At 35.6% G+C, this 69,653-nt stretch overlaps 7 protein-coding genes and 1 pseudogene across 12 annotated transcripts; 5 read left to right on the forward strand and 3 right to left on the reverse strand.

Moving 5' to 3' along the window:
- Positions 1 to 1,630: 1,630 nt before the first annotated feature.
- Positions 1,631 to 10,758, forward strand: LOC107638256 (protein transport protein SEC23 E). Its single transcript, XM_016341439.3, has 12 exons — positions 1,631 to 2,652; positions 3,245 to 3,418; positions 5,638 to 5,799; positions 6,549 to 6,691; positions 7,432 to 7,507; positions 7,653 to 7,825; positions 7,931 to 8,012; positions 8,185 to 8,262; positions 8,973 to 9,134; positions 9,225 to 9,488; positions 9,644 to 9,748; positions 10,011 to 10,758. Exons 1-12 carry the CDS (start codon positions 1,888 to 1,890, stop codon positions 10,155 to 10,157), a joined length of 2,331 nt encoding a protein of 776 aa, XP_016196925.1. The 5' UTR covers positions 1,631 to 1,887; the 3' UTR covers positions 10,158 to 10,758.
- An 8,657-nt stretch (positions 10,759 to 19,415) lies between these two features.
- On the reverse strand, positions 19,416 to 20,399 carry LOC148566455 (uncharacterized). The gene has a single exon (XM_088483306.1). The coding sequence runs from the start codon at positions 20,397 to 20,399 to the stop codon at positions 19,416 to 19,418; it is 984 nt and encodes a 327-aa protein (XP_088339432.1).
- A 3,304-nt stretch (positions 20,400 to 23,703) lies between these two features.
- On the forward strand, positions 23,704 to 31,183 carry LOC107638255 (protein PUTATIVE RECOMBINATION INITIATION DEFECT 1). Of its 2 annotated transcripts, XM_016341438.3 has the most exons (9): positions 23,704 to 24,249; positions 24,738 to 24,847; positions 24,935 to 25,110; positions 25,852 to 26,160; positions 26,737 to 27,697; positions 27,799 to 28,507; positions 29,161 to 29,441; positions 30,137 to 30,803; positions 30,950 to 31,183. In XM_016341438.3, the coding sequence occupies exons 1-9, from the start codon at positions 23,797 to 23,799 to the stop codon at positions 31,181 to 31,183; spliced, it is 3,900 nt and encodes a 1,299-aa protein (XP_016196924.1). In that variant the 5' UTR covers positions 23,704 to 23,796. The 2 variants fall into 2 exon arrangements, with proteins under 2 accessions (XP_016196924.1, XP_020976072.1); XM_021120413.2 differs by lacking the exon at positions 23,704 to 24,249 and having other exon boundaries at positions 24,781 to 24,847; positions 24,930 to 25,110.
- On the reverse strand, positions 30,854 to 34,490 carry LOC107638254 (pentatricopeptide repeat-containing protein At4g14190, chloroplastic-like). Of its 2 annotated transcripts, XR_015881303.1 has the most exons (3): positions 34,022 to 34,490; positions 31,259 to 32,998; positions 30,854 to 31,160 (listed from the first exon to the last, which is right to left on the reverse strand). XR_015881303.1 is itself a non-coding variant. In XM_016341437.3 (2 exons), exons 1-2 carry the CDS (start codon positions 34,448 to 34,450, stop codon positions 31,856 to 31,858), a joined length of 1,572 nt encoding a protein of 523 aa, XP_016196923.1. In that variant the 5' UTR covers positions 34,451 to 34,490; the 3' UTR covers positions 30,854 to 31,855. The 2 variants fall into 2 exon arrangements, 1 of the variants encoding a protein (XP_016196923.1); XM_016341437.3 differs by having other exon boundaries at positions 30,854 to 32,998.
- A 2,661-nt stretch (positions 34,491 to 37,151) lies between these two features.
- LOC107635795 (pentatricopeptide repeat-containing protein At2g15690, mitochondrial pseudogene) lies at positions 37,152 to 37,982 on the forward strand (annotated as a pseudogene).
- Positions 37,983 to 39,651: 1,669 nt separating this feature from the next.
- LOC107638253 (uncharacterized) lies at positions 39,652 to 43,989 on the reverse strand. 2 transcript variants are annotated; one of them, XM_016341434.3, is made up of 5 exons: positions 43,620 to 43,989; positions 43,177 to 43,377; positions 42,527 to 42,637; positions 40,804 to 42,447; positions 39,652 to 40,611 (listed from the first exon to the last, which is right to left on the reverse strand). In XM_016341434.3, exons 1-5 carry the CDS (start codon positions 43,654 to 43,656, stop codon positions 39,956 to 39,958), a joined length of 2,649 nt encoding a protein of 882 aa, XP_016196920.1. In that variant the 5' UTR covers positions 43,657 to 43,989; the 3' UTR covers positions 39,652 to 39,955. The 2 variants fall into 2 exon arrangements, with proteins under 2 accessions (XP_016196920.1, XP_016196921.1); XM_016341435.3 differs by having other exon boundaries at positions 42,527 to 42,631; positions 43,620 to 43,900.
- A 1,264-nt stretch (positions 43,990 to 45,253) lies between these two features.
- Positions 45,254 to 50,054, forward strand: LOC107638251 (ALG6, ALG8 glycosyltransferase family). 3 transcript variants are annotated; one of them, XM_016341430.3, is made up of 6 exons: positions 45,309 to 45,713; positions 46,700 to 46,781; positions 46,871 to 47,799; positions 48,201 to 48,404; positions 49,036 to 49,273; positions 49,613 to 50,054. In XM_016341430.3, exons 3-6 carry the CDS (start codon positions 47,047 to 47,049, stop codon positions 49,999 to 50,001), a joined length of 1,584 nt encoding a protein of 527 aa, XP_016196916.1. In that variant the 5' UTR covers positions 45,309 to 45,713; positions 46,700 to 46,781; positions 46,871 to 47,046; the 3' UTR covers positions 50,002 to 50,054. The 3 variants fall into 3 exon arrangements, with proteins under 3 accessions (XP_016196919.1, XP_016196918.1, XP_016196916.1); XM_016341433.3 differs by lacking the exon at positions 46,700 to 46,781 and having other exon boundaries at positions 45,254 to 45,713; XM_016341432.3 differs by lacking the exon at positions 46,700 to 46,781 and having other exon boundaries at positions 45,305 to 45,713; positions 46,880 to 47,799.
- A 7,747-nt stretch (positions 50,055 to 57,801) lies between these two features.
- On the forward strand, positions 57,802 to 60,432 carry LOC107638250 (xyloglucan endotransglucosylase/hydrolase 2). The gene is made up of 3 exons (XM_016341429.2): positions 57,802 to 58,135; positions 59,583 to 59,776; positions 59,889 to 60,432. The coding sequence occupies exons 1-3, from the start codon at positions 57,866 to 57,868 to the stop codon at positions 60,280 to 60,282; spliced, it is 858 nt and encodes a 285-aa protein (XP_016196915.2). The 5' UTR covers positions 57,802 to 57,865; the 3' UTR covers positions 60,283 to 60,432.
- The last annotated feature ends 9,221 nt before the right edge of the window (positions 60,433 to 69,653 follow it).

Here is a 69,653-nt window from a genome sequence, read left to right on the forward strand (position 1 = left end):
TAGTTAAAATCACTTTTAGATAAATAATTATTTAATTATTAAAAATAATATAATATTAAATTATGATGTTATTTTTTTAAGTATATTTAAATTTTTTTATACTTCTTTTAGTATGTCTTTTATATAGTATTTTTTATAGTACTCTATTTTAGTATGTTATAATTTTTTATTATTAAAATAAATTAATATTTATTTATTAAATTAAAAATAACATATAAAAATTGATAACTTTTAAGTATTGTTTTTATAATAAAAATTAATATTTATTTATTAAATTAAAAAATATATAAAATAATAAATTTTAATACTCTTTTTAAGTATTCTCAATAATCTTATTTTTATTATTGTTTTAAGTTCTAACTTTTTACTAGTTATATTTTTATTATTATTTATAAATAATTTTTTATTTAATTTATTATTTTTAATAGGAACAATAATACATATTATAAAAAATTAGAATAATAAATCATGCACAAGAATTACAATGATAAATTTTACAGTATCAAACAAAAAATATTATATAATTATTTTAATACTCTCAATATTTTCTTATTTAATATTATTTTGGACGATAAAATTTTATTCCTTATGACTCTATTGTTATGTACGATCAAATTTTTATTTATTTTGTCTTTTTTAATAAATTAATAATTCATATTATAATAAAATTATAATAAAAAATTTAATAAAAAAAAATTAAGATATGAAAGAAAGTATTAAAAATGATAAAAAAAAAACTATAAAGAAAACTATTAAAGTCAATAATGACCAGTAGGGTTGGAAGTGAGCCGAGCTGAGTCGAGCTAGACCAAGCTCAAACTCGACTCACGAAAATTAAGCTTGGCTCACAGCCCGACTTATTAACAATCGAGCCTATTTCGTAAGCTCAAGTTCGACTCAACGAAAGCTCAAATAATAGGAACATAATCTATAATTGTATATCAATAAATTATAACTTATATATATTAAAAAATATTAAAAAATAAATTTAATATATTGTCTATCTATCAATTATAATTTTTTATTTATCTCTTACATCAAAATTATATATAAAAAATGACTATAAAATTTTAAACAATTAAGAACATTAATATATATGTAAAATTATATATTACTATTTTATATGTATATATTTATATTAAATTATTAATAAGCATATTCCATACTTTTAATATTTTATATATAATCGAGCTAACTTACAAACTAATGAGCTGAGCTTATCAAAGCTCAAACTCGGCTCATCAGCTTGCGAGTTCAGTTTTCAGTTTATTGAGTTTATTGAACTATTAATGAGTCGAGCTCGAGTTGGCTCATAAGTTGGCTTGACTCACTTCCAACCCTAATGACCAGCAACAAACGTAAAGCACATTAAGTAATTTCAGAAACTACAATTTCTTGTTTAAACACGCTTTTAGCATGCAAAATCACGTCTGTATCTAAAAAAAAGTTACCAAATATCAAATAACAACAGTTCAAAAAAACTTAAACGCAATCTTATTCTCTAAAACTTATTTTCCAAACACAGCCTAAGTCTTTACAAATTAAGCTTAACCATTAACGCAAGACAAACAAACACGTGCCTCTCACGCCCCAAAAAAAGATATAACCCCTTCATAAAATAAACAGTCTTTTAAATACAGTCTTTTCTCTCTCGGTCTCTCCCTCCGTCACCTTCCAATGCTCTGCTGCGCAGCAAACTCATCGAAAACACATCATCGCGTTGCTGTGTATTGAGTGTTGACCCCTTTCTCTCTCAATTCTCAAAGGGGTCCCCAAACACACAACTTCTAATTCTCCCTTTCTCTCTCACACACACGCACACTTGAATTCCTCATCTTCTTCTACGACGTCATCATCATAATAATAAGCTAATAATAAATCCTTACAATGTCGGAGATAGCGAACACAGATCCCGAGGGGGTCGACGGAGTGCGGATGACGTGGAACATATGGCCAAGCACGAAGGTCGAAGCGAGCAAGTGCGTGATCCCACTCGCCGCCACAATCTCCATCATACGCCCTCACACGGACATCCCCCGCCTCCCATACTCCCCGTTACGCTGCAAAACCTGCACCTCCGCCCTCAACCCCTTCTCGCGCGTCGACTTCACCGCCAAGATCTGGATCTGCCCCTTCTGCTATCAGCGCAACCGCTTCCCCCCTCACTACTCCCAAATTTCCGAAACCAACCTCCCCGGTGAGCTCTACCCTCAGTACACTACCATCGAGTACACCGTCCCAACCGTCTCGTTAGACCCCGCTTCCCTAACGCACTCACAGGCGCCTCCGCCGCCTCCTCCGCCGGTCTTTGTATTCGTCCTTGATACCTGTATGATCGCTGAGGAATTGGAATTCGCAAAGTCCGCCCTCCGGCAGGCGATCGAGCTGCTCCCGGATAATGCTCTCGTCGGATTCGTGTCGTTCGGGACGCAGGTGCAGGTCCATGAATTGGGATTCAGTGATATGTCTAAAGTTTATGTGTTCCGTGGAGCGAAGGAGATTTCCAAGGACCAGATTTTGGACCAGCTGGGACTTGGAAGGGTGCCTCAGAAGGGATTGGCGCAGGGCGGCCCCGGTGGTTTCGTTCCGGCTTCCTCTGGCGTTTCGCGGTTCTTGCTGCCTGCTTCGGACTGCGAATACACTCTCAATTCGGTAGTGTGGTGTTTTTCTTTCTCTTTTTCAATATATTTTTTTCTAGCTGAATTTCTGTTTTGCATTGTGTAGCTTTTTAGTGAGTTGAAGATGAACATAAATTGTAGGCTTTGCTTAAATGATTAGAACACTCAGCACACTACTAATTTTGTGTACACTGCTACACCTTCTCTTTTTAGTATTAAAATTGAAAGTTAAAAAGAGTGAGAATGCCAAAAACAAATTTTTTGAATATAAAAAAATGAAGATATATACTTGAGTTGTACCAAAAAGTGGAGCAAGTATCATTTCTCTTTGCAGCTTATCTTTCATTCTTGTTTATTGAAGAGTATGTTATTAATTTTTTTAATTTTGTCCTTCACAGTTCACACTATTATGCATGCCGATCGTAAAATAAATTAATGGTTGAGTCCTGATTTTGTGTTTCTTAGTAAAGTGGATATTATGAACTTGAATAAATAAATACACTAACTAAAAGACACCAGTAGTTTAAGCTAGATACTTGAACCTGAAGTATTATTCGTGTTCTTACTCCAACATTCCAATTGAGGGTTTGTTCATAAATTTGTTGTGCTATTGTTTTTTCTTCCAGCTACTAGATGAGTTGCAGACTGACCAATGGCCTGTCCCACCAGCCAGTCGTCCAGCACGGTGCACTGGTGTGGCTTTGAGTGTTGCGGCGGGTTTGCTTGGTGCTTGTATTCCTGGGACAGGGGCTAGAATCATTGCGTTGGTTGGAGGTCCTTGCACTGAAGGACCTGGCACGGTAAATCAGTTCTCTGCTCTTAGCTGTATGATTTATTTTTTGTTTGTTGTGAATTATTAATTTTGGCTGAATATTATTCTCAGTTCAAGACTGTTTTAGTGTTTTTATTGTGATGAAAAATGTTAGTAATAGGAAAACTTCATCTAACTTTCTAACGTTAGGAATGTGTTGCTACCACTGGAATTGTTGGACATTTTGTACCATGCTCATTTATTGAGTTAAGCTTCAAAGTGGTCCCTAAAGTTGCACTCGAGTCTCAAAGTGGTCTTTGAAGTTAATAGTTACCCAATTTCATCCTCGAAGTTGCACTCCGGGACTCATACTAGTCCCTGAGGCTTTTTCCGTCCATCGGAACACTGAAACGACGTCGTTTTGTATTTGTAAAAAAAAAGAGAAAACCAGAGCCTCCCGTTCCCCTTCCTCTTTGTCGCCGCTTCTCTCCGGCCTCCGTCACGGCGCTGCGCCGCACGCCCCCTTCTCCAACCTAGTCTCTTACACTCTTGTCTCCTCTCTGTCTCTCCCTCTTCTCTTGTCTCCTCTCTATCTCCCTCTGATCCCAAAATTAATTCCTCCATTACCTCATTTTGTTTTTCTTCATACACAACCAACCATCAATTTCCACAGACATGTTAATTAAAAAATCGCATTACTCATCAATACACACCATTTCAACAAACTCAATTCAAAGTCATCTTCCACCTAAACCACAAAATCCATTTATCAAGTACAAAATTTTATGCAACCAATGACAGGATAAACTCCATTGCAGTTAAAAAACAATTGAAAAAAAAAAAAAAACTCCGAAGCGAAGCGAACTGACCTTGGTGCCAACCTTGGATCAAAATCATACTTTTTCAAGGACCTCAGTGAATTGATCAACGGTGAAGGAAACACCTTTCATGGGAGCAGTGCGGCACCTCTCATAGGTTTGCTCGAAGATCTCAGCTTCACTCAAGGAGTGCAGTGACGAATTAATTTCGGGATTAGGGAATATAAAAGGGATCAGGGAGGTAGAGGGAGACAGAGGAGACAAGAGTGTGAGAGACTAGGTTGGAGAGGGGGGCGAGCGGCGCGGTGCCATGACAGAAGCTGGCGAGAGGCGGCGACAAAAGGGCCTCGGGTTGGGGAAGGGGAAGGGGAGGCTCGTGTTTTCTTCTTTTTTTTTTAATTTTTTTTTATAAATACAAAACGACGTCGTTTCAGTGTTCCGATGGACGGAAAATGCCTTAGGGACTAGTATGAGTTCCGGAGTGCAAGTTTGAGGATGAAATTGGGTAACTATTAACTTTAAGGACCACTTTGGGACTCGAGTGCAACTTCAGGAACCGCTTTGAGGTTTAACTCTCATTTATCTGGTGTTTAAGTTTCATTGATGGGTTGGAGAACCAGATACTGTACTCAAAATCATATTATTTTATTTATTATTATTATTATATAATTTTAAATTTTGTAATTTGTCTGATGCATTGAAGTGGTGCTGTACTGAAACCATATATTTCACTAGCAATCTTAGAAGTGGAAGTGTTTGAATCGAATAGATTTAAACCACTTATATTCCTTTGTTTAGAAGAGGTAGGCATGCTGCTATATTAAGATACTATAATGGTGAGTTCACAAGATTTAAGTTTTTCTGTGTCACTGACATTTTGATTTTTGATGGAGAATAAGAAAGGGGCAACTCTGTCTCTTTTTCTTAATTTAAAATTGCACAAAAGATTGCATGTAAACTTATTAAGTTGAAAGAAATCAAGTAATTACAGGACAGTTATTGAACAATCTATTAGCACGAATCATGAGTTTAGTGGATTTACATATTTTTCTCCTTAATCTCTCACAAAGATGCAAAGATCTTGTAGCAATCACTGGTTAATGTTGTGCTTTGGTGTATTTGGTTAGAGAAAAACTGCTAGAAGTTTCAATGTGCCCCCCCCCCCCCCTTTTTTTTTTTTCCCTTCTCAACTGTAGACTTTATTTGAGACAGGGTTACATTTCTTACTTTGCTTTGTGCTATGCTTCTGGTTTATTTCATGGGGATATTGTCATCTGACATTTGAAGGGATTGGTGTGCATTAGGACTTATCTTTTATTTTGGTTTGGTTGTCTCGTCCTCTTTGTTACTTTCCTTTCTTCTTGCAGAATATCTTTTTCTACCAAAATAAGTAAATCAGCCACAGAACATTTCTAATGCGGCAAATTCTGATTTTGAAATTACTATGCAGATTGTGTCAAAGGATCTATCTGACCCAGTGCGTTCTCATAAAGATCTTGATAAAGATGCAGCTCCATACTTTAAGAAGGCAGTCAAATTTTATGAGAGTATTGCCAAACAGCTGGTTAGCCAGGGTCATGTTTTAGATCTTTTTGCCTCTGCACTTGATCAGGTTTGTGTCAGAATACTTATTTTCTCATACTGCTCGATTTCCTTCACAGATATAGTTGGATAAAGAATGCATGGATAGATCACATATCTGACTGGTCTCAGAGATCTGATTGGTCTCTGAAACTGAGACTTCTGAATCACTTGGCATGAGTTTTGATCAGCGGGTAAATCATCCCCCGCCCCGGGTGCAATTTTTTCCCCCAAATTCTATGTTAAAAGGCATCATTATACCTAGAAATTGTTTTCGAACATTTACAGTTTTTATACATTGGATTTTTTCAATTTTCGAACCAAAACTTTGCAACCATCCTCGTATCTTTGTACCCTTAATTCAGTTTCACTAAAATGTGTTATATGTTACCCTTATTTCATGATTGACTAGCTAGAAGAATGTCATCCATAGTTTGCATTTCGGCTGAAGAAGTTTTCCGGACTTGTTTGGGTATCTCCTGAATGGCATCTCTCTCTTGATCTGACAACAGTTGGCATCAAAGCCTGTGAAACCATATATACTCGTGATTGATATATGTGCCATTTACAAACATTGGGACATTATATTGATGACATTATGATTATCAAGCTTGCTTTATCCTCTTGACACTGAAACTATCTTGAGTTCTTACCTTATCAGTGACTTCCATAAAAAAAGAGCTGGTCTCATTATAAGAATGTTGCTTTAAGAAAACTATTAGGATCTGGTTATTCTCATTCTTTGTCTTCTACTAATTCATGGATGCTTTAATATTAAAGGTTGGAGTTGCGGAAATGAAAGTCGCAGTTGAAAGAACTGGTGGCCTTGTTGTCTTGTCTGAAAGTTTTGGTCATTCAGTCTTTAGGGACTCTTTTAAGCGCGTTTTTGAGGATGGGGAACAAGCTCTTGGTCTCTGTTTCAAGTAAGTAATCTTTTATTCAGATGTTATGCTTGGTTTTCTTTTCACCTAATTTCAGTTTATTTTGGCCTTCTGTTCACGGCTGTTATTTCGCTTCCTCCTTGCTTTCATTGGATCCCAACCTTTTCTGTAGTAATTGTTTGCTAGTGAGTTAATACTTAATCTGGATTTTAAGGGATTTCTTTTGGAGAGGTATATTTGGTCCTTCTTTCTTTAGCATTGACATGTAATCAATGTTTCATTACATCAATGAGAAAGTAGGTATTTTCAATTTTATGAGAAGCATGTTACATTGTGAAGAAATGCTACCAATATGGAGAGAATTTCTGGGTACATTTTAAATGTACTATCAAATAATAAGTCACTAGTGAAAGCAAAAATAAGGGGAAAAATATAGGATTCAATTTAGGCCTTTAGGGCTATTCCACTAACCTCCTAAAGCTTGCTTCTATCTATTTATGCATGTCTTGAAGATCTGAAGGGTACCATCTTTTTAAGTTTTTTGGACCAATTCACTTGGTGACACTTAATGAATGTGTGGGTTTTTTGGTGTTATTTTTTTTTAAATTATTGTTGAGAATTATTATTTGACTTCACCTTTTGATTGATTTTGGGCTATCGATATTGTTTTTCATGTTTTATTTTGTATTGTCATTCTTCCTTTTTCCTTGTTTCCTATTCTCTCTAAGATATCTTCCCGTGCTATCAAGCATGCTTACTGCCAAACTTGGTTTATGTTTCAGTGGTACCCTCGAGGTAAATTGTTCAAAGGAAATCAAAATTCAGGGAATAATTGGACCTTGCACATCATTGGAAAAGGTTGAAGCATCTTCTATTTCAAACTCAATTTCCTATACATATACATAATTGGCTCTGAAATTGGCGTTTGTGTTGGCTCAAGAACTAAGATATGCACGACATGATATTTCTGGATTTTGACGGTTATTATTTTTACATTCTGCAGAAAGGGCCTTCTGTTGCTGACACTGTAATAGGAGAGGGGAATACAACAGCATGGAAGATGTGTGGTCTTGACAAGAGTACGTGCTTGACAGTGATGTTTGATCTTTCATCAAGTGACCGGTCAAACACACCAAATGCTGCCAACCAACAGCTGTACCTGCAGTTTCTTACAAGGTTTTGCTTGATAGCATCTCTTATATCTTATCCCTTATATATACTATATGCCACTTTCCAGCATCCTTCTGGGAGTTAAATGTTGATGGTCATTTCTTGTTGCAGCTACCAGAGCCCAGATGGTCAATTAGTGCTTCGAGTCACAACAGTAACTAGAAGATGGGTAGATAGTTCTGTTAGCACTGAGGTAGTTTCATTTTACTTTTATTTGTACAGTTTGGTGGTTGTTTCTTTTTCTTTTTCTTAAATTTTGTTATTCCCTGCATTATTTTCTTTGTATGGAGAATATTTGATGACAAGGAAATTGATAGATTCATTAATTATGGGATTTTAATTTAGTAACATGATTTTCTCATCAGGAACTGATTCAAGGATTTGACCAAGAAACTGCTGCCGTGGTAATGGCTAGATATGCTTCTTTGAAAATGGAGACTGAGGTATATCACTATTATTTTTTCTATCTTTTGTTCTCATTAGTGTTCCTAAAAATGTATTACAACTCCTTATTAGTGATTCGTTAGTTTTACTATTGGCTAACTGCAAAAATTGCCTTTTTAACTGTCTCATCGTCCATGTTCCTACTTATTGAATGGTTGTAACCCACCTATGTACTTAAGCATGCCACTTAGCATCCCTATTAATTCTTGTGTTTTCAAGGCATGCTAACTCATTAACCAAAATCATGCTGTCAATGGTTATCCCCCTCACTGGTCCCTATCTTTTTATCTTTTATTTTTATTTTTTTGAAGTCCAAGTGACTCAACATCCACATGAGAGGAAAACAAAAAGGGGATAGTGGATATCCTTGCATTATCCCCTTTTTCTTGGATGTAGTAGCTTAAACATTTTAGATAGGCACTAGTTGATATGTTGTTAAAATGTTGATGTCCCAATGGTCATGGGTGTGATCATAGCTTAGCATAAGGTAGACGAGCATGTATTACATGTTAGAGAATTCTAAGTCAAACAACCTTAGTGTAATAGCTTAATATTTTGAGATAATTACTCATGTTAACTCTGCTAGAGAAGTAACCATTTCATCTAACATCAAAACCACCTTGTTGGACATGTATTACATGTGGCAAAATTTATATCAAGTATTTTATTATACAAATGCCTAACTGAGCATAACTTCTTGTTTGATCAGGAAGCATTTGATGCCACACGGTGGTTGGATCGATACCTCATTCGCGTCTGTTCTAAATTTGGTGACTATCGCAAGGATGATCCATCATCTTTTACATTAAACCCTGCATTTTCACTCTTCCCCCAATTTATGTTTAATCTGCGGCGGTCACAGTTTGTACAGGTATCTTTTATTGCAATATTTTTCCTATCCTGATTTGCAATTTTCTTTGTTTAAACTTTGTTGCATGTGGGGGGTGATATGCATTGACAGGTTTTCAACAACAGTCCAGATGAGACTGCCTACTTCCGCATGTTGTTAAACAGAGAAAATATTAGTAATGCTGCTGTCATGATTCAGCCATCGCTAATATCATATTCATTCAATTCACTACCTGGCCCTGCCTTATTAGATGTAGCATCCATCGCTGCAGACCGCATTCTGTTGTTAGATTCATATTTTAGTGTGGTAATTTATCACGGGATGACAATAGCTCAGTGGCGCAACTTGGGATACCAGAACCAACCAGAACACCAGGTATGTTCTTATTCATGTCCTGCTAAAGATGTTTTTCTAGTTGAAAAATTGTGCTCACAGATCGATATTTGCTTTTAAAACCTAAAACAATTAATCTCCGGTATTGCATTCATCATAGTTTCTTGTCCTACTTTGCTAACTTCAATATTGCACAGGCATTTGCACAACTATTACAAGCTCCACATCATGATGCCCAAATGATAATTAGAGAACGTTTCCCTGTTCCTAGATTGGTAGTGTGCGATCAACATGGTTCCCAGGTTAGTGTGGTTTACCAATACCATTTTGCTTGTTATTTGTCTTATTTGCTAGTCATGATCTTTTTCTAAAATCTGTCCATATCAAAAGTGAGGTATTATATTAATTCTAAATTAGTAAATTTCCAAGTCAAACAACAAATTAGCTGTTTTTTACTTTTTCGTTTTTTTTTTCTTCGCCCCTTTTATTTGTCCAATCAGATTGATTATTACTTCAGAATAACCATGATAGGAACCTGACCAAGGTTTTGTTGGTATCTAACAGGCTAGATTTTTATTAGCGAAGCTGAATCCATCAGCAACATATAATAATGCACACGAGATGGCTGCGGGTTCAGACATAATCTTCACTGATGATGTGAGTCTTCAAGTTTTCTTTGAGCATCTCCAAAGGCTGGCTGTCCAATCTTAACGGCACATATCAGGACATACTGACAGTTCATGGGTTTTGGAATTCATACTAAGGAATTGAACAATGATGTAAGTCCTGCATCGCGCTGTTGTGCTGTTGTATTCAGTCATTTTTCCTTTCTTTCCTCTGTTCTTCATGAAGATAAGGTTCAAGAATTTGGAGAAGGTAAGGAATATCTCAGAAATATGTAGGGTTTTGGTGGGGTTGAATAAAGACAGGCATGTATATATTGAGTTTGAGATATTGCGCAAAAAAAAAAGGATATAAAAATGAGTTATAGAGCTATCTCTGCGGCAAAAGCAAAAAGCAAAGGAGGGAGATATCATGAGGTTTTTATTTTATTTTTGGCCTAGATCTGAATTTTCGTGTTCTTCATCTGGATTACTTTCTATATAGATTTTTGTCTTCTTTTCTTTTCTTTTTCTTTTTTTATTTTTATATAGGTTACAAAGTAACGAAATTCATTGTCATGTCCATGGAGGTTGTTCAGTTATTCCCTCGTTATTTTGTATTGTATATTATTAAGCTTATAGAATAGTATATATCATATTGAAAATGAATACTTATAGTTATAATAATAGGATGGTAACTCTTTTCGTTACATGGCTGCTTGATCAAAACGTAAATGGGAATTCCTTGGTAATATGTTTTAAGTATTTTGTGAAAACGAGGGTTGTGGATCCCAATCATGTTCTGTTCTTAAATTCCCATTTCTTGCCATTTTGTGGTCCTGCTTTTTTTTAAGCTTGCATGATGGTATTCGTGGCTTTTTCATGTCACTCGTCCGACAAAGCCCTGATGTTATATCCTCTGAGATCTAAATGTCAAAATTATAACATTTTTGTAATATGAATCTAACTATTAAAAGGTAACTATTTGAAATTTTTTGTGTTGATCAATTATTATATGTTGCCATACTTTATGAGGATGTCGACACTAATGACGAAAAAAGGGAGAGATTAGCAAAGATGAAAGAGGACCAAGAAGCAAAGAATTCTATAGTTGCTTTGTCACTATGGGGATCCATATGTCTCAATTTTAATATTCATGTTAAGTGTTCAAACAATGATTTGTAAAAGGATTATTTGTCGTTTCCTTTTGTTATAGATTTGGATTAATGGGTCTTTAACCAATGCAATAGTGCCTTATGTCAGTCCCTTATCAATCAAAGAGTGACAACGAAGCACTTAACTATTAGCACACTAACTTAATATTCTATGTAAGCAGATTTTGTTACGTGTTCAGCACTTAGAGGGTTTTTAAGTTTGGTTTGAGTTTAGTGGCTAAACATGCTTGGTTTAAGTGTGCTTGGGACAATGATCTTAATTTGAGATTCACTAATTTGTAGATTTGGTTTGAATATATTGGTTTAGTGTAGGGGTACGCTTGAATCGGATAGGATATATGTAAATTTTCAATTTGATCCGCACTAAAACATTAAATTGGATCAGATATATACAATTTTTAGACTTGGAGATCTTATCCGACTTGATATGCAAATTTATAAATCCGATCAGATCAAATATCGGATATTATTGGTCAACAAAATCAAAATTCTAAAACTTGAAAAAGATTTAAATTTTTTCACTCTTTTACACTTGTTACTACTAAAATATTATTAAATTCTTAAATAATAAAAATAAAATATTTATCTGCAAAATATTATGATTCAGATATGTGACTAAGTTTGCGAATACCTATTTGAAATTCACCATCCGATTTTATTTATTTGTATATCGATTTGGATATAATTCAATGGATTTGCGGATCAAATACGGATAAATATTGTTAATCCTGTGGATCAAATCCAAATTTGTATACCCCTAATTTAGTGAGTTTGGTTTTAACTAGTTTATTTTTTAGCTTGGTTTGGTCTCATAAATTGTTAATGAATTAGGATTTTAATTAATTGGAATTGGTGGCTGTAATTGGTCAGTTGTAGAGAAAATTCTATCGTGATTTGTAGTGGAAAATGGATGTACATTTTGTTGCACTTGGAGATTGAGGCAGGACATATAGTTGTGTTAACCTTTCTTCCCTTCCCTCCGCTAGATAATATTGATGAGTGCGGTTTAAAAAATTCACAAGTTATAAAACTCAAGTTTGTTATATCTCTAAATCGGAATTTAACATTTTCAAAGTTTAGTTAAAAAATGTTACATTTCAAACCAATAACCGGAAGTGTAGGACTAGACCATTCTCTCTAAGAATATCAATGTAGTGCATGATCATGGCTATGCTGAATTCAAGGTTTGATCGCAATTAACGAAAATATAAATAACAAAAAAGTAAAAACATAATTAAAAATTAAATGACAAAAAAATTAAATTAAAAATAATCAAGACAATTAATTAGAGGAGAAGAAAGTAAATTCAATTGCTTAATAAAGTCAACAAACAGTTTATATTTGGTATTTTTGTCAATGAAAATCTATTTTTTTGTGGGTATAAGATAAATTAAATTAATTTTTTTTCATGGATAGTTATATTAGTGTTTTTAAACTTTGATGGTTAGTAGGGATGTACAAATTTAAATCCGATCTATAAGATTAGTAATATTTATATGTATTTAATTCATAAGTCTATCGAATAGTTTCCAAATCGATATGCAAATAAATAGGATCAGAGGGTAAATTTTAGATATGTTTCTGCAAATCTAATCACAAATCCGGATCATAATTGTTCATACCCTGACCCAATAAATAGGACCCAGGATCCAAGCAAAGAAGCCCAACCCAAAGGGGTTGGCCCTCCCCCAGTACCGGCCTTCATCCCCAGAAGTCGGTACTGAACACGACCTACTCCAAAGAAGTCGGATACGAGGGTTAGCTGGCAGATAACACTCATTCGAATGAGTAACCGCCCCTAAAAACTCTCTAACCACTTCATAGAGCCATATCTTAACCTCCCTAAGATATGGGAACGGTTATCCACCTAAAAAGGTGGCACTACTTCAGCGGTGGTTATTGGTTCACCACTATAAATACCCTGACATCCCTCAGGTATCACTAAGTCCCAATACTTTCTCAACTTGCTCACACTCTTGCTAACTTAGGCATTGGAGTGTCATTGCAGGTACCACCCCCCATTCTTCCAGACGCACAAGTCGAACGGAGGAACACCGAGTTTCAGGTGCACCAGCTGGCCACCTCCCTCACACGTTTGGGTTAACCAACGTCATCCAGCCCACTAATCTCCGGTTACCCACCGTAACATTGGCGCCGTTGCCGGGGACCCGAGAGATTGACCAGTGATGGCGGAAAGATCCCCTGAAGAAGGTCATGTGGAGACAGATTCTGATCAAGAGAATTTGAACACCGGAAACAATGAAGCAGATCAGAACCTCCACCAGGAAGCTAATGATCAAAATAAGGAAGGTACTTCCGGAATCAAAAATCCGAAGGCAAACTCCTCGGAGGGACGCGAGTCAGAAAAAGAAGGACCCCCTCTTGCTAGTGAGCTTATGGGGCTAATTCATAGCCGCCTCGAGCAGCTAGAGCAGGAGCGGGAACGACAAAGGGAAGCTGAAAAGAACCTAAAAGAGGAGATGGAGCGACGAAAAGAGTTAGAAAGAAAACTCTTAAAGTTAGAATCCTCCCTCAAGGGTCGGAATTCCCAAGGCGATAGAGAAGATTCTCCCTTAGGAGAGAAAGATCCGTTTAGCGAGGACATAATGAGGGTAAAAGTTCCGAGAAACTTTAGAAGCCCCGATATGGACCTCTACGATGGAACCACCGATCCAAAGCATCATCTGAGCAACTTTAAAAGTCGGATGTATCTGACCGACGCTTCAGACGCTACGCGATGCAAAGCTTTCCCGACAACCTTGTCCAAAGCAGCGATGAAGTGGTTCGACAGTCTCCCTCCGAGGTCAATTACCAGTTTTGAAGACCTCTCAAGAAAATTCTTGATGAGGTTCTCCATCCAGAAGGACAAAGTAAAACATGCACCAAGCCTCCTGGGAATAAAACAGGAGGTCGGGGAGTCCTTACGGGCCTATATGGAAAGATTCAACAAAGCATGTTTGGAGATTCAAGACCTGCCCACCGAAGCGGTCATCATGGGGCTAGTCAATGGTCTTAGAGAAGGTCCCTTCTCGCAGTCCATATCAAAAAGACACCCCGCCTCTTTAAATGATGTACAGGAAAGAGCTGAAAAGTACATCAATATGGAAGAAAACGCTAGGCTAAGAGACCCGAGTTTGCGAATCGGGCCCCCTCCCTCAACGAAAGAAAGGGAGAGGGAAGCGAAGAAGAAGGAAGAGCTCGGCCTTGATAGGCCAAGAAAATATCACTCTTATACTCCATTGAAAGTTCCTGTAGTGGACGTATACAGAGAAATTTGCAATACTGAAAGGCTGCCTCCCCCCAGACCCATCAAGAATAAAAAAGGGGGGAGCCACAGTGATTACTGCGAGTACCATAAGATATATGGACACTCCACAAACGACTGTTACGACCTTAAAAATGTGATAGAAAAGCTAGCCAGAGAAGGTCGGCTTGACAGATATCTCATAGAAAGGTCGGACGGTCATGGAAAAAGAAAGCGAGAAGATGCGGATAGAAGAGATCCACCACCACAAACTCCGGAGAGACATATCCATATGATCTCAGGAGGATTTGCGGGAGGGGGACTCACAAAATCCTCCCGAAAAAGACATCTCAAGAGAGTCTACCAGGTCGAAGAGGGGTCCCCCGATCTTCCGACCATTTCATTCACAAAGGAAGACGGGCGAGGAGTAATCCCTGGGCACGATGACCCAGTGGTAATTACTATGATCCTGGCAAATGCCCATCTACACAGAACCCTAGTAGACCAAGGAAGCTCAGCAGACATCCTCTTTAAGCCCGCTTTCGACAAGCTAGGTTTAGATGAGAAAGAGTTAAGAGCCTACCCCGACACCTTATACGGATTAGGTGACACGCCGATAAAGCCACTAGGATTTTTACCCCTCCACACCACCTTTGGAAAGGGGGAAAAATCAAAGACTCTGAGTATAGACTTCATAGTCATCGACGTGGGGTCGGCTTATAATGCTTTAATCGGCAGGGCTACCCTTAATCGACTTGGAGCGGTGGTATCGACACCCCACCTATGCATGAAGTTCCCGACCTCGTCGGGAATAGCGACGGTGAGGGGAGATCAGAAGCTGGCAAGGAAGTGCTACAATGAAAGCCTAAACCTGAGAGGAAAAGGCAGAGAAGTCCACACAATAGAACTCGGGGGAGCAAGGGTTAAAGAAGAGCTACGACCACAGCCCGGGGGAAAAACTGAGGAAATTCAGGTCGGCGAAAAGGAAGGAAAAAACACTCACATAGGAGCCAACCTAGGGGAAACCCTAAGACAAGGGTTGACTAGGCTCCTAAGAGATAACTCCGATCTCTTCGCCTGGAAGGCCTCCGACATGCTTGGGATAGATCCCGAGCTCATGTCTCACAAGCTCTCGGTCTACTCAGGGTCTCGACCTGTACAACAAAGAAGACGCAAGCTCGGCCCAGAGCGAGCCCTAGTAGTAGAAGAACAAGTGCAGGCGCTCCTAGAAGCCGGCTTCATCAGAGAAGTCAAATACCCAACATGGCTAGCCAATGTAGTGCTAGTCAAAAAACAAAATGGTAAATGGAGAATGTGCGTCGACTACACCGACTTAAATAAGGCATGTCCCAAGGACCCCTATCCACTACCAAGCATTGACGCCCTAGTGGACTCTAGCTCGGGGTATCAATACCTATCATTCATGGACGCCTACTCAGGGTATAACCAAATCCCGATGTACGAACCAGACCAGGAAAAAACATCATTCATCACGCCCAGAGCCAACTATTGCTACGTGGTCATGCCATTTGGATTGAAAAATGCAGGGGCCACATATCAGAGGCTGATGAATAAGGTGTTTACCCCCCACTTAGGGAGCTTAATGGAAGCCTATGTCGACGATATGCTGGTAAAAACCAAGGAAGAAGTGGACCTCCTATCCGACCTCTCACAAGTCTTTGATACCATAAGGTTGCACGGGATGAGACTAAACCCTGCAAAGTGCGCCTTCGCAGTGGAGGCAGGAAAATTTCTAGGATTCATGCTAACACAAAGAGGGATCGAAGCCAATCCCGACAAGTGTAGAGCTATCCTAGAGATGAAAAGCCCGACTTGTTTGAGAGAAGTCCAACAGCTGAATGGCCGACTAGCAGCTCTCTCCAGGTTTTTGGCAGGATCAGCATTAAGATCCCTTCCACTATTCTCCCTACTAAAAAAGGGGCACCAGTTTGAGTGGACCCCCGAATGCGAGGAGGCGTTCCAGGAGTTCAAAAAGTTTTTGAGCCAGCCTCCTATCTTGACCCGACCTATAGCCGGAAAAGACCTCATCCTATACCTCTCCGTGGCAGACAGGGCTGTCTCAGCAGCCTTGATAAGAGAAGAGGAGGTCAAGCAACACCCAATCTACTTCATCAGTAAAGTTCTACAGGGCCCTGAGCTAAGGTACCACAAATTAGAAAAGTTTGCCTACTCCTTAGTAATAGCCTCTCGAAGGCTACGGCCTTACTTTCAGGCTCACACAATAAGAGTCCGCACGAACCAACCCATGAAGCAGATCCTCCAAAAAACGGATATTGCAGGAAGAATGGTACAATGGGCAATGGAGCTCTCCGAGTTCGACTTAAAGTATGAAACTCGGACGGCGATTAAAGCCCAGTGCCTCGCCGACTTCGTTGCTGAATATGCAGGGGATCAAGAGGACAAACCGACTACCTGGGAACTCTACGTGGATGGATCCTCCAATAAAACAGGAAGCGGCGCAGGCATAATATTGGTAGATGAAAGGGGAACCCAGATAGAAGTTTCCCTCAAGTTCGAATTCCCAGCTTCAAATAATCAGGCAGAATACGAAGCCTTGATCGCAGGATTGAAGCTGGCTGAAGAAGTCGGTGCTACGAAAGTGATGGTATACAGCGACTCCCAGGTGGTAACCTCTCAAATAAGTGGGGAGTACCAGGCAAAAGACCCAACTATGAAAAGGTACTTGGAGAAAGCCTCGGAGCTCTTGGGGCGCTTTGCAGAAACCGAGGTGAAGCACATAACTCGGGATCTAAACAGCAGAGCAGACGCCCTATCCAAGCTAGCAAGTACCAAGCCAGGAGGAAATAACAGAAGCTTGATTCAAGAGACCCTCCAGGAACCCTCAGTGGTAAAAATGGAAGACACACTAGAAGTCTTTGAAATGGTCGGATTAAACCTCGGATGGATGAACCCCTTAGTCGAATACCTAAAATTCGACATCCTCCCTAAGGAGGAAAAAGAAGCCCAGAAAATCCGAAGGGAAGCACAACATTATACTTTGGTGAAAAATGTTCTCTACAGAAGGGGGATATCAACACCATTGTTAAAGTGTGTACCGACCTTAAAAACCACCGAGGTGTTGGAGGAGGTACATAGCGGAATCTGCGGGAACCATCTCGGAGCCAGGTCATTGGCCAGGAAAGTAATCCGAGCTGGATTTTACTGGCCAACCTTACAGAAAGATGCCACAGAATTTGTGAAAAAGTGCCAGCCATGCCAAATGCATGCAAATTTCCACGTGGCTCCCCCAGAAGAGCTCATTAGTATCACTTCTCCATGGCCCTTTGCAAAATGGGGAATGGATTTGTTAGGTCCTTTTCCCCAAGCGCCAGGACAAGTTAAATACCTAATAGTGGGAATAGATTACTTCACAAAGTGGATAGAAGCAGAACCACTGGCCACCATCACTGCACAGAGGAGTCGGAGGTTCCTCTACAAAAATATAATCACAAGGTATGGGATACCTTATTCCATTACCACAGATAACGGAACCCAGTTCACCGACTCCACCTTTAGAAGCCTGGTAGCCAGTATGAAAATTAAACACCAGTTCACCTCGGTGGAACACCCACAAGCCAATGGGCAAGCCGAAGCAGCCAACAAAGTCATCCTGGCAGGGCTGAAGAAAAGGTTACAAGACGCGAAAGGGGCTTGGGCTGAAGAGCTCCAACAAGTACTATGGGCTTACAGAACAACTCCCCAATCCGCCACTGGAGAAACACCCTTCCGACTAGTCTATGGCGTAGAAGCCATGATCCCAATAGAGGTCAATGAGCAAAGCCCAAGAGTGATTTTCCACGATGAGATCAGGAATATACAGGGACATAAAGAAGAACTCGACTTGCTCCCTGAAGTCCGAGAAGAAGCTCAGATAAGAGAAGCAGCATTGAAACAAAGGATGACTACAAGGTACAACAAAAAAGTCATTCGAAGGAGTTTCACCCCAGATGACTTAGTCTTAATCAGAAACGACATTGGGGTCAACAAATCTGGGGAGGGAAAGCTCGCCGCCAATTGGAAAGGACCATACAAAATCAAGGAGGTCTTAGGAAAAGGCTATTATAAGGTGACCGACTTAGGCGGCACCGAGTTACCAAGGTCATGGCATGCTTGTAATATGAAAAGGTACTACAGTTAAAAGCAAACCCTACTCCCTGATGTACTCTTTTCCCAGCTTCATGATTTTTTCCCAGAATCAAAGGGTTTTTTCTGAAGAAGGGTTTTTAACGAGGCATCACAGTAGGGGCTAAGGGAAATAAATTAGCAAAAGCCCTTAGTAGCAATAAGGTACCTCCTCAATTAATAAAGAACTCTTTTATTTTAAATATCTCTTTCAAAATTCCCTTTTAAATTTTCTTTCTACGAAACGCGCCGATTTAAGCTCGACAAAACGTAAAAATCCCATGAACCGACCTAGATGGTCGTCAGGATAAAACGACGAGGTACAAGTCGGTGTAAAGAGGCTATAGAAGTCGATCATGATAAACTCGGGATCGGTCCGACTCACAGGGCGGAATGCGAAACCGAGTACAATTAAAATGAATCGCAAAAGTAGCCTAAGTCACGAAAAACTCAATAAAACAAAATTGAGTACTAGGAATACCAAAAGAGATAAGGAAAAACTAAGAAAAAGGCTGCCTTGAGAATCAAGGAAATTCAGAAAAGCAGGCAAATCCCAAAGAAAATATTTTTTCCAGAAAAAATCAAAGAGTCAAAGGAACCACGAAAAGCATGCGCGCATAAGGTAACTCAAAACCCTTATCCAAAAAGGGTATTTATCTAACGATAAATTAAACCCCTATTAAAAAGGGGCATTACTGTTTTGTTTACGACCTTAAAAGGCCAAAAAATTGTTCAAAACACCAACAAATAAATATAAAGAGTTCAAAAAAGAGGGGCCCACAAGCCGGTCCCCGATAGCCAAAAATCACTTTTTTAGATCACCACCAGCAGGATCAGGGGGAACGCCAGGAGTAGGAGTTGAAGAGGAAGTCGGAGGAACGGTAGAAGAACTCGGAGCGTCCTTAGAGCGAGGAGGGGACTCTACGATCCTCTGCCCCCGAGTCTTTAAATCAGACTCAGATTCCACTATGGGGGCAGGAGGATCCACGATGGCACCATCAATAACAATCTTATCAGGGTCCAAAGGAGAAAGGTCCAAGTCAGGAGCAATAACTCCGACCTGTTCCTTGAAAATCCTCCAGGCCTCATCAGCACCATCCGCAATAGAGTCCTCCAACTCGGTGTAGGCCTTCCGAGCGTTCAGTAAGTCGTTCTTTACAGACACAAGATCAGCAAATAAACTATTGTAGCTGGCTTGCGCTGCCTTCCTCAACTCCACCTCCATGTTGCATTGGGCTTGCAACTTCTGCCCCTTCTCTCGGAGGCTGTTCCTCTCCCCCTCCAGTTTGGCGACTTTCCCCTCCAACTCCTTCTCATGCTCCTGATATATACGAAGCCTACCCTCCAGCTCCTCGACCCTCGAGGTCGTCCCTAAAGAGCTGATGGGAGTCTTCTCAAATATATCCAAGAGTTTGCCACAAACCCCCGCCGTCTTGAGACTCTCCTCAACCACAGTAGTGAGGTAGTGCCGAACAGAAACATCATCCATACTCATACGAGCATGAGGATAGATGTTCTTTCGGACGAACGCAAGAGCGTCCGCCTCACCAGAAGCGCCAGACTCTAAGGTCTTGCGCTTCTTTGGCTCTGGTTCGGGAGTAGGTCGGATGGAAGGGGGTGGCAGAGAAGAAGCAGAGGAAGAAATTACAATAGGTTGAGAAGGAGTCCCAACGTTCCGAGGAGGAGGAGGGGGAGAGACAACCGTCCTAACACCTCCAGACCTGGCTCGAGACTTTGCCTTGGCTTCCTGAACCCTCTGGTAAGACTCTTGAGCGTTTTTCTTTGCCATCTCTGCAAAGACAAATTGGTAGCTAAAATCAGACAAAGTCGGTAAAAGAAATTGCAAGTCGATCATAAGCAAGAAACACAAAAAGCTACCTAATTGTGACTGAACAAAGGTCGGCGACCCCTGGAGAAATTTTTTAGTATCCAAGTATGGGGCCCTCCCCCACGCTTCTCGGAGGAACCCCACAATGGCTGCCTCTACCTCATTTAAGTCATCCAGACCATATTTCTCGCAAGGGGAGGCCTCCAGCCAATATAAAGGAAATCGGGGAGAAGAATGATCATCCAGGAAAAAGGGGTGGTGACCCTCTACAGCTTGCACTTTGAAAAAGTAGTTCTTGAAGTCATGAAAGGACTCGTCAAAAAGGGTAAAAAGTCTCCGACCTTGTATGGCTCGGAACGACACCCACTGTTGTTTATTGTTTAGCCCACTGAAGGGTTTTGTCATATGGAAAAGATGAAAGAAAATCTTTAAAGAAGTCGGGAACTCTAAAGCCTGGCTGACAAATTGATAAATTTTCAAAAAACCCCAAGAGTTGGGGTGAAGCTGGGTGGGAGCGACTCGACAGTGACGCAAAACAGATATCTCAAAATTCGAAAAAGGAAGAAAAACACCCAAACGGGTGATCATGCACTCATACATAAAGAAAAAATGAGGGGCCGCCTCATCGACTCTTCCAAAACAAACCCGGTCTTCAGGACCCGGGACTACCAATTCGTATTTTGGTTCGTCATCCTCAGAAGTACAAATTCTGTGATGAGTGCGAAGGTTGGTAATGAACTCAGAATCGACTGAGGGCTCCTCCCCTAAAACCGTGACATCAACCCAGTGAGAGAGCATCTACAGAAGCCATTTCTTTTTATAAAAAAGGGGGGTAACAAACCTACAAGGGGAAAAGAAATGTCACCAACACGGTCTCTAAAGGGAGGAGGATGCGAAACTAAAGTCTACAAATCAAATTTATCTACAAAGGCATATTAAAGAACAAACCTTTATCCGGAAATAAGGGTTGGAAGCAAAAAGCCTTTGAAGACGCAAGAACGCAGCACGAACGAAGGCAAGGAAAATTTGAAAGATCGCAGAAACGAAACAACGAAAGAGAGGGAAAATATTTATAAGAACGTTAGGGGCATAACGGTAAAATCGGGGCAATCATTAATGAGGATGCACCGTTACCAAGGCTATTAAATCCCTACGCACACCCCTAACGGACACGACGCTTGATTAGACGTAACTGTCAGAACCAAAAGGTCACGAAAAATCACGTCGGTTCTCAAACCATCACGTCGGTCCTCTCACAAATCGGCTACGACCCCGAGTTGAATACTCGAACCCAACTCTTAAAAATAAATTGGGCTCGAGTAGGGGCACTGTTCATACCCTGGCCCAATAAATAGGACCCAGGATCCAAGCAAAGAAGCCCAACCCAAAGGGGTTGGCCCTCCCCCAGTACCGGCCTTCATCCCCAGAAGTCGGTACTGAACACGACCTACTCCAAAGAAGTCGGATACGAGGGTTAGCTGGCAGATAACACTCATTCGAATGAGTAACCGCCCCTAGAAACTCTCTAAACACTTCATAGAGCCATATCTTAACCTCCCTAAGATATGGGAACGGTTATCCACCTAAAAAGGTGGCACTACTTCAGCGGTGGTTATTGGTTCACCACTATAAATACCCTGACATCCCTCAGGTATCACTAAGTCCCAATACTTTCTCAACTTGCTCACACTCTTGCTAACTTAGGCATTGGAGTGTCATTGCAGGTACCACCCCCCATTCTTCCAGACGCACAAGTCGAACGGAGGAACACCGAGTTTCAGGTGCACCAGCTGACCACCTCCCTCACACGTTTGGGTCAACCAACGTCATCCAGCCCACTAATCTCCGGTTACCCACCGTAACAATAATATTTTGTAGATAAATAGTTTATTTTTATTATTTAAAAAATGTAATAATATTTTAGTAGTAATAAATATAAGAATGAAAAAAAAATCAAATATTTTTCAAATTTCGGAATTTTAATTTTTTTATCAATAATATTTGATATTTGATCCGAACTTAAAAATTGTTAAATCTAATTTAACTCAATGTTTTAGTGTAGATGAGATCGAAAATTTACCTATATCCAATCCGATCCAATCGTACACCCCTAATAGTTTACCAACTATCATTTCTACCTACGAAAATTGAAAACGCTAACATATCTACCTATAGAAGAAGAAAATTACTATTGGTATCCATGAAACATAGGTTCTATACAACAAAATTATCCAAATACTAAAAAATTATATAAAAATTCCAATTTACCCTTATCATTATTATCTTTTTTCTCCCCAGTAACCACTCCATCATCCTCATCTTCTTATCACCTTACCACCACCACCACCACTAACCCCATCCGCTGCCGTCCTCCTTCCGCCGTGGCCACCCCTCCTTCTCTCCTTCCCTGTCTCGTCCTCGTCGATCAGAGAACCTTCGCATCAGCCCATGCTTTGCCGCCACCAACAGCCTTAGAGCTGCAGTGCCCCCCTCTCCTCTCTTCACCTATTATGGCTACCTTCTCCTCATCACTAAACCAGTGCCGCTGACGGGCCACCGCGCCAGCCGCCACCACCACTGCGGTCCCCTTTGCGAACCAAAATCGCGGCTCCCTCTCTCTCTCTCTCTCCATCTTATTTAAACCACCGAACTCTAATTCATCTCTCTCTCTCTCTCTCCATTTGATTTAAACCATCGAACTCTAATTCATTTCTCCTTCCAGCCGCCACCATCTGCGACGAACCCAAGCCACACTCATCATCCAAGTCGTTCTTTCTCTCGGTCCAGACCATCGCCAACGAGCCACTCACCAGTCTTGCACCTCCTCCATAGAACCCTAACTCAGCCCCTGTTCTCACTCTCCCTTCTACTCCAACGAGTTGCCGGTGACGTTGCCACCATCATCAGTTTCTCATCGCCGAACCTTCAGAGCAACTACCGTAGTTAGCGTCTCTCTCGTCGAAACAGAACAAGCTTACTCCTGCCTCTCAGAGTTTGGCTCAGGTGAGAATTACTCAATTCGTTCAATTTCCTATATAGTCTATTTGAGTTTGGCAATTGATTTGTTGTAAGGGCATTAAGTGGTAGCACTCTGTTCTTCTGAGTTCAATGAAAAGTTGAAAATTATGATAATAAGGATAATTTGAAATTTTTATGTGATAGTTTTCTTTTTTCATGGGTAGATATGTTAACATTTTCAATTTTTGGGATGGCAGTTTACGCGGCAAAATATAAATAAAATAAAAATTTCGGATCTCCTCATGCGTCAGCACATTTTGCTGTTACTTTGGCGCCAAAAGTAAGTTTGAACATACAGAAGCCTGGTCCTCATCGTTTCTGAGCTTGAACCCGGACGAGAATGTACGATTCGCAGGAAGTGGATTTGGATTTCGAAGAAGAAGCTGACACTGTCTTCATCAACGACATCTCATGCTCCCAGGGCCACCGTTCCTCCTTAAATCTCCGCACTCAGCTCGGCGGCTCCATCTGCCTCCTCTGCTTCTCCAACCTCGTCTCAAACCCTCTCTCCCCAACCGTCCACGTGTCCTATGCTCTCTCCCAGATCGAACGATCCCTCTCTCACCCTCCCTTCCTCCGATCGGTGCTCGCATTCCACCCTCACTTCTTCCTCTCTCCTCTCGTCGCTGCTCTCTCCTCCTTCGACGATGAGCCCATTGCTGCGCAGATTATCCGCCTCATTGTCGATATCTGCGCCTCCGATGATCCCTCCGTTCGACAAGAGTTCGTCAGTCGGGTTTCCGATAAGATTGCCTCCGGTACTCTGGCCTGGAGCTCCCGTCAATTGCACATGGTAATTTTGATTTACTTCCCGATCAAATATGTTTTGGATTCTTGGTTTCGTCTGATTATTTATTTGTTTAAATACCTTACATGAAATCAAACGTAATGCGGTGATATGTTTTTTGCGTGTAACGAATTATTGATCTAGTGATGCTTTTAAATTGTGATTGTTGTTATGTTGCATTTACTGAATTGGGGAAATTGGACTAAAATTGAAGTTGTTATGAATTTATATGCATTTCCAAGGCTTCCAAAACTATGAGATTTTGCTCTGACTGAAATTTCTGTAGCCGCAATCACTGTAATTTCTGTGATTGTGGATGCAGTCATGGTTGTTGTTATGGTGGCGGGCGACAAATTTAAACTTAACATATGGCTCTATGCAGTCTTGGAGTACAATTAACTGTCCATATGACTTCAAAGTCATGAGTTCATGCCATGAAAACAGTCACTGTTTCTTTTTTTTTTTTTTTTTTTTTTTGTGGTTTGAGTGTACAGATACACTGCCTTGGGGTTCTTCTGAATTGTGAAAATGATGATCTAATAACACATATCAGAGATGTATACAGCCTCATTACCATTCTTGTTACCGGTCTTCAATTGCCAAGGTGAACAATTGTATTGGTTCTGTTATGCATAATAGTTTTTTCAAATTTGATTTGGATGTTTGTAAGCCCTCTACTTCCTCAGTGCAGTGACGAGATCCGTGGCGAGATCCTTTTTGTCCTTTACAAACTGTATGCTCTTAAGAATACATCTGCTGAGGGAGATGACACTGATATCTTAGTTCCCTTTTGTCCGAAGCTCCTGTACCTATTGGGAGATGTTCTCATGAAGACTCAAAATGATGATGTTCGCTTGAATTGTATTGGTCCGTTATCAATCTCACAATCTTTTTGTTTGTTGCTGAAGTTTCAATTTCCAGTATCTCTGTTTTGTTTGCGACGAGGCCAGTTTTGGACATTTAGTAAGATTTGACATCAAGAATTTCTATGATAGTTGTTATTGGCAGTTACACTGGTTCAACATGCAGTTAGTTAGGTAGGTCTTGGTGTGTGTAGTTAGTTAGAAATTCATTCTCATTTCATTTAGAGATTACTAACATGTCTTTTGTCTTACTTAGCTTGTCATGTATATTTTCTCATTCACAATTCCAAGCTCTCTCTTTTCTCTCTGTTACTTGGTCCTCATGCTTTCGTCTTAAGGAGCTGATACCATTGGCACTCTCCAAAACATGTTTTTACTCTTTCTTGCATTGAAACTCATTACAAACAAGATGATACAATCTAATAGATTTTTGCAATTAGGAGGCCCTATCTCCTGGTGCTGTTACACGGTGACAATATAAAAAGACACAAAAGGTTGCCATATTATGCAGAACTTCATATATGATCATCTGTATATCATGATATCAATAAGATTGGTTTTCTGCTTGTATCTCTCTAAGACTATGCATACATAAGCTACAGACTATATATGCTAAGCAGACAATGCTGGATTAATGAATGAGTCATTAATGTTAGTCAGCAACAGAAAAGACTCACTCTGTAGTATGACATAACTTTCAGTATTGTTTTACTTTGACTAACAGTTCTCCTTCATTATTGATTAGCACTTTTGACTATGTTGGCTCAAGGACATTTGCTCAGGGAAGAAAGTGCATATGATACTTGTCACCTTTCTTACTCTGATGGAGCTGACTCTGAAGAAAACATTGAGGGAGCCAAGGAGTTGTCTCTGGTTAATCTGCTTGCAGAAGCCATCAAAGGTCCACTGCTTTCATCGAACAGTCAAGTCCAAATCAGCACTCTGGATTTACTATTTCATTATCTGTCTTCAATCGGAACTTTAGACAATCAGATTCATGTCATGGTAGAAGAAAACATTGCAGATTATGTATTTGAAGTATTAAGATTATCAGGTAAGTACACACTTAAAAATTGCTAACTAGTGTGTCCTTGCGTTACTGATAGGTTCAGGGAGTAGCAGAAACAGTAGGCTTTATTGATGAACTAGGGATTGCAAATCACAATTCCCTTATTGGAATACACGGTTGGAACTACCAACTGTGGACGGAGTTCTTCCTCTCCAATTCTAACAGTTTTAATAGAAAATTCACAAAACTAAAATTAACTAATCAACTAGTATTTATAGGCAGCAGCTAGGACTAAGAACTATTGCCCTTATGCCTGCTAGTGAAGCTCAAAGGAAACAACCAGATAGCTAATTCACAGCAATTAGGAACTAAAACAACTAAAAACCAGCAAGTAGACTACTTGCCTTTCCTCTTGTAAACTAAACCAAACCGGTTTCTATCAGTTACAGTCTGGATTCATTGCTGATCGAATGAAATGTATAGTCAGTTACCTGGATGAGTTTGATTGGTCTAGTTTAGCTTAGCTCATCTTTTTCCTTTTAAAGTTTGTAAAATGCGATTCTTAATTTGGATCTTCATGTTACAACAAAGTGACTTATGCTGTTCCATTTTTATGAACAGATTGTAAGGATCCTGTAGTTAGGATGTGCCTTCAGGTACTTGATTTTTTATCAACTGATAAGGAAGCTTTCAAACTAAGGCTTGTTATTGGGTTTCACACTCTGATTCTAGTATTACATTATGTGGCTGAAGTTCCTTTTCACCCAGCTCAATACCAGACTGTGAAGCTCATTTATGAATGCATTTCTGAGTGCCCTGGAGCTGTATCATCTTCTCAAATGGAGGAGTTGGTTCTTGTTTTGATAAAAATGCTTAAAAAGAATTCTAATGGAGAGATGGGTATGACTCCTGATACTTTTATAATGGCTTGCTCAGTCTTTGTGGCCCTTATCAGATCTCCATCTTGTAATGGAGATTTAGATCTGCCAAAATCTGTTGAGGATGCAGTGAAACATGCCGCATTAGCTTGTATCTGCATCTCTGAAAGGGACATTAACCAAATCTTGCAATGTTTGTACCTACTTAAAGAGGCATATGCATACAGTCATGATGGGAACACCATCAACTCTAGTAAGCTGACACTTAGAAGCTGCATTCTAGATATATGTAATACACATTTGCTTCCTTGGCTCATATCTGGCATCCATGAAATGGAAGAGGAAATTGTCCTGGCTGTGCTTGAAACTTTTCATTTGATACTTTTGCATTCTAGTAATGATGCCATGGAATTTGCAGAGTCCCTGATTTCATCCAGTTGGTTCAGTTTTTCATTTGGATGTTTGGGTTTGTTTACTGGAGATAGGATGAAATATAGAGTATATTTGTTACTCAGCTCACTCATAGATTCTCTCCTGGGAAATGATTCTGGACAACTAATTAGAGATGCTGCATTGGACCTACCATCCGATCCTGTTGACTTACTCTTTCTACTTGGGCAGAGGAGAAGTAACAATTTAAACTTGCCCTCTTGCCAAACTGCTATTTTGCTGATTATGTATACTAGTACACTATATGATGAAAGGTTGTTGAACTGCCCATTTCATTTTATTCCTATTTCTGTATTTGACAATTCATCGACATCTATGTTTCCCTAACAGCAGTATTCTGACTTTCATTTACCAGAATTGCTGATGAGAAGTTGGCTTTAGCTTCCCTTGAACAATATATTCTTCTTAATGGAAGTGATTTTCAAGATCCAACCAATGATAACTTGATAGTGACGCAACTGGTAAATCTGTTCGGATTGTTAAGGGGTCTTGGCAAGATGAACCACGAAATTCATTACAGTCGAGAAGCTGAAGAGATTCTGTTTCGGCTCATAAAGAATGATGAATGGGATTTACTTTCTGCAAGGATTCACACAGTATCATTGAGGTGGTTGTTTCAACAAGAGAATATAGTCGAATCCTTGGGTCATCAGATTTTAGCATTCTGCAGAAGCTACAACTTAGAAGGAGGTGACATAATTACTGGGAACATTTATCAAACTATAGATGTACAGACGCTTGCAGAGTTGGTATCTGAAAAAGATAATTATGGAGCTAGACTTTTCGTATGCTTATTGGCACAGCTCTTTGAGGAAGAAGGTCAAGAACATGATGTGATTTCTGTTCTGAATCTTATGGCAACCTTAATTCACATCTGTCCAGCTGCTTCTGACCAGCTATCTTTGCATGGAATAGGGTCAACAATCAGGAATTGGTGCTATTCGAGCAATACCTTTTCAGAAACTACTTTCATGTCCATCTTGCTTTTAGTTTTTAACATTTTGAGTTCAGTGCATCCTGAAGCACTTTCAGCTGATCAGAGTTGGATTGCAGTAACCATGAAGGTATATAATTATGCACATTGCTTCCTATTGTTAGAAAGTTTGTTTAGAGTATTGAAGTTGTTTAGAGATTATATAAATTAATCATGACCATGTTTAGATATTCTAGTTTTGGTTTGGTTAAATTATCATTTTAGTCCTTGCAATTTACGCTAGCTTTGGATTTGGATTTTGGAACCTGGACTTTCTAGTTCCATTTACTCCTAGTCCTAGCCATTTATCAGACTTAGTATAGTCAGTGATCCTCCATGTGTAGTCTCTATCCAATGATGATAATATTATCGAGTTCTGATCATATGGGTGTCATTTTGCCAAACTTTTACATCTAAAATCCTGAAGGAAGCTAGCTAGTATCCAGACTGCAAAACATAACTCTTGTGAATTGCGATGCTCATGTTTGAATTTGGAAAAGTATGATAGTATGAATAGGTAACAGGCCAAAAACAACAATCTGGGGATCAGTTGCAAGAATATTAGAATCGAGAGTCTAAAATGTAGTAGCTAAATTGAACTGGAATATATAATAGCAAGACCGCAGTTAGAGAAGGGTTGAATGCAAATGTGCATTGATGCTACCATTTTTTTCGTGAACAAACTACTTTTAACACTATGATTTGTCCAGTGATTGTTCTAACAGCATGTTACTGATTCTGCAGATGATGGAGTATTCTATTCCAGCTGAAAATTCTGATGTTTTAAGTAATGAAAGTCTCTTTGTAATTGGTATTCTTTCCTTGATTTTGCATCTTTCCACCAGTAAAGCACTTGAAGAGGCATCAAAGACTATTCTTTTCAATACTAGCATAATATCTGTAGTCAATACTGCAGTCTGTGCTGCTGCATCAAAGGGACCCGCTTTGGTTGACCATGATGAGGGAACAAGCACTGGAGAAACATTAATCTTTGTTCTTTTGCTTCATTACTTCGCTATTAGAAGGTATAAAAGATCGTATCAGCACAATGAAATAATAAATTATGTGAGTAAACTACTAAAAACGCACATGAATAATTTGTTGTTGACAAAAATGCACTCAAATTTTGTTATCGACAAAAATGTCCTCAAATATTAAAAACGCGACAAAAATACCCAAAAGAATATTATTTTTTTTGTAAGTAGCAAATAACTTTTGTATTTGACAAATCGCTTATGTATTTGGGCCAAAATTTTCTAGGACTATTTAGATAATTATTTAAAAAATATACACAGAAAATCAGATAAAATTTTGATGTTTATACTTTTTATTTTTTAAAAATATTATTGGTTGTTGAAAAAAAAAATCACAAAAAAATATATATTTAGCAAAAAATTACCAAATTTTGAAGATAAAAATATTTCATTTTTTTAATTATGCCTACAAAAAACTACATCAAAATTCAATCTCTAAAATATTTTTTAAGAATACATATTTAATGTTGGACATTTTTATTTCATTTTTAAATTATTTGAGAACATTTTTGTCAATAACAAAATTCAAGTACATTTTTGTTAGCGACAAAATTATTCGGGTGTATTTTTGGCGGTTTACCCTAAATTACGCTTATCCTCTTAGTTCTGATTAATGTCACCATATTGACCTCAATATTACATATTTTTCATCAATTATGTTTTAAATGCTAATTTTTCCGTTCTAGTTTGCATGCCACTGTTCAAGGGGTTGTGGATTGGCAAAACTTCTTTGTTTCAACAAATCCAGCAGAACCGCTACCCTTCATTGGCATCCACTGCCATGATTTGTGCAGAATTCTGCATTTTGGTTCTCCTGTGGTCAAGATTATTGCTTCCTATAGCCTGTTAGAGTTGTTTAACAGAGTATCAAATCAAATAAACAATACACATGAAGAGTTGAAATGCTCCGTTGGATACTTAATGTCCATGAAGAGTATATTGGAAGGCCTAGTTTTTTATGCTGACGTGAGAGTGGCTACAAATTGTGCCGTTTGCCTGTCAATGCTTCTGAGATGGGAAAAGCTGGAAAATCAAACAAAACTACATGGAAAGGGCAACTGGTGCAGAATGATTATGGAAGAGATGACAGTGTCTTTGGTATCTCCTCCTTTAGCATTGCCGTCACTTGCTAAAAGTCAAAGACCTGCCATACATATAGCTACTGCTCTGCTGAAACAGAAAGAAATTCCTCGGTGGATGAGATCAGTGTTTAACAATTCATGCATATCTGGCATACTTAATAGCATTGATGCAAGTAATTTGAGCTCGGAAACTCTGGTTTTACTTCACGAACTACTCAAATCAGACTTCTTAAGTACTGAGCAAACTGCAACTATAAGTCAAATGCTCCAGGTAACTATCATCTTATGTCTATAAGTTTAAACTACATATGCTCTATATTTAGGGTTAACTTTATTACACTCGCATGAAGTTTACAATATGTGCATTTTACATAACTAGATTAGATGTCATAGCTATGCCATTGCTATTGTTTACAGGAATGCAGAAAGCACATTTACACAAACTCCGAATGTCTCCCATCCGAACCAATAAAGAAGGTCCTCACCACGCCTTATGATCTGGGAGACGTTTACAGCTATCTCATTGATTTAATGTCATCAGAGACATATATAGATATGGATTCATGGGGATTTCATGTGGGTAATAAGAGGCTCTTAGAAGAAATAGAATTGTTTTTGAGGACCCTCACTGTAGATAATAGATGCAGATAGCTTAGGTATCAAAATAGTAAGCATGTTGGAATTCCATTACAAAGTATCATAGTGATTCTATATATATGTATTTACCTCATGATCGCCATCTTGATCATCATCATTGCCCCTCACATAATCACGTTAACTAGTGTAAGTCCCAGCGCGAGCACAGCAGCCCTAGCTCGCTTATATACTTTAGGTGCAGGCCCATGTCTAGGAGGTGGTGGCGGGATTGCAAGCATTTGTGGTACATGGAGATGCATGCCAGCCTGCCTTGGATCCAACAAAAACACAGAAAACCTATTACCTTAAAAGCACTATCTTACATAAAAGAAATGATAATGGGGAAAGAAAATGCATAAACTACATGGTATCATATCACCATTTTCTGCCCGTGTAACATCCCATTTGTTGGAGAGGAAAACATGTCTTGTAAGAGTGTAAATACTTTTTTTCTTGGTATACATTTTAAATCAGGGAGAAACAACCCGAAAACGGAAAATATTACAAGCGGCAGAGCTGATTGTAATGTAATGTATGATAAATCTACAATTCCTAAACCGCTAGTTACAAGTGTTTTTTTTCAACCTCCTAATCCCAACTAGACAATAAACAATAATGTGAGACATTGAAACTTTCTTTACATACTCCATCTCTTTTGTTATCTGTTTTGTTTTCATACAATGAATGTTACTTGCCACTATACATTGATACTAAAGTAATAAGGTCATGATATGTCCATGTTTTCCTTTCTCTATACTCTGGGTGAAGGGAAGAGTACATTTCTTCGCAGCTTTTTAGAAAATGGCCTTTACCAAATGCAGTAAGAACCAGAGAATCTGTTTCCATTTCTACAACTCGGTAATGATACCGCATTCTTCTCCATGCTTCTAAAGTTCCACTACCATCAAAGCCGATTCTGTTTGCATCGAATACAATTCCAACAGTGACTATATCAGGCTTCACTCGATACATTGGGAATAGCGATAGCAAAATCCTCAACCTCTTGAAATCTCTCATCTTCACATAAGCCAACATGATGATATTGGCAGTGGTAACATTCCAATGAACCTTGGCATCTCGCATTTCTTGAACAATTATATCCATGCCTTTTCGACTCAGAAGACATGCATAAGAAAGGAGGCGAAGGCACCATACAAGGTCAGATTCACCGAATGCTGAACGTAAATCTAGTCCAAGGTCCTCTAACCTAGAAAACATGTAGTTCTTGATATAAACCTCAGCCACTTTTCGTATCAAATCATCATCTAGACGTGTTTTTGAGTTCAGCAATTTTCTATAAAACATTTCCATCTTTTCAACCATACCAAATGTGGTGTAAGCATCGAGCATTGCAATCAATGTTGAAGATTGCAAACGCATTCTTTTCGAAATCATTCTTTGATATATTTTTTCCATCCTTTGGAGTACCCCACCGCGTGAATACTCTTGTATAAGTATATTATAAGTGATATGATCAGGAGAACAACCATCCAACTCCATCTTTTTCACACACTTACCAATCTCATCATACATTTTAAACTTACCATAAGCTCGTATCAATCCATCATAAGTCTCAGTGTCTGGCTCTAAATCAAATTCTTTCATCTCATCAAGAAAACGCAAAGCTTCGCCGAATTTACCTTCTCTGGAGAAACCGTGGATAATCGGATTGTAGGTGTCCAAAGAAGGCTTGAGACCATGAATTTTCATCTCTTGCAATGTAGACATGGCACCTTCCATCATCCCTCCTTCAACTAACAGGGATATTATCTTGTTATAGTTTAACTCACTAATCCTTGATTTCTCAATGTTCTTCCACATGTCAAATACCTATTATTCACAAATACCCTGGAATCAATTACTGCAAGATGCTAAGGAACTATGAAGTATTAATCCAAAAAGAAGGAAGAAGAAAACCCTTTACACATCAAAAGGCAATTAAATAGATTCCAGATATTGACCATAGATTTAAATGTGTAAATCATTTCATTTTAGTTCATCCATAAATATGTGGAGAGTTTGCATACATAGCAAGCATATGAATGAGTTACTATGATGCACAAGTATTTTATCCATACTGAATGCACTACCAAGTACCACCTAAAAATTCATAGATGAGATAATACTCAATTTGATCCCTGAATTTACACGCGAGTCTCAATTTAGTCTCTGAAATTTCAATTGCCTCTATTTAGTCCCCAAATTTTGTGAACATAACTCATGTTAGTCCTTGAAACAATTTTCAACGTACAAACGTTAACGGAACACTGTCGTGACAGCCGAATGCCACACTAAACTTTGTAAAATGATGTCATTTTGGTTTTGGCACTCAAATAACCTAAAAACAACATCCTAAATGGTGTTTATTAAAATTTTACCTAACAAAATAAGTAATACGATGCCCTTTTTGAGCTATTTAAATGTCAAAACCAAAATTGCATCATTTTACAAGTTTTAACGTGACATGTGATAGTCTACAACAGCGCTCTATTAAGGTTTTTATACTAAAAATGGTCTCAGAGACTAATATGAGGCACGTTTATAAACTTCGGAGACTAAATAGAGGCAATTGAAACCTCAGGGACTAAATGACTCAGCGTGTAAGTTCACGGACCAAATTGAGTATTATCTCTTCATAGATTTATTACTCTGTCTTTTTCATAAATTTATCATAGTCAGTAGTCACATAAGCAACCGTATCATATTCTCACTGTTACACATAAATCATTATGACTCCAAATTACATTTTTTTTCAATTAAATATTTTAGCTTTACGCAAAGCTTCAAACTTTGTCAAAAAATAAAACTAAATACAAGAAACTGCAAGTGATAGGGGTCCCAGAAGTCCCAAACCTGAAGGATTTCCGAAAACCTTGATGCATTCTTGAGGAACTTGACAACAACCCAAAAGTATTCTTTGGGCCAATCACCGTCTTCAGTAAGAATCCTAAGAGGGTCACCATCTATGCTATCAAGTTTCCGCAGCAAGATTCCCAATTCACGGTGAACATGGTAAGCTTCCACAAGAAGGGTGGTGTGCTTTGAGTCCAAAACAGCATTGTTGGTGGATGGTGGCGGTGGCGGTGGCGACAGTGGGTGGATAGAGGAAGCAAGGCGAGCTTGGGTTGTGAGGGATTGGAATTTTGAAAAAGGTTTGAAGAAGAAAAAGATGGTTTTGTTTTTGCTGCTCTTAGTTTCGGTATGTATGGTGTTTGTGAAGCTATTGGGGTGGAAATGGAAGTGGTGGCTGTGAGAACGAGCGTGTGTCAAAGAATTCTCCATTTTTTTTCCTCTCTTCAAATTTTCTATGGTTTGTGGAATGTGAACTACGTAATAGAAATTTAAATTATTAGAATAAACTAGATTTGGTCTTCAAAAAATTCTATATCAAATATTTTAATCTCAAATAAATTTTTATTCGATTATCAAAAAACAAAAATTTATTTTTTATAAGTCTTCAAAATTTATTTTCATCAAAAATAATTTATAAAATTATTTTATAATTATATTTTTTTTATCAAATTATCTTATAATAAAATTTGTTAAAAATTTATTTATCCAACAAAGATATTAAAAATGGAAAGATCAATTTGTCCAACAAAAATAATTTGTTAAAACTTTTAATGAATTAAAATTATGACAACAAAATATTTGATGACCAATTTAAATATTTACTCAAACAATTATTAGTATATGAAATAGCAATTCCAAAAAACTGCATCCTTGGAAAAGTTCTAAGGATAGTTTCAATAATCCTTCATAACATTGTATCTAATCTAATTCCAAACTGTTCGGACCAAGTTATAAAAATTCTATTAAATGTACAACATTTGACAATTCTTTATTTCTTTGTCTTGCTTTTATCTAATTGCAAATATAATTTTATATTAAATAATAGAATAAAATCTAAATTATTGTCGCATAATTTGTAGATTTTTTTTGTGTTTCTGGGTATTTGTGGATTAATAACTTTATAAATTTTATTTTTAGTTTGCCTAAAATTAAAAATAGTAGAGATAGTATTTTTATTATGATAGACATATTTAATAAAATAACTCATTTCACTGCATATTATAAAACTGATAATGTAACAAACATTGCTCATCTATTTTTTAGCAAGATTGTGTGCTTACATGTATTTTTAAACTATTGTTTCTAATTATAATATAAAATTTTTGAGTTATTTTTAGAAAGTATTATGTAGTAATAGAACAAAATTATTATACTCTTCTACTTGTCATTCATAGACTGATGGTCAAACTGAAATGGTAAATAGAATATTTAGAATCTTATTGCATGGTGTTTTTGGTAAAAATTTGAAAATTTAAAAAAAAAAAATAGTTTACCTTTTATTGAGTTTTCTTATAATAGAACAATTTATTTTTAGACAAATTTTTCTTCTTTTGAACTTATGTATAGTTTTAATCCTTTAACTATTTAGGAGTTATTATCTTTGTCTTTAAGTGATTTTGTTAGTTTAGATGCAGATAAAGTTAACAAGGTTAAGACAATACACTTGAAAATATATCATTTGATTGAAAAAAAAATTAGGTTGATAGCTCAAACGTTGAATAATGGTCAACAATAACTTATCTTTGAATTTGGCAATTGGGTTTGGGTTATATGAGGAAGAAAAAATTTCTTTCTCAAAGAAAATCCAAATTAGAGTCAAAGAGTGATAATCTATTTTAGGTGCTCGAAAAGAATCAATAATAATGCTTATAAGATTGACCTTCTAAGTGAGTATAATGTGTCAACTACTTTTAATGTCTCTGACTTATATTCTCTTTTGATTTGAATGGAGATTCCAGGACGAATCTTTCTCAGGAGGGAGAGAATGTTACCAGTTACGTGGGACAAACTGATAACTATTATATATCAATTGGTCCAATTACAAGAATAACATCTAAGAGAATAAAAAAAAATTTTACAAACATGGCTAATTCATTTGTTCAAGATATGCATCAAGAATTAGTCAAGATAGTCCTTAACAATTATGGAAAACCAAAGGTTTTACTAGTTTCAAGTTGCATTAAAGACTCTCATTGATTAAGTTGAATCAAATATGCATTACCTTATTAGAATTTATTTTGCTTTTATTGTTTTAGGTCCAAATTATGATTTGATCCACTTTGTCTTAGTGAACTTATGAGTTAGGATTTTTGAAACTAAGAGGTATAAAAATTTTTAAACTTTGTAGCCACTTTTTGCAATTTTTTATGAATAAAAATTTCTTTAAATTTCTTGAAAAATTTGGATGTGAAAAGAAAAGGTAAAATAATTTCTTATTTATTGCATCAGAAAATCAAATTGAGGTCATTCCATTTCTTTGATTTTCATCTTATTATGGTTCCGCTTCGTATCATTATCATTATCATCACCTCTTTCTCTTCCTCCTCCTCCTCCTTATTCTTTGCCTTTCTTGTTTTACGAATAAATGACCATTTGTACCCATGAGAGATGAAAACACTGACATTTGTACCCATGATAGCTCGAAACTAACCTTGTACCCATGAGAGATGCTGTCCATGTGACAAAAATGTCCCGCTTTGGATCTGAGCTTGGTTCGTGCCTTTCCGAACCTACGTAGCACTCCCAAACCCTCCCCCCTCAATCTGAGCCAACCATTCACCATCATCATCTTCATCTTCTTCACCATCACCATCACCATCACCATAACCTCCATAACCTCCATCACCATCACCTCAGCACCGCCACAGCCACCTCCCTTCACCACAACCTCCGGTGACAACCCACACCGCCGCGCCCCTTTCTCTTCTTCTTCCCCTCTTCTCACCTCCGCTGAGCCCAGAAACCACAGTGCCAGCTCCTCCTCTCCACCAAAACAGTAAAATTTTCAAATACCAGCATGAATCAAAACACACCTAAATCCACTAACATGCATTTCTAACTAACCAAATTAAGCAAAATAAACTAAAAGCAATACAATGAAAGAAACAGAACTCAGGAAAAAACGCAGGGGATGGAAGACAAAGGGAAAAACGGAGGTTCTGTTGCTGATTATGGTGTTTTTCTCGCCATGTTGAATTTGTGCGAGGGTACGAGGTTGCTTGAGTATGGGAAAAGGGTTCATGAGTTCTTGAGAAGATCGAGGTTTCGAGGGGAGGTTGAATTGAACAATAGGTTGATTGGAATGTATGAAAAATGTGGTAACATGAATATTGCACGCAAGGTGTTTGATCGAATGCCAGAGAGAAACATGAGTTCTTGGCACTTGATGATCATTGGATACACTGAAAATGGAGCTGGTGATGATGCTTTGTTGGTTTTTCAGGAGATGAAGGAGGCAGGGATACGGCCTGAGAGTGAAACTTTTGCATTGGTTTTGGCTGCGTGTGCAAGGGAAGAAGCTGTAGAGGAAGGATTATTGCACTTTGAATCAATGAAGGAGTATGGAATTGTTCCCACCATGGAGCATTACATGGAGGTCATTAACATTCTGGGTAATGCCGGTCAGTTGAATGAAGCTGAGGAGTTCATTGAGAGTAAGCCATTTCAGCCTGAAGATGACATTTGGGAGGCTCTTCGAAATTTTGCTAGGATTCATGGAGATATGGATCTTGAGAATCGTGCGTAGGAGTTGTTGGCATGTCTAAATCCTTCAAAGGCCATTGCTGATAAGCTTCCAACATCTCTAAGGAAGAAACAGTCTGCAATTAACATGCTAGAGGAGAAGAATAGAATGGCCGAGAATCGGTGTGCCGTTCCATATAAAGAGGCTGATGAGAAATTGAAGGGTTTGAGTGGCCAGAGGAGGAGCTGGCGCTATGGTTTCTGGGCTCAGCAGAGGTGAGAAGAGGGGAAGAAGAAGAGAAAGGGGTGCGGCGGTGTGGGTTGTCGCCGGAGGTTGTGGTGAAGGGAGGTGGCTGTGGTGGTGCTGAGGTGATGGTGATGGAGGTTATGGAGGTTATGGTGATGGTGATGGTGAAGAAGATGAAGATGATGATGGTGAATGGTTGGCTCAGATTGAGGGGGGAGGGTTTGGGAGTGCCACGTAGGTTCGGAAAGGCACGAACCAAGCTCAGATCCAAAGTGGGGTACTTTTGTCACACAGACAGCATCTCTTATGGGTACAAGGTTAGTTTCGAGCTATCATGGGTACAAATGTCAGTGTTTTCATCTCTTATGGGTACAAATGGTCATTTATTCCTTGTTTTACCTTTTAATAATTCTTATTGCTTAATCCGCTTAATAAGAATAAAAGAAAAAAAAAGTGTTGCAATAACACGAGAAGAGAAGAAATAAAATAAAAAAATGCACCAATAATAGCAACAATAAAAAAACGATGAAGAGAAAATACACGAAAAAAAAAAACAAAATACAAAAAAAAAGTACGTAATTCATGCACACATTGTGTAAGTGATTTTTAGTGAGTTTAGACTAACTTAATTGACAAAAGCATTTAAATGTGCAGTAAAACCGTTATTAATATTATATCATCCTGGCATGGTTCTTTATCAAAAGCAATGTCACAAATTCAATCCCATAATTTTTTTGAAAAGTTTTTTAAATTGAAATACAAGAAGAGATTGCAAAAATTTAATAGTATGTGAAAGTATAATTTAGTTCGATAATAAGAATTACAAATTGGAGGAAAAAAAACAAAAAAAATTACATGAAAACACAAAAAACTACCTCATTAAAAAACACCAACACAAAGATCTTTGCAAATATGTATTATCTTTCGCAAAAGTTCAAATTCATAATTAAAATATGTATTATTTTAATCTTTTAGATATTAGTAATTTGTTAATAAGATAGAGATTATTAAAAAATAGACATGTAGAATACTATTATAGATCTGTCAATATATTAATAGGTATTCCACCAAATAATGTTAATAGAGTATCTAGATGCTAATTTGTCCTAATTAGACAACATTTTCTGAACTAAAATCGACATGAAGTATAATAAGTCAAAGTTTATCGAAGTGTAGCCATGAGACAATTTTCAATTTTAAGAGCAATTATGTACTGCAAAAGGATGAGTAAATACTCAATTTGAGATTTAAAATTTGAGGTTGAATTTAAATTGAGCCTTAAAATTTTAATTGATCTAAATTGACCTCTCAAATTTATAATTATAACTCGCGCTAATCCTTGAGTTGATCTCTATTAACACCGTGTTGATTTAGTATGTTAATTTGCCGCGATTTAAATTTTTTGCCTAAATTTCATGTGATCAAGACCTATTTAGAAGCTTGATTGTTACTCCCAAATCCTCAAATTTCACAAATTGAACTTATTATTATCATCGTTTTTGTAAAAATGTTAAAGAGCCAATTAAGTTTTTAGACGCTCTAGTAAGCCTCAATCATATAAAACCTAATCGAGGAGTCTAAATCGTAGTAAGTTAACGTACAAATTTAGCACGACAATAACAGAGATCAGCTCACGGGCTAACGTGAATTACCGTTGTAAATTTTGGAGTCCAAATTGAGTTAATTATAATTTTAAGAGTTATTTTGAGTCCGAAGCCAAATCGAGTATTCACTCGCAAAAGGATATGTAAAAAGATATGTAGAGTAAGATCGTAATAATAACTGAACACCCTAAAAATATACATCCAGCCTCTTGGGATTAAGGCTAGCAACTAAGATGAAGAGAAATGACCAAAATATGTGCCTAAAATGCAATCTAACCGAAAACATTTAACAGTGCATACAGCATGTCAAAAATCATAGTCAAATATGTGCTTAAGAACCTAAGCAATCACTGAGATGTTATCATCACCACCTAGCATAGTATAGCAAGCAATCTTCCGCCTTCACCGAGTTTCGACAGATGAACAACACAACAATTGTATCCAGTGTGATCTGCTCTTGTCTTTCTTCTTTTTTCTTGTTATGTCAGCCGGGGAGTTCCATTCTTCCGTACTCTCTCGGTTCATAATCTGCATTGCGGGAGATTCACAACCCAGAATGGAGTTAACAGTAGTCAATCCAGAACCATTATCTTCTGTGACTCTAACACGTTTCTGATTCACGGAATCTTTTTCTGATATGGGCGACTTTGACTTTTTGCTGTTATGAGCAGCCTCAACCAAGAGACTCTTGAGAGGTGTGTTCTGCTTTCTTGTTACCTTGGCTATTATTTCTTCATTCCTCTTTCTCCCTTCAGACTCATTGGCAATGTGAGTTAAAGTGGGAAACCAAGCAGCCTGTGAAGAGTTAGAATCCGGTTTCTGCTTGTTCGGATCTGTCTCGACTTCGGGTGCAGATTTTGGGCCAAGCATGAGTCCAGGTTCGACCAATGTCATGAAAGAAGGTGGTTCAAACATTTCGGATTTTTCATACTGCTGTTCCTCAGATGCCTCTGGGTACTTCAAGTTGGATTTTTCTGTCTCTGTTGACATCGACAAATCAGTTGATGCTATAGCTTCCGCTTCATTAGTAGCTTGTACATCAGATTGCACAGGGAGATCTGTTCAATAGATCAGAGAAACAAAAGTGAATTGCAGCTTCAATGGTTTACAAGTAATGAAAGGCAACATATGTTGGATTACTTCATTGACAAGTCTAGCATGTAGTAACTATATTACACGGCATGCAATATAATATTAGAAAAGAAAAGGAATGCTAATTACGGATGAAGCAACTTTAAATTCATTATTACCTCTTTGATCTTGAATAGGGACAGCAACAACTCCAGGAACTTTCGTCCCATGCTGTCCAACTTGAGTATCTTCGACAGGAGAAACACACTGATAAGAAGGCTCAATATTTAAAGAATGGTCTCTACCAGTTCTATTGGAATCTTCAATTAAATCAATGCCTTCTGTAGCCTTATGTAATAGTTCCTCGTCTTGTGTTTGATGAGGAGCAGCAGAAGTACTAGCAACTATATTACTGTATTCATTTGATCTGTCTATGCTATTGATTTCCTCTTCTTTGATTTCTTCGTGAGTACAAGATAATGGACTTCTATTTGAGCATTCAATATCTTTAGGTGTCCCTTTAGGCCCATCTATTACAACCTCTGAAAGAATTGTAGATTCAAAAATATCTGGTAATGTAGCATCTTTCACAATACCACTTTCAGCATGTTGTGCATCTACTATATCAGATTGCTCAAATTTACCCATTTCAACACCATATTCATTACATATACTTGATGAATTGATCTCCGAAAGCACATTACTAGATTGAAGAGTATTCATGCATATTCCAGTATCATTTTCAATATTAGCCCTTCTGCATTCGTCATCTACAGCTATGCTGGTTATGTTTCCCTCATGATGAGTTGTATTGTCTCTGATAATTACAGCAGTTGTTTGACTAGTTGCAGATACAAAGGATGCATCACAGGCGTTCTCATCTGATGCAGCCATTAAACTACCTTTGGGTACATCAATCTGTTGTGAATTTTTATGAGCATCATTGGATACCTGTTCTTCAGAAAAGTGAACCACATGATTCTCATTCTTCTCAGTTTTCATATCATTCATAAAGGCTCCAGTTTCATGTAATCTTCTGTTACTTTCACCATTGAAAACCTCAATGCACTCTTCAGCATGCATTTCTGCAGCCACAAGCTCACAGTTCACCTGCTTTTTCATGTTACTATTCAATGAATGCATATCTTGCGAGAGAAGATCTCCCTTTTTGCTCAGTTGGCCTTGGTTGATAAGAAAATCATTTTCCTTATTAACAGAATCCTTCAAGCCATCATGCCCTTGTTCCAATGCTTTAGACAAATGTAGACTTGCAGAATTTTGAGAGACCACTGGTTCATGACATTCATACTCAATATGAGGGTGTGCCACATCAGGTCTATCATCACATGAAGGAAATGTAAGCATTTCAACATTTACTTCTTCCCTTTCCCGTGATATCATGATGTCACCAGAAGTAGCAAGCTCTGTCATGTGTTCTGACTCTACCCGTATGCCATCTATGGAATCATTCATGCTCTGAGCAGATTCTGCTTCAAGAAAAAGATCTTTGGGCATAACAGAAGGGAAGCCAGAGCCATTATTTTCCTTCAGAATAAAAGCTCCATCAGTAACTTGAGATTTCAAGCTAACCACTTCAGTAACTGCTCCAGACACTCCCTCAAATGTTCTACCTATGGTGCTGTCGGAAGATTCCACAATCTCAAACATGTCTCTATCTGGTTTGATTTCATCCTTTTCTTTCAAAGTCGTCCCCTTCGTTCCATCAACATAGATCTTATTGTCCAGCAACACATCAGACATGGCTTCAGATCTGCAGGTATTTGAGTCACTTGCGAGAGCAAAAGAATCATCAGTTTTCAAATCTGCAACAGAAAGCAATTATTAGTCTTCAAATCTGCAACAAACTTTCTAATGGATTCACAATAGAGCTTGACATTTAACCTTGTAACTCCAGCAGGTTACAATCATCATTCCTCTCACTTTGCAAAATTTTAGGAGTTTGTGCTACAATATCATTTCTTGATTTGGAAATTGATGGACTCTCTTCTGCAGCTGTGAAATGTATGGTCAGAACAGAATAGACTGACAGAGAATAAACAAATCTCAGACTGAGAGAAATATAAAACATGAACACACAAAAACCAAAATGTCTCTCTAATATTAGTGGATTCAAAATGTCTATACAATATCATTTCTTAATTTGTGGTTTACCATTGGAACCATTGTCCTTAGAAGACACTGAAAAGTCTAGATGTTTTCTGTGGATTATTTACCGATCAGTAGCCAAGTCCAAACTATCCCATTTCGCAAATGCATCCAAAAACTGCTCATCTCTTGGATCTAATTGATTTTCCTCTCAATCCACCATTACCTTCTTATTCTCACCACTCTACAAGGCATTTGGGCCTAAAACAACCCAACCCATTAACTATCATAAATCAGTAAAACTTCCACCTATGTAGTAGTAATGCACTAGATTCAACACATAATACACATACAAAAATGGGGCAAACATTCACACTTCACAATCTAATTAATAATAATGTGAAAAAAATGCACAATAATGTCGAATAAGAAAGGGATTGATCTACCTTGTGTTTTGTGATCATTATCAGAGAAGTGTTCATCATCTGAAAGGTTCAAATGGGTTTGACCCTCTGAGACCAAAAGCTTGTAACCTTCAATGGTTCCACAGTTTTTCTTGTGAGCACGCCTATGTTTGGCACTGGGGTGTGGATTTGGAAAAGGCCATCCACATTTGTTACATACATGAACTCCATGATTCTCATTTCCTGCAAAATTAATCCCCAAAAAAAAATCAAAATTAAAATTAAAATGTTTCCCTAGAAAGAAAGTTTTGAAGTTGAATAAAAAAATCCGTAAATAAAGGCAAAGACTATTATTTCACAAGAAGAACAAGAAAGTCACCAAGCAATCAAAACCTAGAAAGAGAAATCACAACAAATGATAAGAAAATAATGTTACAAGAAAATAGCAATAAAGAAAATCAAAATACAAAAAAAAGAAACAGCACCTTGAGTTTGAGTTCTTCTTTGATCTTCGCTATCCATAGTAAGAAAATAAAAGGATCGAATCAGAAAAAAGAAACTCGGGAAAATTAAAGAGAAGCGGAAGGTGTTGGAAATGGAAGCAGCAAAAAAAGGAGAAGAACTGAAACTTGTTTAGAGCAAGGATGAAAGAAGATACACCAAAGGGAGGAGGAAAAGTGAAAGTGACTAGTAAGGGCAACGAGTGTTAAACGAAGTCGTCGCCATTGCCGAGTGGCATTGCATAATGCAGTGCAGTGCAAAACTGAAAGAAAACCCCTTGAGGCCTTCAGAGTTGTATTGACTATTGACTCTCTCATGCGTCAAACACGACTTTTCTGTTTGTTTTCCCTCTACGACTACTACTAGTCTACTACTACAACCCCATGTTTCTAAGGGCTATTCGGTCTAATGGGTTTCTGGAAGGGGTATAACTGTAACTTTAAAATGGCAGTTTTCCTCCTAAATAATCATTTTTATATTGGAAATATTTTTTTATTAAAAAAAAGGTAAATAAATTTATTGTCCTTGTAAATTTGGTAAAAATTTTAAAAATATTTTTAAATTTTATTTTATTTTAATTTTATTGTTAAAATTTTCGATTTGTATTAAATATACCTTTAAAGACTAAATTTTAAAAAAATTTAAGATTAATTTAATAATAATACATAAAAATCATGCTTGATTTATTTGTATTGAAGATTGTTCTTTTAAAATTATTATTAAATTAATCTTAAATTTTTTAAAAAATTAGTCTCAAGTACATCTAATGTAACTCGAAAATTTTTAAAATAAAATTAAAATAAAATAAAATTTAAGAATATTTTTAAAATTTTTGTTAAATTTCGGAACAAAAAAATATACTTTGACAAAAAAATCCATATTTTGGCGTTACCAAACATGGCCTACGCGTGCTTTCACGCACTCGGTCTCTCCTACGGGTGTGTATTGGCCGAGTAAAATCGAGTTTGATGTGACCTAAATCTAACTTAAAATATATACCGGACTTATTTTTTAGACTCGAACCCGACCCTAAACTCGATAAAACTTATACACTTTCGGGCCACGATTATATCGGATAAAAACCGGGCCGTTAACATTACATTACCTTGATATCTTCTTATAAGTTAGCATGTGAAAATATCCAAATTTCTAAGACTCCAATCATTATTTGACATGATAAAATTCACTTAAAAAAATATAACAAGAACCAAATCTTCTCTAAAATTAAAGCATAACCATAATCAATACTAATATTGTCTAATAACACCAAATATTTAAATCAATATAAATAACACAATATTATGCATTAGTCTAAAATCTAATACATTTTAAACATAAAACATTAACTTATAGTTTTATAATAACTAATAACACAAAATATTAAGGTTTACAATATTTAAATTCCACATAAAAATAAACATCATCCATCGCTAATAAAACAAAATATTAATTATGTATGATGACCAAGCCATCGGGTCGATTTTGGATGACCCGAACCATGGCCCGGATCTAACCCAAAATAATGACCAAGTCTATTTTTAAGATTCTTATCCGACATTAAATCCAATAAAATCATACCAAAATATCTTCTAAAATGTTTGGGACCGAACCGGGTCCTCAGGCCGAGCGGGCCATGCACACCCATAGACTCTGCCCCAAGGCCCCAACTGGGCCATTGCTACCTCAGTCCACAGTGGACAGTGCCTCGCCCCTCATTGCCTCCCTCCCTCCCTCCGACCTCCGTTAGTCCGTTTCTCGCCGTCAGCTTCTGTCTCTCTCCGGCTGTCGCCGTCCCTCCTCACCGCTCACAGGCTCGCAGAGTCGTCATCTCTGGTTTCACGGCGTACCCCGAAGTGGCGTCTCACCAGATCAGAATCATATCAACGCCAAAGTCTTCCTCTCCCGTGGTTTTGCGATTCGGCGGCGGCGGCGGTCTTTACAGCGCTTGAGGCTCGCACCTTAGCTTCCTCTTATCCGCGACGATCTCCTTCATCTGTGGCTGAGTCGAATCGCCACCGGTCACGTCGTCCCTTGCCTGTTAATCGGAGTATTGTTAGACTGATTCTGGATTTCTATTGGTAATTCTACAATGTTTGTTTCTCTCTTTTGAAAATTTCTGACTTATTGAGCCATGGAATTGCTCTTGAAATTTCTATCGTGGAATTTCTGATTTCTACAGGATTTTAGATTCTGGAATTACACTTGATCTGTGATTTGATTTTGCTGAATACAAATGCTCATATGTGATTATTGCATCCGAAACTTGAGCTGCTCCTCTTTTATTTTATGGTTTTGATTTTCATTCTTTAATCCTCTTTAAGGTTGGAATTTGTTTTGTTAGTAGCCCCATTCTTGTGTTCCATTGTTGAATTTCAGTAATTGGTGGTGTATATTTGGTTTTGTGAGTAATTGAGAATATCATATGAAGATTACAGAAATTCAACCATCGCAACTTTGGGTGGGAACATAGTACCATTTTTTCTTCTGCACACCATGTGCTTTGAAAAGAATGATGAAAGCTATATATATGATGAAGGGCATCATAAAAATACATGCATCTCATGGTGGAACAAAAGATGCGGGAAAGAAAATGAAGGCATGCTGGCTTTTAGAGTAGGAAGTAGGATAGTAGGATAGGATCTTCATTACCAAAGTGACAATCGATGTGCTACATCTTTAAGTACTGTTGGAGTGTATACATTGAGTTTAAAATTTTAGTTCTTAAACTAAAGTGTTAGCTTTTCTACCAAAAGTGTTAATTTTTAAGTTAAAATTGTTAGTTTTGAGTTAATAAAGTTATTTTTGTTAAATTATTAGGATATTTTTGGAAAATTGTTTGATATTCTTGGCGTATCAGTGTCTACCAACACATTGAAATCTTCATTCCCAGACATATTTTTCAAGATTCCCAGGAAAATTAATCCATCTACCAAACTCAGTTTTAAATCTATTTGTGGAACAGGATTATTTTCTCGTAGCTTTTTTAGTTTAGCCTAGTGACTCTAGTTTCCTTCTAATACGTGGACTCTTGATTTAACAGATAAAATGTTGTCATGTATTGCAGATTTATTGCCCTGCCCTATTCGATGTCACATAGCCAAATCAATGGTTCCTACCTGTTACTAATGCAAATAAAGGAGTTTATTGTAGATTCCTAACTGTTTCTATGCAAATAGTCTTTGCGTAAAGGATTCTCCTATATATATTCTTGGTAACTCTGCTGACTTTCGTGCAGGGAGTTCAGAAGGATTATGTTTTGTATCTGCATGGTCCTCATATTGGGTTGAAATCTTGTGCAAGCACTCTTTTAAGAATACAAAATTCAGCACTTTTGGGTTTCTGCATTGATACAAAATTCAGTACTTTTGGGTTTCTCCATTAAGTTTCCCTCTTTCACTCTTATCTTCTGGCATGGGAAAACAGAAACTAAGCTCTAAAGGTGTTCAAAATTCTGGTTGCACAAAAGCAACTCTATGGTGGTTCTATCTTGTAGCTGCCTGCATAAAAGTTCTACTTTTCCCATCCTACCGCAGTACAGACTTTGAGGTGCACCGCAATTGGCTGGCTGTGACTCACTCTCTGCCTCTTTCCCAATGGTATTTTGATGAGACCAGTCCATGGACACTTGATTATCCACCGTTCTTTGCTCATTTCGAACACTTCCTATCCATGTTTGCCCACCTCATTGATCCCAAAATAGTGCACCTTCAGGAGGGCCTGAATTATAGCGCAAACACAGTTGTCTATTTCCAAAGAGGGACAGTAATACTTTCTGATCTGTGCCTTCTCTATGGGGTTTACAGACTTACTCGGAATCTGGATTCAAGAAAACAAAAGCTGATTTGGTTATCAGCTATTTGGTCTCCAATGCTTTTTATTGTGGACCATGTGCATTTCCAGTACAATGGATTTCTCATTGGGATTTTGTTGATTTCACTCTCATATTTGGAGGAAGGGAGGGATTTGTTAGGAGGGTTCTTTTTCGCTGTCCTCTTGTGCTTAAAACATTTATTTGCAGTGGCAGCACCTGTTTATTTTGTTTATTTGTTGAGGCACTACTGTCGGGGTGGAATAGGGAGAGGCTTCACTCGACTTTTGATTATGGGAGGTATGGTTGCAGCAGTGTTTGCAGCTGCATTTGGTCCATTTTTCCACCTTGGACAGGTATTATAATATGACTTTGACATTCTTAGTACATCTTTGCCAATCAGTTTGCTCCCTATGCTTTTGGTTTTCCTATTTTTCTGAAATCCTTTCAATTGACCAATTTGAATTTGGTTACTATTTTGTTAAAGTGTCACTTGATATTTTGTTGTTTTGTTGATTTTCTAAATTTTGGAATTTTAAATTGATGTTTGTAGTTTTCAACTTAAGTTATCCAGGAATAGTAAACAATTGGATGCTCCTACAGCCGTGAACATCATATAGGAAATCAAGTTCTTCTGTTTAGTATTTACTTCCTCATCTATTTTTAAGTTATTAATTTCTGTGTAAAAGTGAACATATTTTCATTTGACTCTTCGTATTATTGATTTTCTTATTGATTTTCAAATAATAAATTGCAGATACAAGTCATTCGACGATTGTTTCCATTTGGCAGGGGACTTTGCCATGCATATTGGGCCCCAAATTTTTGGGTGTTCTATATCATGTCTGACAAAGGGCTTGCTTTCATACTCAGAAGACTAGGGTTTAATGTCCAGACACCAACTGCTACGTTTACTGCTGGATTAGTGGGGGATTCCTCCCCTTTTTCTGTACTACCTCAGGTAATGTTTATGTTTTCTGAATAAATGTTTCTTATCATACTGAGAAAGTGCATTACTAGTGGATGCTCCCATTAACCTGATTGTGTGATTTGTAGAAGTAGGAGGGTTCTGTGATATCACTTCAACCTCAAAAGTCGCACACATGTGACCTAGCTACAGTTAGATACTTTTATTTGAAATTTATATACAATATTATGGATAATGTAGCTGACTGAATGAGTGAATCTTATTCTGTTTCCTAAGAAAATATAGGTATAGATCCGACATAGGATGTAATATTTGTGAAACATTATAACTGGGACTTATAATTAGGAAGCATCATATAGCAAGCTGAACATAACTCAAAATCCAGACCGATCCAACATAGGATGTTATATTTGTTAAACGTTATAAATGGGACTTGGGAAGAGATGCATAATATTGGCATTTTACATATTACACATCCAGTGCTAGCCATTGCAACTTCCAAGATGCTGTTGTCCAATTGGCATGAGCACATGGGGTTGATAACTTGTTTGAATCTCGGACTATGATATAATATAACAGCCATGTTTAGTCACGCCTATTTGCTTCTCAATTTCCAAAAATTTTTATCAAGGAAGCATTCATTTTTCTATTAACCAATCTGCAGGTCACCCCATTAGTGACCTTTATGATGGTTCTACTGGCCTTATCTCCGTGTCTTCTCAAAGCTTGGAAAGATCCAAAACCCCAGATGATTAGTAGATGGGTAGCCTATGCTTATACCTGTGGTTTTCTCTTCGGGTGGCATGTGCATGAGAAGGCATCATTACATTTTGTAATACCGCTTGCCATTGTAGCAGTACAAACCTTGGAAGATGCCAAACATTACTTTTTGCTGTCAATAGGTATCCTTTTGAAGTTTTAATGCTCCTTCATTTGTTTTCCAAAATAGAAAGAGTAAAAGACAAATAAGTCTCTGACCATTTTTCGCTAGGATGCATATAAGTTTCTAGCCAAAATTAATGACTCAGTAGTCTCTGACCATTGAAAATGCGAGACACATAGGTCCCTTCGTTAATAGACTTGTGTGTTTTCAATGGTCAAGGACCTCTAAGTAGTTAATTTTAGTTAGGGACATGGGTGTTCCCATGAAGAATTTCCTTTCTGCTATTTGGACCTTGTATCAGAAACTTTTTTGGATGCCAAACTTCTTTGGATTCACTTAAGTAACTTTGTGCGCGCAGTGTCTTGCTATTCACTATTTCCACTACTATTTGAGGCACAAGAGTATCCTATCAAAGTTCTTTTGCTGCTGCTTCACTCGATTTTGATGTGGTCTGGCTTCTCTGCGCAATTTCCTGATGGTGCTGAAACAGCAAGAGCACCAACTGGTCATCATACCGAGAAAAAGGTGGATCAACATAAGTCCAATGGTGGTTTTGTTATTGGCTGGATTGAGAGGATGTATTTGGTTGGTCTTGTAATTGTAGAGATATGGGGTCAATTTTTACACCCTTTGCTTCTGGGTGACAAGCTTGCTTTCGCTCCCCTTATGTTGATCTCTATATACTGTGCTTTGGGGATCATGTATTCTTGGATTTGGCAGTTAACATTCATAGTTAAATCTCCCTGAAATTTTGGACTGATTGGACTTTGAATCAATACAGCTTTACTTTTTATAGTAAATCGGATTACACGAGTGACGAGTCCATCCTTCAGAAATTTCAAGAATGTTATTTAAGTTGCGTCAGGTTCTACATTGAGTTTCATACTACCATTTTTTTTTTTTTTTTTTGGTCTCCTTTCTGAAATTATTTCAATCTGTTGCAAGAATCCATGTATGCAGGCGTTCTAATGATTACATTTGGAAGAGGCATTGTAATGTAGTCTTGCGTTAATTAAATTCAAAATAAAGACAACCTGGATAGGACCAAAATGTACTCCCGATTGTCTTTTTTATTGGATATGATTTTAGTTTTGGGCTGATTGCATAGCATATCTATTCAATATCAAAAAAGACGACAAAAATTGATTAAAGTCAATAAACCATTAGCATGAAAAAAAAGATCGAGTTGATTAATAGAATATTCATGTTTCAAGAAAATACAATGGCATATCTGAAGCACTTCTTATAAAATATTAAATTATGCTAAAATCTAAAAGAATTGTAATATTATATTTTAATTAATTAAGATACAAACTAAATATTCTTTTTCAATGACGAAGGAATCGAGCTCAGGATCAGAATTGAGAGAGAGATACGTGATTGAAGTTCAGAGAGAAAAGGTGAGCATATGAACTTCTCATTAGATGCAAAAAAATAGAATGAGTGAATCTAATTACTATAATGCACCTAGTTTCTGCTATTTATTATAGTTCTCACTAACAACTAATTAACTTAGCAATGCTAATTAACTATCTTACTAGATGTTGACCCAGCTCAGCCATAAGTAATATAACTAACTATTAGTTACAGCTTGCCAAGACAGAACATGCTAAAACAATAAAGCCAACTAATTAATCTCTCCATCAAATGATTTTTACAAACGTTTTTTATATATAATCTCTTGTGCCAAACAAATGTAGGAGTACCATACCTCACTACTAAAAGATATGTTCGGTGTTTGCTCTGATTTGATATAATAGTAAATTAATATATACCACTATAATTAAAAAAAAATGGACGAATAAGAAAGTGACATTTAAGTTATATTATCTGCATAAAACCATTCCTTTTTTTATTTAAAGTTGTAAATAAAGTGTTTTTTTTATTTGACTTAAAAAAAACATGTTTATATTTTTTTGTGGCTAAATAAAAAAAAAATAGAGACAAAACTAAATTAATTGGTTAGGTTTATATCTAAATCTATTAGATGTTAAAACTCACTCCATGGTTGACTCCAATTCGAATGAATGTTCGTGCCAGAAGCAGCTGCTTTAGCCATACAATTTGCTTCTCTGAATTAAAAGAATAGAGACTCTCCAATTCCAATTCATAACCTCCTGTATATGCTTTGCCAAATCTCATTCCGGAATATCCTTACCAAGTATTTTTTGGTTTACTAAGAAAAGAGCTTTTAAACAGTCTGTTTCACAAATAACTTCACGAAATTCACTATCCCAAGCAAGAAGTAAACCTCTCCAAATTGCATACAATTTAACAAAAAGAACACTGCACACTTTGACTTTTCCAGTACAACCTTTCAACCAACATCCATCAAAATTGGAATGATACAACCAAAACCAGCATAGCCAAAAGAAGCAAAACAACTAGCATCACAATTCAATTTAACAGAATAAAATGGAGGTGGAACCCAATGCAAACAAAGCGAAGGAGGAGACAAAGATTGATACATAGCAAAAATAGTGTGGAAGTCCCTTATTGAACTACGAATCAAACTCACCACTTTACTAGCACTCCAAGAGTCATCTATATTAAATAAGTCATGATTTCTGCTTCTCTAAATCCACCAGATGGTCGAAAAGAAAAGAAAAACATCTCCACTCCTTGCACCTCTGTAGAGCCAATCATGTAAATCTGAGTTATCTGAATACAGGCCTAAAAGGTTCTAGACCTTCTTGGCACTAGGGCACTTCCGAAGACAATGAAAAATGGATTCAGAACCATTCTGACACCGATGACAGGTGCTAGATAAAGTTAAGCCACGACCAAACGAAACTCTGTCGTAGGAATAGCATTATGAAGACTGAGCCAAATCAAGAACTTGTACTTCTTAGAAATATGCAGTCGCCATACCCACAATCAATTATCATGCTCATTCCAGTCAAACTTTCTTTTGACTAGCCAACTGTACTCACTTCTAGCTGAATAGAGTCTAGAAGATGCCACACCCCACGATCAACCCGAACTCTCTCCAGCATTCAAATCCGGATTATAAGCATTCAAACGCTGTTTGACATCTTCTGGAATGTTAGAGAAAACATCATAGAGATTCTATTGACCATCTTTCCAAACATCTTTAATAGTTAAATCAGAGTCAGATATATGTACAAAAGGGATATCTTTAGCAATTGGGCCTCAATACTCCAATTGTCAAACCAACAAGATTAATTAAGTGTATCCATAAGAGCACCAAAAACCTTTGAGATACTCTTCCAAACATAAAAATCGTTGCAAGGGACAGGGCCATCTAAAACTCCCTCATTCCTTAGATACTTTGCCCTCAATAGAGCAACCCAAGGCTTGTCCTGACAATGAAAAAGTTGCCAAACCAATTTACCAAGTAAAGATATATTAACACATGCAAGATCTCTAACACCCAAGCCACCAAATTTCTTTGAAGTGATCACGGTCCTCCAATTAACAAGAGCTAGAAAAATCTCTGCCATCAACTTGACCCTTCCAAAAGAACTATCTCATCATAGAAGACAATTTATCACAAACCCAATTTGAAAAAAAATATGTGATGACAACTTTTTTTCTATTTTTTTTAAACATAATTAAATAGAAAGGAACCACTCAAATAAAGATATTTAAAACGTCCTTTTTTAAGATATTTTTTAGTAATTAAAATTCAATATATATAACTGATTAAACCGTGTTATTTTTATCAAAATTATATCAGACAAATTAATTTGGCCAAAAAATCGATGAACTAAATCTTAAATCAGTCTAAATTAATATTTTTTTTATAAAAAATGACTATAATATCTTTATTATATAAAATGACAAAATACTCTTATTATATATATGTTAATTTTAAAAATCCTAAATCCTAATATTTCTCTTTTCTATGTACCGTCATGGGATTAAAATTTCAGATTTTCAATATAAATATATATATATATATATGAATATTTTAGTCATTTTTATAATAAGATATTATAATTATTTTTTATAAACAAAATATTAATTTAGATCAATTTAAAATTTAATTCATTAATTTTTTAGCTAAATTAATTTGTCCAATCTAATTATGATAGAAATAATACGATTTAATCGATTATATATATATAATTTTAATTAAAAATATTTTTAAAAAAATATTTTAAACATATTTATTTAAATGTCTAAAAATACAAAAACACCTGTGTCGGTGTCATAGTTATGACTTATGAGGGTTTGGATTAATCTCAAATATGAAACCTGTCTGCCACACGGCATAATCTAAGTGGATCCAAAATGCTCATGATTTGGTACGTAGACACATTAACAAGTAAACTCCTTTATTCTTATTTGAGGTACCTAGCTTCTATATCACGTCCAGTTGGCATCCACCACCTAATAATCTCTCATATTTATTTTCATAATAATCTCTTTCCCAATTCATATCATAGTATATACCAAAATGCGGTTGACCCATGCATATATCATCCTTGAGAGAGTTGAGTGACTACTCAAATATGTGACACCGAGGCCACAGATAATCATCTTAGGTGGATCCATAATTCACATCGGGAGTTTTTTTAGGGTGATAAAAATATATTTTGGAATTTAAAGGGTCAAGATAGATAACGGAATTAGTAATAATTTATATTTTTTTATAAAAATGAATTTTAAGCATATGAACTTATCTCAATTATTATTTATATTGGCCAATTAATAAATTTATATCGTTCAATCCTGTTAATAATAGCTGCCGAAGATTAAAAAAAGAATATAACAATAATCAAATATCACTACTAAATCCAATATTTTCATACCATAAATTAAAAATTTTTCAAAAGAAATTGTTTAAAAATAACATTAAGATTAATCATAAATTACAAAAACAAAATAGAAAAATAAAAATAAAAATTAAAGTGAATATCATGTTCATAAACAACAATGAAAGTAGAGAAGATTTTTTCGTCGACTTCTCTAAATTCCAACAAGCTAAGGAAAATGATAACACCTCAGGAAGTTCCTCAAAGGACCGTACAATAACAACTCCAATTCCTCCACAGCTGCTATAGACTCTGACTCCATTTTCATCGATGAATTGTCCGTCTCCTTATAAGTATCCGAGCAATAATTTTTTTTCTCTTGCTTTTTTTTATTTCATGTTATAATTAATTAATTAAATAATTCAACTGATTCATACTGGCATGTTTATAGGACGATGACTTTGTTTCAACGTTTTCACCAAGCACCCTTACTCTCGCGTATGGCGGCAACATGTTTACCAAACTCATTCGTCCTAATTACCTCCGTCAATTATAGTATCAAAGTTGAAGAACTGGTACTACGCATTTTCTACGCTAATATTATTTGCAATTGGCTCTGTTGTCATGTGGTTTACCAAAAATGATCAATGCTTTGCTTAATCCCTTTGTACGACATCAATCAGAGTCACTAGAATGGAATATTGTCATCTAATTCTTTAAGATCTTGCTACTATTTTCTCCACTATAAACAAAACCTTCACATCATATGCGTGATTTTGCATTAGATGTAAAAAAAAAAATCACCGTAAAAAGTCATCGGATATTGTCAAATTTATTGGTGGATTTAGGAAAAAATCTGATGATAATATATTTATCGTCAAACTTAACGGCATAATAAATTCAAAGATATAAATTTTGTCGGTAATTGTTTACTAGCGGATTTTTTCGTCCGTCGTTAATTACCGACAGATTTAGTAGCGGATATAAATTTTTATTTGGCAAAATTTTTGAACTTGTTACCGTTGGATTTATTTCTACTCGATAAATTCGACGATAAATTTAGATTTTAAATTTTTAAAAAAAAATAAATGGTAATATTTCTTTAAATGATAACATTTTTTTTTTGGCAATCTTAACACCTAAATAATATTATTAAATCACACTTGTATTCTAACATAAAAAAGAAAAGAAAGAACTTTTATTTTATTTCTCTCTAACCAAACAAAATTTTATTTCTCTCATTAGCTCACTCTCTATTAAATAATAGCATGAACTATATGTAAGAGGGTTAAAATAACGTATCATGAATATATATATATATATATATATATATATATATATATATATATATATATATATATATATATATATAATTCGTTCTTTATCCTATTTACTAATTTTGTGATATAATATTATTATTCATAGGCAATTGCTCTTCTGCGAATGAGTGAGTCACTAATCAAGTCGTATTTTAAAATTCAATGGTGACCACCTGCAAATATGGAACAAATTGATGCTTAATGTTAATCACTGTAGCAACAACAGTAACTTATATCAATTAAAAAACAAAAAGAAAGCAGCAAGCTCACATTTGTCGATTCATTCATTTTTTTTGGTCTAAAATAGGTGAATTTTTATTTCTTGAATTCTAAATTAAAGTAATCTGAACTTTTTTTTTAAACAGTATGAAAAAAAATAAATTATCAACAATTTATTTAACTCCATCAGTAAAATAATATCAATTTAATTTTTTTCACATAAATGACATAATTCAATAACAATAAAAAACCATTCATATATCTTTCTATATCCAAAACTTCAATTCTCAATTGAACTAAAAAAATCTAACATATTCAATATTATTATATATCATTTACCTAAACATATTATAACTCGTCAGTACCTTCATATTCAACATATGGTTCAATATTCAATTCAACAATACCTAGACGATATTTAGAAACAGGCCAAAAGAACTTAACAAAAAATTAAATTAAAATAATCTAATAAGCAAATAGTTAATAAAAGTGACAAAAAATTACTTTGTCTAAACAACTCAACAACATAATTAATATTAGGATGATGAGCTGCCTAAAAAATTACAACATAAACAGCTTACTTAGAATAATTTTATATCAATGAATAAGAACACTAAGATAAAATTTATTATGATAATAATAAAAAAATATAAACACGTATTAACAAAACAGAACCAACTGAAGAAAGTAAAAACGGGGTTGGGGTTAGGGTTCAAAAAGGGATTAGGATTTTTTTATTTCAAATGAAGTAAAAAGAGGATGAAATAGGGAGAGGGATGAGGGTAACCTACCTAGAGAATGGAGGAGAGACCCAGTTCTGGCAACAGAAGGTGCAGCAATGATAGCGGCACCAACAGCGATAGAGACAGAGGGAGAAGCTCCGTTTCAGGCAACGAAACAGGATTAAGGCAAGTCCACAACGTCTTTGGAGAAGAATGCAGGTGACCGGCGCTGACAAAGGATAATCGCAGGGACTGCCGGAGGTTGAGAGAGAAGAGAAAAAGGTTAGAGAGAGAGTGTGTGTTTCAAAAATAAGGGGAGAAGGTTCACATTTTGAATTTAGGGCAAGTCTGTCGTCGGATTTATCGGCAGATAAATCCGACGATAACACATTGCAGGTCACCAAAATGCAGTGTTCCACTAATTGAGTTTACCAGCAGAAAAATCCACAGGTAAATCTGACGCTAAATTTTGCGCCTATTTTTTTCGTTTTTTCTCCAATTATTACCGGCGAATTTACCGTCAAAAATAGAAATCCGCCAGTAATAATGATTTGACCTAACGAATTTGACACCTAAACTGCTGGTAAATCTGCCGGTAAAACCAACACTAAATCTAACAATAAATCCGACGATATTCAGCATTTTTTTTATAGTGATGAATCACTAAATCAATTATTTATATAAAATATATATTAAAACTAAATAAATAATATATTTTTATATATAATTAATAAAATATATATGACTTAAAAATATTAATGTACAAAATTATATACATTATTTATTTATAAAAATTTGTATCCTTCCACCAAACATATCACCGAAGAATCCTCCTCTTCTCTAAAAGCTAAAAGGTCTAGCTACATCTATCCATGCATACCATTCCTTAGACACAGCAATCATTATAGTATATTATTATATTACATGTACGTACAAAATTAGTTCATATAAATTAGTCATATGTATTTACATATAATTAAATATATATTATTTAATTTATTTTTAATATACATTATATATGAATAAATGATTTGGTAGTTGTTTTCTTTATAAAAAAAAAAAAACATGGTATGATTGTATATATCATATATATATACATGGCATTATATTCCATCATTTCCATGCGAAGCATAAACCCAAAACGAATAAAACCACAACCTACTCTATATATTTATAATTTGGAGCCAGTTCACGATGAGGCTATTGTAGCTCGTCTTTAGGTGTCCTATTCGAAATAGCGTCATTTAAAGAAAGAGGGTCGGCACGACGTAAAAAAAAAATGTGCAACACGAGGACTTTCCACGAAGTCTCCGTCCTAGTACTACTTTCGCTCAAGCACGCTTAACTGCGGAGTTCTGTAGATACAATAACCAACGTTCAAACAAAACGCTTCCAGCTTTCAAAGCAATATAAGCTGGCACCAGCCTTCCTATACTTTCCTTGACGCGTCTAATAATTATTCCAAAATTCTTATTATTCATTCATTTCCCAAATTACCCTCTATCTTTCTATCATGCACTTATATATATAACATGCACCTCTTCATTTCTAACACATCACATCATTATTATCACAAGAGCAAAAATTCACATACATTATTCCCTATTCTCTTCTTCCTGTTGCGTTCAAAATGGGTGGGTTTAACCTGCTAGTGGTTGGGGTTGTGGTGGTGGTTACCACCATGGTGGGTACGTGCAGCGCTAACTTCTACGACGATTTTGATCTAACATGGGGAGAAAACCGTGCAAAAATATTCAATGGAGGGCAGCTTCTGTCTCTTTCGCTGGATAAAGTGTCTGGCTCTGGCTTCCGATCCAAGAAAGAGTACATGTTTGGCAGAATTGACATGCAACTCAAACTTGTTTCTGGCAATTCCGCTGGCACTGTTACTGCTTATTATGTATGCTCTATCTGCTTAATTCATTACACTCCTGTTTTTTTTTTGTGAAAACTCAGGTGAAGTCGAATTCAACATGAAGTTGATATCTGAGAGTCGTTAGATGAAAATTTAGTCAAATCAGTAAAATTATCTGACGGCTCTCAAGTATCAACCTCATGTGAAGTCTATTGCACCTGAGTTTCCACATTTTTTTTTTCCTAAAATTAAGAGTGAGATTCGAACTCGCAATTTTTAGATAAATATAGAGAGATTATGTCATTTGAACTATAATTTTTTAAATTCAGTTAGTAAAATTAACCATAATATAAAATACATATTAAAAATAAATTAAACTACACTATAAGGACCAGCATAGTAATTAAATCCATAAATATAATTGCTGATTTTAGTTATTGATTTTACTATATAAACAATATTTTAGAACTAAATAAGTGTTTGTTTTAACTACAAATCTTCTTAAACGTAGGTGGTAATACTATAAATTCAATTAATAATTTTTTTAATTTAATATTAGTTATTTTTTTAATTATAATTTTTATTTTAAATTATAAATTTTAATGCATCTTTTCTGATTTGATACTTTTCTTGTCCACTTTAATTTGCTAATATTTTGTTTTCCAAAAGAATATTTTAACAGTGATTGTTCCTCGTGAAATACTAGCATGGATGCTTTCATACTCTTTTTAATTGAAATGGTTGTAAACTTTAGGCATCAATTTTGAAATTCAAATGCAAGTTCACGTTCACGGGAATTGTAGCACACCCACGTAAACAAGTTATACTACATAATTTTACTTTTTTAAAGCTATTCCTTTTTAGTTTCCACCTTAGCAGGTTATACATAAATAACTAATCTTTATTTTTACTTACACTCAATAATGTTATTTTCACACTAAAAAGGCCAGTCTTCATTAGATATAATAATTAATTATACTCGCACTACCATCACTTATTAACCTTTTTTTCTTAGAATTTTTAAAATTTAAAATATTTCGACGTCATCTCTGATTTTAATTTGCAAATAATAAGTTTTTTTAATTAAAATATTAAAGTGATTTTAAACATGTTTACATGTATAGTCAATAATCTCTTTTTAAATTTATTTGATTTTTGCATAATTTTTTTTTCTTTTGTCTCAGTTTTAATGAGGAAGAATTCAACTATATAATGAAGAAATATGAATAAATTATATATTATATCTCATCATGCTGAGTAATTAATGGCTTAATGCACATTTTTTATGATTAAAATGATCATTCTTAAATATTTAATTACTCGATAATACTATAAAAAAAAAACAGTCAGAACTTGTTTTATTTAGTATTTATTAATTGTCGTAATAATTAATGAAGGCTAAATAAGATAAATTATGACTGTTTATAACTGATTTTCTTTAATTATCAAATATTTTTGTAATTATTTATGTGAAGAATATTTGATGGTGCAGTTGTCGTCAGAAGGAGCAACACATGATGAAATAGATTTTGAGTTTCTAGGGAACGTGAGTGGTGAGCCATACATTCTCCATACGAATGTGTTCAGTCAAGGTAAGGGCAACAGAGAGCAACAGTTCTATCTTTGGTTTGATCCCACAACAAATTTCCACACTTATTCTATCATTTGGAAGCCCCACCACATCACGTAAGAACAACGTTACTCTCCTTTAATTTATTACAATTATTATTAATCTCTTCTGTTATTATTATGTTCCATTTTTTTTTCTAATTGTAGTGCATTAACTAATTTTGTGCAGATTCTTGGTTGATAACATCCCAATAAGAGTATTCAAGAATGCTGAATCAGTTGGTGTTCCATTCCCAAAGAACCAGCCAATGAGAATTTATTCGAGTCTGTGGAACGCAGATGATTGGGCCACAAGAGGAGGTTTGGTGAAAACCGATTGGTCCAAGGCACCCTTTACGGCCTATTACCGCAACTTCAAGGCCACCGCCTTCTCCGCTACTTCTGCCTTCTCCAATGTTGTAACATCAGAGATACAGGGTAGCGGAGAAGACAGCGTGCTCGATGCCTATGGCAGAAGAAGACTCAGATGGGTTCAGAAGTACTTCATGGTCTATAATTACTGCAACGATCCCAAACGCTTCCCGCAAGGCATTCCTGCTGAGTGTAGTCACGGAAGGTTTTGATCATAGAGATGGATTCGGTGTTCTTTAATTTGGCAACATATGTATTACTGTGTGCCTGTGTTATCATTCTTTTAGTTTATATTGTGTTAATAAGGATTTATTTATTTATTTTTTATTATTATTATCGAGTAGAGTACGAGTACGAGAGAATTTGCATTTCTTGTTGAAGTTGATCATCAGTACACGTAAATTTAGTTCACAACTTATATCTAATAATCAATAAAAGTTATTCTTTTAAAAAAGAATTAGTTTGTGGATAATAAGAAAATAATATAATTTAGGGTTAAGTTTGATTTTGGTCTCTAATGTAGGGGTCGAAAATTTGTTTCGTCCCCAACTTTTTTTTTGCTACAAAATAGTCCCCAAAATTTCAGTTTGTTTTAAAATTATCCTTTTTACCAATTTTATTTTTTTATTACCAAATTACCCCTCATTAAAAAAATTATAAAACAAAATAAATAAAAAAAGAAAGGGATACAGAAAGAATGGGAGAGAGAGAATGGGCGGGGGCGCGAGAAACGGGGAGGGGCGAGGGAAGGGAAGAAGGGGGAAGGGAAGCCGCCGTCCCGCCGCCGCAATCCCGCCGTCGTCGCCGCTGCCTCTTTCCTGTCCAAATCAACCGCGACCCTCTCCCCTCCTTCTCTTCTTTCCTGTCTCGGATCTCCTCGAACCAGAGTTCACTGCCGGCGAACCTCTCCTGCTTCACCATGGCGCAGCAACGTGGAGCCTCCCCTGCTTCACCACCACGCAGCAACGTGGAGCCTCCTCTGTTTCACCACTGCCAGCGAACCTCCCTGCTTTCCCTCTCTCAGTCCCTGTCGCAGAAGGAATCAGAGCCACCACTGCCTGTTATCATCCCTCCAACCCCTTGATTTGATTCTGGCTTTGTTTAGCTGGATTTTAATTTTTTGTTTTAAAAAAAAAAAGAAAAAGAAAAAGGGTTACATGGGAGAAGGAATCAGGGGCGGGGGAAGAGGAAAGAGGAAAGGGGAAGGGGAAGGGATCACAAGGGGGAAGGGGGAAGGGGAAAGGGGAAAGGGGGGGGGGGAGGAGGGAGCCGCCGTCGTACTGGGTTCGTCGCTGCCGTTGAGCCACCGTCGCTAACCCTGAAGGGAGAGAGGGATGCGCGAGCTGAAGGATTTGCGTCCTCCACTGCCGCAGCTGCCGCCACTGCCGCCGGTCCTCTCCCCTCACCGCTCGTTGTTGTTCTTTCTTACTCGCCGCTCTCCTTGCTGCTCTCCTCGCCGCTCATCACTGCTCCTCCTTCTTCTTCCCTTCTTTGTGAACTGAATTTCTTATTTGTCTTGCATAATCTAAATTTGTTGTGAAATTTGTTGTGGAATATATTATGATTTGGAATATCTGATTTTTGTTGTGGAATTTCTTATTCTGATTTTTGTTGTGGAATTTTTTTGTTTGTGGAATATTGAGTTTGTCTATTGATGATATGGGTTTTGGATATGTTGATGTTGCTGCAATGTCATGCTATGTTGATTAGGTGAATTTCTGGTTCTGATTTGGCTTGAATTTGGAATTTTGATGCTGCTTAGATCTATTGTTGTTCTTCTGAGTTTGTGCATCTACTTCTGGTTAATATTGAGGAAGAAGATGGGTGTTGAGGAAGAAGAGGAGAGGGAGGGGTATTTTCGTTCGACGGACGGTTTTAAAACAAATTGAAACTTTGAGGACCATTTTGTAACAAAAAAAAAGTTGAGAACGAAATAAATTTTTAACCCCTACGTTAAAGACCAAAATTAAACTTAACCTTATAATTTATTAGCAAAGTGCAAAAGTCATAAGATAACGAATTATATTAATATAGAATATGTTGTTCATAAATTAAATTGAGAATTGAGAATACAATTTATTACGTGGAGCAAGAAAAAAAGTAGTGAAGATTTTTAGAAAGCTTTGATATTGATTAGAGATTATGACATACCTCAATGATAGCAATAACCTAATGATTGGAGAAGTCAATTATTATAGTGCGATTTCGTTGCAGCCTTAAAGAGGATAAACGGTATTTAAAGAAGCTTTATATTTTGTAGAAAAAAAGAAGAATATATTTTTGGAGCGAAATCAAAATGGACAGAAGTTATGTTTTATGAAAAAATAATTTAATACGAAATATGTCTTTAGGGGAAAAACAAGTCAACATCGAACGAAATAGGCGTGAGAAAAGAAAAAATACATTAAGGGTAATTCGGTAAAACAGCAAGCAAAAAACACTACGTATTTGTAGTTAACAGTTATCAATTACGTATTTTGTTAATAAAATAGCAACGCTCTAAAATTATTGTTGTTGTTCCGAAAGTTATTTGAAACTGGATTGTTTCTAGATCTAAACATAAGATCTAAATTTTTTTTGGATAGCGTCTGACTTTTGTTGGTGTCGAGCTGCTGACGTTTGAGTTTCTCGTGAGGAGATGAAGGATGGTACTTACAAAGAATTCCAATGCATAAGTTAGCAAGGATTTTAAATAAGTTTTTTAGTAGATTGGGTTCTGAATATACTTGAGATAATCAGTGTATTTATAATAGAAGAGATAACCACCTTTATAGAGTAGTTCCACCTTTAATGGTGGATGACCGTTCCTTTTATCTTAGGAGGTTGTTGAGATCCCTTTTCTAGGTGAGTAAGAAATATTTTAGGAGTTAGTTACTTATTTAGATAAGTAGAGCTATTGAGTCCGATCTCTATGAGATCGGGTAGGTGTAGATGAGATCAGGTCTCTTAAATGGACCTTTGTTTATTTTGGGTCTGGCTATGTTTTTGGTTTAGAGTATGAACAGTATCCCTACTTAAGTCTGAACTTTATGAGGTCGAACTCGAACATTTGTAGATCATGTTGTTTCCTTGTGTGCTTAGTACATCATGTTGGGTATGCTGCGTTTTAGGGACTAAGTCGAAGACTCGACGTGTTTTTGTAAAATTTTGAAGCGTCACGTCTTTTCATAGTCTTTGCACGTTACTCTACGTTCTCTCTCAAAAATTCTTCATAACTTCTTTTACGTTTCAAGATTTCGTCTCTTTGAATGTGTTTAGAAATTTTTCTTCGTTTGTTAGAGATTCTTGGATTGTCCGTATCTTTCTGTTTAAGTGCCCTTTTTCTGCTTCACATTCTATCAAGGTTGGTGTTTTAACTCTTTGAATTTCTTTCTCTGTTTCTGTGTTTTGGGTAATGTGCTTCTGTTTTGAATTTATTTTGTTATTTTGACGATAATTCTTTGTTTGTTTGATGATTATGCATTATGTTCGAAAATCAAGTTTGAAAATTTGCTTCTTTCTTGAACTTTAGTGGTTGTTGCCGCTGTAAATCTAAGTGTGGGGTTTCACATTGTGTTGTTTTCAAATGGTGCCATTTTATCTGTTGAAGATGACACCATTTCCATATTTAATAATGTGGTATATTTGTTTTGCATACGAGAGGTTGTAAGAACTATAACATTCTTTTGTGTTGTTGAATACGACCCGACCTCTTGCGACTGTGTCTGAAGGTTTATGTTGTTTTGCCTGGCCTGCCGACTTGTAGTGATGACTTTTCTTTTTGTTATATTGTAGGTATAGTTTTTATGTCTAGTTTAGTAATTCTCAACATGTCATTTAAAGTCCCGTTCGACTTGACTTGGGTAAATATATTCGTTCTTTCTGCCGTTCCTGTTATTGATAACGAGTATGCCGAGACCTTTTGTAGGCATCATAGGTTATGTTTAAGTCGGGAGGATGAGAGGAAGTATAAAATCATAGTTGCTGATCCCGAAAAGAGTGTTTGCTTTCCCTGACTTGACAAGTCGGAGCACCATTTTATATACATGTATGAGTGTTTTTTTACAAGGTTGGGAGTTCGCCTTCTTTTTACCGACTTTGATTCCGAAGTCCTTAGGCTATGTAAAGTTGTCCCTTCCCAACTTCATCCTAACTCTTGGAGTTTTCTGAAAATTTATCAACTCTTCTGTCGTGAACTCGACATCCCTCATTCTCTTAAAGTTTTCTTTTACTTTTTTTTACTTACCAAACCTCTTAGCTCTAAGAAGCAAAGCTAGGTCTCCTTCCGAGCTGTTCAAGAGAGAAAGGTTTTTGCCATTTTTTATGATTCTTTTCATGATTTCAAAAATTACTTCTTTATAATCCGATCTGTTGAGGGTGTCTGATTATAGATATAATTTTATTGATTGTTTTGTTGACCAATGTAATCCAATTTTAGTGTCGTGCAGAAAAGATAACTGGAAAGTCGGCCGCCATGAAAATTCTTCGTACAGCTAAAAAGAATGTTGCTGCCCGAAATATATGATTGAAAGAGGTCGGTGAAATAGGCGACCTCATTTCTCCTTCTAAGTCGGGTTCAAGTGCTTCGACATCTGTTAAGGTTACTCCTGACCTGACTTCTACTTTTTCTGGTTCTGGTAATCAAATGGTTCCCCTCTCGCCTCTTTTTCTCGAGCCGAAGCCTAAAAAATGTAAGACTTCTAAACTAGGGGTATCTATGAACAAGGTTTTGATGCACGCAGTAGCATTTTGTGAGAAACACATCTTTTAAAATAATTTTATAAGTATAGATGATATTTTTGTAAAGCACCATTTTCAAGTATTAGTTCGGGGTGGGATAAGAACAGCAAAAGTATGCTAACTGAAGTAGTTTGAAGAAACTCCCTTTAATGTTACTCAACGATCTTTGTCCAATTTAAAGGTTGAGGTCTCTAAGTGCATTACTTGTTTATTCTATTTTATTTTTATTTTTTTTAAAAAAATATTTTTTATTAAAAAATCACATAATTATAAAAGGTGTTTAAATGTGATATGTTTAAAAAATATTTTTATTAAAAATATAAAATTTTATTTATTTTAAACAAATAATGTGTTATTTTATAAAAAGTTAAAAAAATTTAATGAATAATCTATTAAAAAGACTTCTCATATTTTTATTTAAACGTAAAATTAATTTTTTAATAAGATAATATCTTTTTTTTAAAAAAAGTAAATATTTGTTTTCAAATATCAATTCATACTCACTGCAATAAATGCTTTGCAAATACACGGCTAGTCTATCTGAACATTTGATTAATGAAATATTTTACATTCTCAAAAAGTTTGTATTTTTTTTGTGGTGACTCAAAAAGTTTGTATTAAATTCGAAAAAAGGATTTTGAACAAAAAAATAACAATATAAAAATATTTCCGTGAATCACGTTCCTCCGAGTAGAATTGTGAATGTGACAAAATCGTAATGAGTTAAGTTTTAAATTAGTTCTTTAAATTAATTATATGCACGCAAATAGTTTTAAGATTTTAATTGTATTCACTAAATTATTGACATTAAGAAAAATATATTTTGTTAGTCCATTAAGCTTTTTTCATCAAACGAATTATTATACCTTTAAAAATGATTAAATTTCTTTAAAATGAGAAAATTAATAAAATAATAAAATAAAAATTAATTATTTTTAAATAAAAATTATAAATTTAATAATAATTAAAATATTTATTTTATTAATATTCTCATCTTAAAATATTTAAATTCTTAAAATATATGTAATACATTTTTGTTAATTTCACAACATATTTTTTTTAAATTAGAAATAAAATTCAAATCTACAATTTTTAAATATGTATAAAAAGACTATCATTTAAGTTATAATTTGTTAACAATTTCACAACATAATTAATATAACTAAAATAATATTTATTATAAACTATTTTAAAACACATGTCCAATTTCATAAAGTATGACTTAACTCTTATTTAGTCGTTGAACACAAGAATAACCTTCGGCTTCTCTTTCTCTCGAGACAAAGACAGGGACAGTGAGATGGTCAGATCAGATAGCATTTCTACGCGAAAATCCAGTAGGATACAGTTGGCATTCCTGTGGGTCACACTTTCTCTAAATTAAAGAATAATACTGTATATTTAATTTTTTTAATTAAATTTAATAAAATTAGTTAAATATAATAAAAATTAGTTATGATTAATATATATTATTTTAAAATTTATTTTTTGGATAAAAATTTAGATTCAGTCAATTTCATATGAAGTTGATAATTAAAAATTGTTAAATAATTTAATTGATTTGAATAAATTTTTAATTATTAGCTTCACGCATTTTAAACTACTCTTCCACTTTAACTCATGACAACAATAAAGAAATCTTGTGATCCGTAAATTCAGTCCAACAGAATACATAAATTCAATTACAATTTTAGTTTTTATTATCATTGGATTTTGAAAAAAAAAAGGTGATTTCTCACTGAAAAAATGATAGCTTATGTATCCTCTTTAAAAAAGATATACCAAAGCTCTGATACCATGATAAAATTGTGAAAGAATAGAAAAAGAATAGATGAAGAAATTTTATTGATTGTTAATTAATTGAATTAAATTATAAATTATGAAGGTAAAACTAAATATATATAGAGCATTGACTTAAGAAAGATAAAAACAAATAAAGATAAGATAAGATAAAGAAAAGATAAGCTAAGATAATAAAGACTAAAATTGTAATTGAATTTATGTATTCTGTTGGGTTGAATTTGTGGGTCACGAGACTTCTTTATTATTGTCATGAGCTAAAGTAGAAGAGTAGTTTAATAACGTAAAATCAATTGCACTTAAATTTTTATCTATTTTTTAACTTAATTAAACTTAATGCATAAAAAAATTTAAATGCGTAATATTACCAAAAATTATTTTTAATATGAAGTAAAAATGGTGTTTTATTGAAATATTGATATTTAAAGTATATTACAATATTATCAAGGTATAAAAAAGAGTGTTTAACACACATCCTGCGTGTTGCTAGAATGTTGACAAGTGTCCAACACGCACCCTACGTATTGTTAAGATGATAATACTTATCCAATATATATCCTGCGTATTGCCAGAGTAATAACACGTATCCAACACGCATCTTACGTGTTGATTCTCCACCTACAAAATTCACCCACCTATAATTACACCAAATAATCCATTTTATAAAAAAATAACCTAATATTACTCATATTCGTTTTTCTCTTTCTTCTGCTTGTCACCTAAATCCAATTCAAATCCAGCGCTTATCCTCTTTGTTTTCTCTGCTCATTAGTCATTATTCTGTTGGTGGGCCTTCTTCCACCTCTTACTCACTTCCACTACTATCATTATCCATCCTGCTTTCTCTTTTTTTTTTCTTCTTCTGCTATGTTAGTAATTTAGTGTAATTTATAAAAGAATAATTCCTATCTTATGTCAACTAATTTGACATCATGTATTCAAGCAAACAAAATTGTCGTTGATAATTTACTTTTGTTATTTCTAAATTATATCAAAATAAATGATCAATTTCATTAAAGTATGCGACTAATATCTTTTTCATAATTAATTAAGTACAAATACCAAATAAATCGTAAATAAAAAATTGTCAAAAGAACACCCATTAATCATCCTTAAATGAATTTTTATATTTTTTAAATTTTATACAGAAATAAATAAAAATTTATTTAAAAAAGAATGACGAAAAAATATGTTTAGCACTTACATACACTAGTTTTAACTTGTCACTAAAAAAATACACTAGTTTTAACTTCTAATGAAGTGTTTGAAGTAAAATTCTTCTATTTAGTTGCATATCATCTTTAAAAAATTTAAAGATACAAAATTCTTGTGGTTGTTTCCAACTATTTTTCTATAACCAAACTCCCAAATTATTACTAAACCTTTTTAAATCACACATAACTCTGTTCTTAACACACTAATCCTATGTACATTTCTTAAGCAATCTCACAACTAGCATTTCGAGTCTTTTTAGATGACACAATCAAAATCAGTCTTCTTTTTTTTTCAATAAAAATACTACTATTATAATTGAGTTTCAAGTAATATCCAAGAGTTCTAAACTCATAAAAACTATCTTATTTCTCTTCAACTAGATTCGTCGTTCTGCTGCAACCAAAAAAAAAAAACTATCCTCTCTCAATACCATAATAAATTTAATTCTTTATTATAATAAATTAGACAATTTTCTGATTTGTAAAAACAAAAGCTCACATACTACTCAAATGCGAATATAATCTCTTAAACAATGAGATAGAAATTCATTCTTTTAAGTTGTATTTGTTTCTGAGAACAAGGTAAGATAAGACATTGAGAACAAGATATAAAGAATATAATAATAAAATTTTATTTAGTGATAAATTAAAATAAATTATGAAAATTTAATTTATTCTCTTTTTTTTTTTATTCAAAAAATTTGAGGCGAAAAATATAATAATAAAAAATATAATTATAAAAAATTAATAAGAATAATAAAAAAATAAAAAATAAGTTTTGTCCTTGTTAGTATTTCTGTGTCCTTCTTATCAGTATGGACACAAAATACATTAATTCAGTATCTCTGAACATATTGTCTCTGTCTATATCTTTTCTGTTAAACATAATTTTGTGTCTCCATATTTCTATCTCAGTGTCCTATTTCTGTCTCTATAAACAAATAATGCAGTCTTAGAGACAATAAAAATAATAAGTTGCATCAATTGATAAATTCCAATGAAATGAAACTTGGATGTAGTCATGTAGATAATGCATCATAAAAAACCAACTATAGATATAATAATTTTTTTAGAAATACAAATCTTCCATAACCAAACCTAATTCATATTTAGTCATCATCCTTTTAAGAGGGTAATTATGTCCTCTCTTGGCCAAATAGATGAAAGATGAGGGAACTCCCAACCTTTATTCCAAATCTACATCCGTGTCAATATCATGGAAGTAGGCCAAAATTTTCATCACTGCATCATTGAGTAAATACATAGCAAACTTAAGAAATTGCCATGTTAAACCTAATGAACATTTTGTAGACATAGATTAATATTAAAGATATCAATAATACCCACTTTACTTTCAACATATCTTTATTGCATCTATGGAAAAAACCAAAAGGATGAATCTATAAGACTCACAATCCAAACAAATTCCTCCCAAAACAAGTTTAAAGTTAAGAATGATCAAATATATCAAAAGTAAATCTTATTTTTAATGTATTAAAAGTTGAAAATAACTATTTTTATCTCCTCCACAAATAATACAAAATGCTTTATAAATGACAAAAATTAACCACTTAATTTATTTTTTAATCTCGTAATACCATAACTAACTATCAAATAATTGATTTTTTCAGTAGAATAATTAAATTTCTTTTACTAGAGTAATGAAAATTTTAATGTAGGATAATCAAACTTTTAATTAAATACTAAATATTAGTTATTAGTATATTTTTATATGTTTATGCATATTTTAATTATAAATGTGAATATAATTTAATTATATTATTAAATATGACTATAAATATGAATAATTAATTACAAATATAAATCTAGTTTATATATATGTATATATA

Source organism: Arachis ipaensis, chromosome B4, assembly GCF_059453495.1.
Source record: "Arachis ipaensis isolate K30076 ecotype BB chromosome B4, ASM5945349v1, whole genome shotgun sequence".
Classification (NCBI taxonomy): domain Eukaryota; kingdom Viridiplantae; phylum Streptophyta; class Magnoliopsida; order Fabales; family Fabaceae; genus Arachis; species Arachis ipaensis.

Bases quoted from the DNA above. Each gene is read 5' to 3' on its own strand.
- LOC107638254 (XM_016341437.3), bottom strand. From the start codon at position 34,450: ATGGAGAATTCTTTGACACACGCTCGTTCTCACAGCCACCACTTCCAT. The intron at 32,999-34,021 runs GTTTGGGACTTC...TGTGAATAATAG, and splicing joins GGTTTTCGGAAATCCTTCAG to GTATTTGACATGTGGAAGAA.
- LOC107638253 (XM_016341434.3), bottom strand. From the start codon at position 43,656: ATGGATAGCGAAGATCAAAGAAGAACTCAAACTCAAG. The intron at 43,378-43,619 runs GTGCTGTTTCTT...TTAATTTTGCAG, and splicing joins AAGAAGAACTCAAACTCAAG to GAAATGAGAATCATGGAGTT. The intron at 42,448-42,526 runs GTTAAATGTCAA...TTTCTGTTGCAG, and splicing joins TAACCTGCTGGAGTTACAAG to ATTTGAAAACTGATGATTCT.
- LOC107638255 (XM_016341438.3), top strand. From the start codon at position 23,797: ATGTACGATTCGCAGGAAGTGGATTTGGATTTCGAAGAAGAAGCTGAC. The intron at 27,698-27,798 runs GTTGTTGAACTG...TTCATTTACCAG, and splicing joins AGTACACTATATGATGAAAG to AATTGCTGATGAGAAGTTGG. The intron at 30,804-30,949 runs GTAACTATCATC...TATTGTTTACAG, and splicing joins CTATAAGTCAAATGCTCCAG to GAATGCAGAAAGCACATTTA.
- LOC148566455 (XM_088483306.1), bottom strand. From the start codon at position 20,399: ATGGCAAAGAAAAACGCTCAAGAGTCTTACCAGAGGGTTCAGGAAGCC.
- LOC107638251 (XM_016341433.3), top strand. From the start codon at position 47,047: ATGGGAAAACAGAAACTAAGCTCTAAAGGTGTTCAAAATTCTGGTTGC. The intron at 47,800-48,200 runs GTATTATAATAT...AATAAATTGCAG, and splicing joins CATTTTTCCACCTTGGACAG to ATACAAGTCATTCGACGATT. The intron at 48,405-49,035 runs GTAATGTTTATG...ACCAATCTGCAG, and splicing joins CTTTTTCTGTACTACCTCAG to GTCACCCCATTAGTGACCTT.
- LOC107638250 (XM_016341429.2), top strand. From the start codon at position 57,866: ATGGGTGGGTTTAACCTGCTAGTGGTTGGGGTTGTGGTGGTGGTTACC. The intron at 58,136-59,582 runs GTATGCTCTATC...TTGATGGTGCAG, and splicing joins GCACTGTTACTGCTTATTAT to TTGTCGTCAGAAGGAGCAAC. The intron at 59,777-59,888 runs GTAAGAACAACG...AATTTTGTGCAG, and splicing joins TGGAAGCCCCACCACATCAC to ATTCTTGGTTGATAACATCC.
- LOC107638256 (XM_016341439.3), top strand. From the start codon at position 1,888: ATGTCGGAGATAGCGAACACAGATCCCGAGGGGGTCGACGGAGTGCGG. The intron at 6,692-7,431 runs GTAAGTAATCTT...TTTATGTTTCAG, and splicing joins GCTCTTGGTCTCTGTTTCAA to TGGTACCCTCGAGGTAAATT. The intron at 9,135-9,224 runs GTATCTTTTATT...ATGCATTGACAG, and splicing joins GGCGGTCACAGTTTGTACAG to GTTTTCAACAACAGTCCAGA.